The sequence below is a fragment of the Helicoverpa zea genome, chromosome 12, assembly GCF_022581195.2.
Source record: "Helicoverpa zea isolate HzStark_Cry1AcR chromosome 12, ilHelZeax1.1, whole genome shotgun sequence".
Lineage (NCBI taxonomy): Eukaryota > Metazoa > Arthropoda > Insecta > Lepidoptera > Noctuidae > Helicoverpa > Helicoverpa zea.
In genome coordinates, this window is record NC_061463.1 from 224,967 (window position 1) to 297,055 (window position 72,089).

Here is a 72,089-nt window from a genome sequence, read left to right on the forward strand (position 1 = left end):
AAGCTGAAAGTCAACACGAATTGAACAAATATCTACATAACAGCAAGAAAAACGACAAAACTCCGATTAAATGGTCACAAGAGGCAGAACAAGCTTTTGAGAAATGCCGACAAAGCATACTCGAAGCAACAACGCTAACGCACCCGATTCCCAACGCGCCGCTAAGTTTATACACTGACGCATCGAATACTAGCATCGGCGCCGTCCTTCAACAAAAGGTCGACAACGTTTGGAAACCACTGGCATTTTTCTCAAAATCCATGAGCGAAACTCAACGAAGATACAGCGTGTACGATCGCGAATTATTAGCCATGTACACCGCTGTTCAACATCTTAGAAGATTGATAGAGGGCAATCACCTCACAATATTCACCGACCACAAACCATTAACTTTCGCGCTAACAAGAACGCCTAGCAGCAGTGATACTCCAAGACGAGAACGCCAACTCCACTTCATTAGCCAGTTTTGCACAAAAATTCAATACGTGCACGGTGATAACAACGAAGCTGCCGACGCTTTATCACGCATAGAAGAGATAGATTTCTCACACGCTACCATTGATTACAATCAACTCGCCCAAGACCAGGAAAAGGACGACCAACTGAAATCCTACATGGCCAACCCAAAACTCAAATTTTCACGCATCCGATGGCCAGGAGGTCAACGACCCGTCGTATGCGAGACATCTACCGGCAACATTCGTCCCTACCTACCAGTGGCTTATCGTTTTGCAGCCTTCAAAGCACAACACGAACTAAGTCATCCGGGAGTACGAACATCTCGAAAAACAATGTCTGCAAAGTTTTTCTGGCCGGGTATGAACAAAGAAGTTGGCCTATGGGCAAAAGCCTGCATCGGTTGCCAGCGCAGCAAGATTCAACGTCACGTTGTCAGTCCGCTAGGCAATTTTCAAAAATCCTCTCGCTTCGAACACGTTCACGTAGACATCGTGGGACCGCTGCCTCCTTCAAACGACTACAGATACCTTCTTACGATGATCGACCGCTGCACAAGATGGCCCGAAGCAATTCCTATGCGTGACATCACTGCCGACACCGTTGCTAAAGCGATGTACGAAGGATGGATATCACGATTTGGCTGCCCACTACGTGTAACAACGGACCAAGGAAGACAATTCGAATCTGCATTATTCAAGGCACTTATGAAGAAGTTCGGCATCACTAGAATTCGAACCACCGCTTTCCACCCACAAGCAAATGGGAAAGTCGAACGCTGGCATCGAACTTTAAAAGCCGCACTCATGGCGAGAAGTGCAGGCACTCACTGGAGCGAGGAACTTGCAACCGTTTTGCTTGGACTGCGTTCCGCCTTACGTGAGGACTCCCAAGTCAGTCCAGCTCTGATGACTTACGGATCAACACTCAGAATACCGTCGGATTTTTTCGAGCCTTCACCGCCGAAATTGAAGACGCAGAGTTTGTTCGCTGTCTGAGCGAATCAATGGCAAATCTTTCACCGAGTAACAAGTCACATAGCAACAACAGAAACACATTCGGGTATAAAGATTTAGCGACGTGTACTCATGTTTTCGTGCGCAACGACAGGGTGAAGAGTCCATTGACCCCGCCATACGACGGTCCATTCGAAGTCATACATCGAGGAGAAAAACAATTTACCATCCAGATGCCTTTGCGTACAGCAGTCGTCTCTATCGACAGATTGAAACCGGCATACTTACTTAACGAAGAGGAAATCACTCCCACTTCCTCAAGCATGCAGAATAAGCAACAAGCGTCGCCATCATGCTTCCCGAGCATAGTGCCACAACCAGCAGCAGCGGCAAAACCACAGCGTGACACAATCGTCACTCGTTCCGGCCGCACAGTTAAACCAAACGTTCGCTTCGCTTAGGGGGGGAGTGATGTAGCGACATGAAACGCATACAACCTTTTCGACTCGCAACCTTCAATAGTCATGAAGAAAAAATACAATGAAGTTCAAATGTCAAATTCAAAATTTTAAATTTTCAAAAGCTGATTTTCGCTGTCGCAGGCGTACACATATAAATAGGGCGCCGCCCGTTCAAATAAATTAGTCGACATAAATTTCTTGTTTATAATTCATCTCCTAAAAATGTGAGCACTCGGACCCCACGGCCCGAAAGTTTCAACCCCAAACAGCTGAAACATATAGTTCCCGATAAGGCTATTTGCGCCGTTTAGGTCTTCTGCTTATGAAGCTGGGAGCCAGTAGAACATGCAGTTCTAGGAAGATGGGATGGTGCAGGAGTCCCACGGTAAAGTCCTGCCTATTTTTCACGGAAATAGTGACATACTGTCTGGGGCGCGATTCTACTAATTTTACTTAGGCGACATACGATTCACATCCGACTGAGATCCAATCACGACTCAATTACTATTGAAGCGTTTGTGACACTGCGCAATTTTTTCTTTTCAATAATGTTTCTGTGATTCAATAATTAATCATATTGACTGCAAATTATTTACGATCGCTTCTGCCAGCGGTTTCACCCGTATCTCGTGGGAACTACTTCCCGTACCGGATAAAAAGTAGACTATAGCTTTCCTCGATAAATGGGCTATCTAACACTGACAGAAATTTTCAAATCGGACCAGGGGCCCGATTCTCCTAAGTTAATAATGTCAAAATCGAATAGAAATCGAATCGCAATATGATCGCAATGGCAGTTTTAACCATATCGGGGCATTCTGCTACTAATAAAAGACCAATCGTATTCGATTGACATTTGATTGGTTTACGATTTGTCTGCTATTTTGGTGATTTTGGTCTATACGGTAGTTTGCTGTACAATCATTTTGCAATCGTAAATCATTTGCAGACAAAATGATTCATTATTGAATGACAGAAAAGGATTAAAAACGTTTATTTCAAAGAAAAAAACAGCGGAATGCCACATACGCTTCAATCGTAATCGAGTCGGGATTGGATCTCAGTCGAATCGAGTCGAACGTGAATCGTATGTCGCTTAAGTAAAATTAGGAGAATCGGGCCCCAGTAGTTCCTGAGATAGCGCGTTCAAACAAACAAACTCTTTAGCTTTTAATATTAGTATAGATTGCAATATGAGTGTAGAGCAAACTACGCCCTAGAGCAATCGCAAACCAATTGAATGTCATTGGCATCTATCTTGTTAGGGCGACGGCAACAAGAGCGCAGCGGATCACGTCGTTGTTGTTCGCATGTCGTGGTATGCGGCTTGCATTTTGGGTTGCATGATAGATCGTAGTGTACGAGGCTGTTGACAACCTTACAACCTTACATGTGTGAGGTGTGAGGATAAGGAGAGCAGCACGAATTACCCAGACGTAGGTAGATCCAGACGCAGGTACGCGAGAAGCCAAATACCCGACTCCTATTCTTCTCCTTATATGTATTGTATATATAGGATAGAAATGCCGTTAAACTGTTACTGTAGATTTTTTTTGCTCTTTATATCGGATATCTATGTTCAAGAAGCATTGCGTTGCATTTTGATTAATTCATCGCTTAGGGAGCACCTCAAACTTCGTTTCTTGAAAATGGCACCCATACGTAATCTGTGGTTATACGGTTCGCGCGTCGCGCATCTCTGAGTAGTCTGTGCGTCGCTGACCGTCGCTCGCTGGCTGGCTGTTTCTGTCTCTTGTTCGCACTTCGCAGTTTTTCGGTTCTCGTTGCGTTTGCTTTGCTTTCATTCAATCAATACACATTTTTATCAGGATTTGTGGACTTGAAGTTACTGGAAAATCAATATTGGCCGTCTTTATAGTTTTTATATACAATCCAAAGATGTAACCTAATGTAACTGTGAGAATTTTGTGATAAACCTCGATATTTATCAACAATAATGCATCGTCGTGGCGGGAAACGTATCCGGATGGACGACCCTCCTCCGGAGTACGTGAATCCCATGACTCCAGCGACTCCCATGACTGATTACGGTGGTCAGTCTGTGCACGAACCTGAGACTCCCAATGTAAACTATTCAGGTTTCAATGTTGGCGCAGTAGCTAATTCCACAGCAGCTGAAGCACCTCGGGAAGAGGCTGAAGAATCCCATCATGAAGAAGAGGAGACCAGATCTCCGTCGCCCACGCCCACTAAGCGGGTGACACGCAGTCGCGGCCGGAGAGGAGACGGAGGGTTCGTGGGGCGTCTGGCCGAGTCTCCACCTCCGCCGCCGCGGCGCCGCCGCGGCCGCGGCGGGCGCGGTCGGGGCCGGGGCCGCGGCACCGCGCCACCGCCCGCGTACTCACCCCCACCAGTATTGCTTCCTGGTGATGATGAGAACAGCCTTTACAACATACTAAGATTCAACAAAACTGCTATCAATGTAAGTTCAGTTAAATGTTTAAGAATGGATCAGTGTAAGTTAAGCCTTGGGGGATACCCCCATTGATTGTGACACAAGCCATTGATATTTGTGAAAATTGATTCTGATAAAAAAAACCCACAGCAGTATATAGGAGAGTACATAGATTAGTTAATAAGGAAGCACATAAGGGAGTATACATATAGTAGTAGTATATGAGGTATTCAATAAGGAAGTATATAAGGGAGTACATTGAGTTAGTTGAAGGAAAACATCTCAAGTAAACCTGGATAACAAAATCTGAAATCGCATTGAGCAAGCGTTGTGATTAACGCTCAATCCTTCTGTGTGTGAGAGGGAGGCCTGTGCCCAGCAATAAGACGATAAAAAAAGCTGTAGCTGTAACTGAGGTAGTACATAAGGAGAGCACACTACAGCATACGCACCACTGCCTCTAGGACTATATCTGGTTGAACAAGTTCTTTTCCAATTGTTGATTTATACCAGTGGTTCTTAACCTTTTAGTCATGAGGGACCATTTTACATGAGTTTGTCTTGCCGTGGACCACCCCATTGGTTTTCCTAAATTGAGGGTTATTTGATAAAGAATACAAGCACACTATAATTAGAACTCATTTCTTTATTATATAGCAAAAAACTAAAAGCTACATAAACTGGAAGCCGACCCCAACATAGCTGGGAAAAGGCTCGGAGGATGATGAAAAAACGAAAAGCTACATTTTAATTCTTCTAATTTAAGATTCTTGGTTCAGTACTCTTCAAAACTAAATGCATGTCGGCAGTGGCATTCAACAGATTTCTATGCTTGTTTTTAACAATCAGAAGCGTTGAAAACCTACGGATGTATTTATAGCTTTAACAAGGGGGGGGGACCACTAGGTAAAAAAACATAGTTTTAGCTCTGACTAAATCTTTCACTTACAAATGCAATGTTTAGCGTTTACAAAAAGCTAGCGTGAAATTTTTTTCAGACTCGTACGGACGTAAAATGTAGCCCAAACATACTTAACTTTTTGTTAGTTGACAAATGCAATACAAGGGCATATAGTTTCTGAGTACGCGAGCGAAGCGAGCGGGAAATTTTAATTATTTTTTAAAACTCAGAACCAAAATTACGTAAAATGTAGCCCATACATACATTTTTTTCTATTGGACAAGTATGATGGATATACACTTAAGATGGATAGCAACGTCGCGAAGCAAAGCTTCGCGGACTTCTTGCAATGCCTCCACTGGTTAAGAACCACTGATTTATACAGAAACAAAAACAACAGAATTGAACTGTCTTAAGAACTCAGAAGTTAAAGATTCAGGAAATTTGTCATTTTTATTGGACACAGTGGCGGATTAACGTATAAGCACTACAAGCACGTGCTTGGGGCTCCTGTTCTCCAGGGGCCTCCATCCTCTGCTGGCGTTTCATTTTATACCTACATTTTATCGAGATTCATCCACTATATGTCTGAAATCACAGTGCTGTTGATTGTTGTACGATTGCAGAGATTTTTTTTCAATTGTGCAGGGGCCCGATTCTCCTAATTTTACTTAAGCGACATACCTACGATTCACGTTCGACTCGGTTCGACAGAGATCCAATCCTGACGCGATTACGATTTAAGCGTATATGGCATTCCGCTATTTTTTCTTTGAAATAAACGTTTTTATCCTTTTCTGTCATTCAATAATGAATTATTTTGTCTGCAAATGATTTACGATTGCAAAATGATTGTACAGCAAACTATCGTATAGACCAAAATCACCAAAATAGCAGACCAATCGCAAACCAATCGAATGTCATTGGAATACGATTGGTCTTATATTAGTAGCAGAATGCCCGATAAGTTAAAACTGCTATTCCGATCATATTGCGATTCAATTTCTATTCGATTTTGACAATATTAACTTAGGAGAATCGGGCCCCACTTGTTATACCTACAATTTTTTTTCGGCTTCTCATCGTTGGGCAGTTTTAAAAGAATTAATAGGCAACGATAGCGTTTTGAAGTCGCTATCGAACACTCGTTGGGAAGCTCACGCTGTAACTACGAGTGCACATATCCGAAAATTTTGGAAGCTTTAGATCAGTGGTTCTTAACCGGTGGTCCGCGGACGACTGGTGGTCCCTGGAGGCCTTCCAAGTGGTCTGCGGACCAACGTCGCGTTGACGTTGTTATCGATCTTACGTATATATCCATCTTACTTGTCCAACGAAACTTGTAGAAAGAAATGAAGGTTTGAAATGTAGCCCTTTTACGTAATTTTGGTTCTGAGTCTTAAAATATAATCAAGATTTCTCGCTCGCTTCGCTCGCGTATTCAGAAACTGTATGTCCTCGTTTTTACATTTGCCAACAAATAAAAAGTTAAGTACCTACGTTTGGCCTACATTGAACGTAATTTTGGTTCTGAGTCTTAAAAATAATTAAAATTTCGCGCTCGCTTCGCTCGCGTATTCAGAAACTATGTACCTTCGTTTTTGCATTTGTCAACAAACAAAAAATTAAGTACGTTTGGGATACATTTTACCTCCGTACGAGTAAGAAAAAAATTTCGCGTTCGCTTCGCTCGCGCATTTGTAACTACAGAGGCATCACGCTCGCTTCGCTCGGTCAATTTCTTCAACCTTCCATTCCATTCCTTCCATTTCCATTTAAGCAATAGAGGGTCTACACAGACTCTGTGCTTAGGGCCTCGGATACTCTTAATCCGCCACTGATTGGACACCATTATATTATTGTTTAAAGTATTTTATATGCATTCGTAATGACCTGCAGCAAGTGGTAGACATGTGGATAGAAGAGTACAAGACCAATAGAGAGGCGGCTCTGGTGCAACTAATGCAGTTCTTCATCAATGCCTCAGGCTGCCGGGGGAAGGTCACGCCTGACATGGCTCAGATGGACCACACACTTATCATCAAGAAAATGACTCAGGAATTTGATGAGGTAATATACTAGTGTATCTATCCCTCATTTGGTTTGGTACTTTACTAAAAATCAACATTTTCAATAGGTCTACCTAACTATCTATGTATTTAAAAAATATATTATTTAAAGGCAAAGTTTTATGTTTATATCTTTGATAACATGTGCCTTATGAAGTACATTTAGAAATAAAATGTAGCCCTGTACAAATTTGCTTTCAGCATGAAATTTTTAATAACATATTGACGACCTCGATGGCGCAATGGTCACCATGCCGGACTGCCGAACCTGAGGTCCTGACATTATTATTTATTTATTTATATCAACTCAACTTAAATTGCTTGAACAGGAAAGTGGAGAATATCCTCTCATAATGACTGGGCAGACTTGGAAGAAGTTCCGCTCCAACTTCTGTGAGTTCATTCAGACCCTGGTGAAGATGTGCCAATACTCCATCATCTACGACCAGTACCTCATGGACAACATCATCTCCCTGCTCACCGGCCTCTCCGACTCACAAGTCAGAGCCTTCAGGCACACTGCCACTCTGGCTGGTAAATATATCATATCCTTTTTAACAATTTATCCAATACATATTAATATTGACAACTTTATACAGCATGACTTACAGTGGTATGCCAGGTCAAAAGGAGTACATCATTTTGTTACTGCCATCCTATTGGTTTTAAGGACTCAAAATGTTCTAGTTTCAAAAGGATTAACCAAGCATGCATAAGACTGTATATGTTTTATAGTAAAATTTATGCTTTCCTTGATTGAAATGGAACTACTTTGTGCCCCCATGGATAATAAAAACCGGCCAAGTTCAAGTCGGACTCGCACACGAAGGGTTCCGTACCAGAGCAAAAATGAGCAAAAAAAATCGCGTTTGTTATATGGGAGCCCCCCAAAATATTTATTTTGTTCTAGTTTTCAGTATTTGTTGTAACAGTCGCAACAGAAATACATCATCTGTGAAAATTTAAACTCTCTTAACTATAACGGTTCATGAGATTCAGCCTGGTGACAGACGGACGGACAGAGGGGCGAAAACAATAGGGTCCCGTTTTACCCTTTGGGTACGGAACCCTAAAAAGTAACCCAGATGTTATTCTGATGTAAAAGCTAAATTACTGCCAAGTTCTATTATTTGTTCCATCTTTAAATTGTGATTGAAGAACAGGCAAGCATGTAAAGCCACTGCTCACTTTTGTAATGTGAATAAAATAGATGTCTAGCATAGATGGAAAGCTGTATAAACAAGTAGAGTGAAGCAGCACGTGTGTCGGCAGTGATGAAGCTGATGACGGCGCTGGTGGACGTGGCGCTGCTGACGAGCGTGAACTGCGACAACTGCCTGCGCCAGTACGAGGCGGAGCGGCTGAAGGCGCGCGACAAGCGAGCCAACGAGCGCCTCGAGGTGCTCGTCGCCAAGCGCCAGGAGCTCGAGGAGAACATGGAGGAGATCAAGAACATGCTCTCCTACATGTTCAAGTCCGTCTTCGTGCACCGATACAGGTCCGCCCACCCCACATACTCTTGCTGCCTCCATATGCATTCTATAGTTCGTGCCGATAACTATAACTTTTTATTGGACTTAAACCTTTAAGATATAAATATTAAATCATAAATAAATAAAAAATTATTTAACAACATGATCACAATTAATAGGAACAAATGGCTCAGTTACTAATATTAAAAAGGGCTTAATATTAAACCATCTTAAGATTAACTTAATCTTATAAGACTAATACATAATCAAGCTAGAAAGTTATATTCTTAATCTTATATAGGGACCACCTGAGGTAGGTTTAATTTGAAACCTGTTTTGGGGTAAAAAATATTATATAGAAAGCTTTGTCATAATTACATTTCTCGGTTACTTGTTCCCAACACATAATTTACATATTTTCATTTGCAGGGATACACTGCCTGACATTAGAGCTATCACAATGGCAGAGATAGGCATATGGATGGAGAAGTTCCCGGCGCACTTCCTGGACGACTTGTATCTCAAATATATTGGCTGGACACTGCATGACAAGGTATGTATCAGAAAGCATTTGAAGTAGACATGATTAAATCGCTTGATGTAAACACTATCTATGATGTGATGCATCGGGTGACGTGTGTCAGGTGGGCGAGGTGCGGCTGCGCTGCCTGCAGGCGCTGCAGCCGCTGTACGAGTGCGAGGAGCTCAAGGGCAAGCTGGAGCTCTTCACCTCCAAGTTCAAGGACCGCATCGTGTCCATGACGCTCGACAAGGAGACCGAGGTCGCCGTGCATGCCGTCAAACTCGTCATCGCCATCCTGAAGTGAGTGCTGCCGCTTGCATTTATCTCGTTATTATCGTACTATTTTATTTGGTATGTTAATCTTAATGGTCTAATATTCGCGTTCTAATCTAATGATATCGAAACCGGAGAATAAACGTAGTCGTGTCGGTCAGATGCCGCATGCACCCCGACGTGCTGACGGACAAGGACTGCGAGAACGTGTACGAGCTGGTGTACTCGTCGTGCCGCGCCGTGGCGGCCGCGGCCGGCGAGTTCCTCAACGTGCGGCTGTTCCGCAACGACGAGCCGCCGGGCGCTGTGCCGCCGCCGCCCGCCCGCTCGCGCCGCGGCAAGCAGCGCCTGCCCAACACGCCGCTCATCCGCGACCTCGTGCAGTTCTTCATCGAGTCCGAGCTGCACGAGCACGGCGCCTACTTGGTGGACTCGCTCATCGAGTCCAACCCCATGATGAAGGACTGGGAGTGCATGACGGACCTGCTGCTGGAGGAGGCGGGCCCGGGCGAGGAGGCGCTGGACAACCGCCAGGAGTCCTCGCTCATCGAGCTCATGGTGTGCTGCGTCCGCCAGGCCAGCACCGGCGAGCCGCCCGTCGGCCGCGGCGCCTCGCGCAAGCACCACCACATGCTCTCCAAGGAACAGGCCAAGGTACCGCCCAGGCTAGCGTAGCGTCAGCTCTGTGCACACATCTCACTGAATCTACCTAATTCTGTAATATTGTACATTTCAATTCTTACATACATTTTTCAAATCAACATCAAATTTTAAATGCAATAATCACACTGATGTTAGAATAAAACCGTAAGTGATACAGTAAATAAGGTAAAATAAGAGTGACACTGGGCGCAGGTGGTGAGCGACGACCGCAGCAAGATGACGGCGCACTTCATCGTGACGCTGCCGGCGCTGCTGGACAAGTTCGGCGCCGACCCCGAGAAGCTGACCAACCTGGTGTCCATCCCGCAGTACTTCGACCTGGAGCTGTACACGACGCAGCGGCAGGAGGGCAACCTCACGCTGCTGCTCAACAAGCTGCGCGACATCGTGTCGGTGCAGACGGAGAGCGAGGTGCTGGAGACGTGCGGCCGCACGCTGGAGCTGCTGTGCAGCGAGCAGTGCGGCGTGTACACGCGCTGCAACGTGGCCCGCGCCACCATCACCGACATGTGCGTCAACCGCTACAAGGAGGCCATCGACGACTACCGCAGCCTGCTCGAGGGCGGCGAGACGCCCGACGCCGACGAGCTCTTCAACGTCATCAACTCGCTGCGCAAGGTGTCCATCATGTACATGTGCCACAACCTCAACGACACCAACATCTGGGACTCGCTCTTCGAGGACCTGCCCAAGTGCGTCAAGGAGAACGAGTCGCAGATGCCTCCGCAGGTAACTACTCATTCTATTATATGGGACCGCCGTAGATATGCCAACGGAAATGTTAGATTTCAATGTTGTAATCTGTAGCCCACAATATCGCATCGTTGTAATATCGAATGACCGCGGGCGTGGTGCAGGCGCTGGTGTACGTGGTGCGCGCGTGCTTCTACGCCGTGGTGTGGGGGCTGCACGGCGTGGAGAGCCGCGCGGGCGCGGGCGCGGCCGCCGAGCTGCGCGGCCGCCTGCGCGCCTACGTGGCGCACTGCCAGCACATCGTGCGGCGCGGCGCCACGCCCGCGCTGCAGGAGGAGGCCTACACCTCGCTGTGCGACCTGCTCATCCTGTTCGCCGACCAGCTGGCGCTGCACCACCCCGCCGACCCCGACATGCGCCAGCTCGTGCTGCAGCCCGACCCCGACCTGCTCGACATGCTCAACGCCTTCATACAGGAGTTCGTCTTCGTGCACCACAACTACGGTCAGTCCGCACTTCCTGTACTCGTCGTGGCTCATGTCGCATTATCACCACCACCACTTACCACTAGTGACGACACGACGACCGAACTATACCAACAAAATATGCACATGGGTGTTACAGCCGACGGCTGACTTCAACTATTTGATGACAGCTGTACCATTTACTATGGAATCCACTCCATTTACTAAAGCTTGGGTTTCCTAGGAAAGCGGTGCCGTCATATAGCGGCCGTCTTATTACGGACGCAAATAGACGATCGTCTTTACGGTGATTACATGTGGAAAGTTCCACGGCCGTTTTAACACACCGTCATGAACTTTTTGTTAGTTGTATCATACTTACTAACCTGTTTTATTTAATATTTCTCAAATTTCACAACACCAATAGGCATGATGACAAATTTATAAATTCCTTCGTATGATGTAGGTATACGTCTATTTTATATGAAAAATTATTAATTTTAAGAAAATGCGAAGTTTTTTTATCAAATAATTGCATTTTTCTCTGTCCACTTTGAATCCGGCGCGAAAACGCTTGTCAGTGTCATGTCGTCACTTGTGACGTCACGACTGAAATTACAATACGCAAGTAAACAACGCTCGTGCAATAATTAAGTTTTTTGTGTTATTAAATATGAATTCGAAAGGGCATAGGTGTTGTGGGGTCCCCCAGTGTAAGAACACATCCAAAACAACTCCTGATAAGTTATTTGTGTACGTTCAGCACAATAAAAAAATACGAAACAAGTGGCTTAAACTTGCAAAGCGAGATTCAAAAGCAATATTGCCCAGGGTACAACTTTATTTTTGTGAAGATCACTTTGATGTAAGTTATTACATAGTTCTCTAGATTCTAGCATAGTTTATAATGTAAATAACTATTTCGAGGTTAGGTTTCATCTCTCATTGTTTTTTAATGGGAACAAATATAATGACCACCATAAAATGCTTTGATACCCTTAGTTTTGTAACCAGAAATATCTACTGAACACCAGAAAAATAAAGTCTAAAAATGTAATAGTACCAGCTATTTTAGTCACGACTTCACTTTAAATTGTATTCGACCACCAAATTTAGTAAATGATCACCAACTCTTGACGACCAAATTAATGTATTATTTTTGCCTAAATAAGTCACTGTGATTGCCATAAAATGTAGGCTTATTACCAAATAAAGTATTATGATGCCATATTAAGTTATGTGTCCGGCTTGCAATGCATGCGTGAGTGTCAGTATGACGAGTGACAGGGGAAAATGGAAGAAAATGACATATTGCGCCGACCCCAAGTAAAATTGGGAACAGGGCAGGAGAAAGAAGAAGAAGAATGTGTTTCTCAATACACTCCCTCGAAAACACACTCTTATCGCACTGTTTAGAGGCATGCAATAGACAATTGTCCACCCTAGTGCAGGAAAAGGGTCCCCATAATGTTATTACATTTATTGTATCAGGCCGAACTTATTTTTTTGGAGTCAGTTTACTTAAACAGGATAGCAAGATGTAAAAACTTTGATATCATTTTATATTAAAACGCTGATATAATTTTGATGATCATTTACTACTTTTGGTGATCATTTACTACTTTTGGGATAACAATGATTTATTTGGACTCATTTTGCTTAAATAGGATAGCAGAATTTAAAAACTTTGGTTATAATCTTACTTTAAAATGGTGGTTTAATTTTGTAGTAGGGGAGGCAAGAGTGCTAAACCGGGAGTGACTCGAGCGTCAATGAGACCTATTAGATTGCGAAGCTTAGATGATAAGAAGAAAAAAATGTCCTGACATACACACACTTTCATCGGTGGGTGGAGCGGCTATAAACTTTCAAAAATGTAAAAAAAAACAGTTGCGTGGACATACTCGAGCGCGTCAGATATTAATAGCATGCACGTCGTACGTCATTTTGAAAACATACGTATATTAATCTGACTGTTTCCATGGTGGGGGTGGTCGTAGGTAAGAGTTAAAAATGGGAAAAAAAATAATTTTATCGAGCGCAGATTTTCAAAAGGGGTGTTAAGTGAACCAAAACGAAGTCTCTTATGCAATAATCTGACGATTTAGACGTGACCTAAACTCGTGGCCATTATTTGAAATTGCAAAAAAAAATCGCCATTTTGAAATACTCGAGCGCGTCAGATTAAGATATATATGGTTCATTTATGTACCCTTAACGTAATCATCTTATAATCTGACGATTATCTGGAGAGACTCGCTTAATCTGACAATGGAAAGTTTTTAAAACTAATAATAATCAATACTGTAACCTAATTTTCTTTGAAAAATTAACACCAATGTCGTTGTTTTTTAATTTTGTTATAATCATTATCTAAGTCGTGGTGGCCTAGTGGGTAAAGAACCAACCTCTCAAGTATGTGGATTCGATTCCAGGTCAGGCAAGTACCAATGCAACTTGTCTATAGTCCATTTATTATAACATTAGAAAAAAGAGGCTCGCAGAAGCAGGAGTACGAAACCTTTTATTTTGACGTCAAGTTCGAACAATTTTAACAGATAATGTGTGTGATTTTAGTGCCAGTGTATGACTTCTATGTACGGCAAAGTGCATTCTATCTATCTATCTACTCGTTACGATGCTTGGATAGACACATGAAATAAAAAAAAATAGTTGCAATCAGTTTATTAAAAACAACTTCATCATAATCCATACCTATTATGATTAAAACAAACCAAGTAAATAAGACACAAAACATACTTAACAATTTAGTCACTGCTACCATCAGTTAATTTATGTATGCTGACATAGGCGGTAACAAAAGTAATAATTTTATCTATAATCGTTTAGCAAGTTAAATACCAACTATTATAACATTTTCCAAAGACAAAAGTGTGAGATTTATTGCAAGGTATTAAATAAGAGAAAAGGTTTTGCCACCCTAATGATATAATCGATGTGATAGATATAAATATGAACTCTTTATTCATCATCCTCTGATGATGATGAAGATTCACCAACGTTAATAATAAACCTTTCTACAACTTCATCCATTATACCATCAAGTTGGCAAAATCTTTCCTCTTCTTTAATTGTATGGGCAATGCAAGATTGCCATTTTTCTGCAGTTATATTTGCGAGTGCTTGAGGGAGCAACTGCTGCACTTCCTTTAATTTAAAACTTTTATTGTTTTGTGCTACATATCCCTTCATTTGAGCCCATATTAGTTCGATTGGGTTGAGCTCGCAGTGGTAAGGTGGAAGGCGCAACACTAATACGTTCTTTTCTTTAGCCATGTCATCTACAACAAACTTTTGGTACAAATGTTTTACATGTTTCACTTTCTCTAATAAAGTGGCCCTAAGGTCTTTTTCCTCAAAAGGAATATTTTTGTTTTTAAGCCATTCCTGAATATCTGCCTTTCGTGTGGCTGTAGTTGGCAGCTTCTCCACTTTTCTTGAATGATAAGGCGCATTATCCATAACAATAACTGAACCACTCTCGATTTTGGATAATATTAAACTGAACCACTTTTCAAAATTGTGTGCATCCATTTCAGAATGGTAGTCTCCATCTCCCTTTTTGGCTTCAAATATTAATTCACCATTCATTAAAAACCCATCTGTTGATCCTGTGAAATGAAATAAAAACAAATCAATAATTAAGTACTGGTGGCATAGAATACTTGATCGCTGGAAATAGATTTTAACCTTTATATAGCCACCGAAATTAATTGCAGCATTAATGTACTTGAACAGATGATTCTAAAAGCATAAAGATCTTACTCCTAGGGAAAGTATTAAGACTTAACCAGTTTTTAGTGACCGAAAATGGAGTGCTCATTTTATTAAAATGCTTTGTTAATAAATTAATAATAAAAAAAGTTTTACCAATATGGCCAATGATAAGCCGTTTTCCTTTTCCAGTTGGGTTCTTTAAACCAGTTGATAAGCCTGCTCGGTGTGCTTCCTTTGAAGACTTAACAGTACTGTCTTGCCATACTTTGCTTTTTGTGTGTCCTGGAGGTTTAAAATTGTAGATGTAAACATAATATTAATTCAACGTATGTTGAACTAATAATATTTCACTATATTGTTTAGCATAAAGGAGGTTTTATATAACTTGATTAGCTATTTACCGAGTTATGTAAAACCCCCTTCTTCCAGACTTCACAAATATTAGCAGCACTATACCTTCATTTAGCCAAGTCTCATCTAAATAATATATTTTTTTTCCTTCATTCCTTAGTCTCTTAATTTCATGGAGATATTTCACCCTCCATAATACAATCTCCTGTCTGTCGATTAGGGCACTTCTTCTACTTCTTTTAATATATGTAAATTTTAATTTGTTTTTAATTAAATTATATAAAGTGCTTCTTTTAAAATCGGGTAGAGACTCATCACTATTCACGGCTTCCAGAATCTTATCCAATGTTGGTAATTCATTATCAAAGAAAAAAGAATGAATTTTCCTTCGTATTCCACTTAATATTATATCATCATATTCATCCGATTTTGAATATTTCCGTTGGCGAGGAGGAGGTGATTGCAGGCGACCTTCTGTATTGTACTCTTTGAGGATATTATACACTGTTGCACGAGATATGCCTGTAAAACGATTAATAGTGTATGTTATTCATCCTCACAAAGCATGCTATTTTCAAATACATTTATTTATTATAATAAAATCCCTGCAATTTCTGCATTGGGTATGATCTTTACCTGCAATTTCTGCAGTTTTATTAACTAACTGCGTCATATAAGCAGGAGTACTTTCTGACTGGGACCCCTTGATGTCTTTATAAATATTTAAAACTGTTGTTTTTTCTGCAGAATGAAGAGGTGTTTGCTTTGATCGCTTTTTCTTGGGAGACAATATTTTAACGTCGTGTTCAATTTTGGGGCCACGTCGTTTTGGCTGTTGACGTTGCTCAGCGTCACTAGCAGTTTCAGTACGTACATGTTGCGCTTGCAAGCCACTCGGGCCTGCACCGAGATCGTCCGTGTTCATAGTTCAACAAAATGTACTGCTTTGTATGAACAACACAAAATTACGTAACACTAATATAGTAACAATAACAAACAGAAAAACAGTAACAAATAACAACTAAACCACGAAAACTCAACAATAACAACGAAACAAGGCGTAGCATTCACAAGTATCCACAAGTGAATAACAATATGTCAAATTGACAGTCGCAGATAGATGACATTATAAACCAACAAAATTAAAAAACACGTGCTGCCGCAATTTAGGAAGGGACAAGGTAACATTTTAGATTTGGTTGAGTTATAGTTACATGAAAAAACGTTCCGAGCACTATCTGCCCCTGCTTCTTTTAGATTTTAAACATAGACACGACATTATTTTATTTAAAAAATAAATAATATTAAATGAAGGACTTGTAATTTAAGAACGTAAATGGCTTAAATAAGTACAATTAAGTGTGACAGCTGTTATTTAAAATGGTTTTATTTAACTCCTCATCAATCTTGACTGTAATAGTGTTTATTGTGTTTTTATTGCAAACTGTACTCCTAAAAGAGCCTTTTTTTACTTCTGTCTAATGCTATAGTAAATGGAGTATAAGTTTGTATCTACTGTCAAGTTTATCTTGGACACCAATGTCTGCACAGCAAGTACTTAGTACTTACAAGACATACACGTTGTAGCACTTTGGTATTCCTTTAAAACTTGAGATATCAATAGATTATTTAGTTTTAACTTTTACACACTTTTTGATCTATATCCCAGAACGGACAAACATTTCAACAAAGCTGTCATAATAAAGGTTATTCTAGATAAAAAGGCCTATCCAATGATATGTATGAAATTGCTATTGGCGGAGTGTACCAATCTGCTCATACATTACATACATTTCTATAATAATTACATTGAATTATAATGACATTGATAAATATACATGTGACATAAACAATACAATTGAATCTATAATAACATGACTTGACGGAATTATCTACGCGTAAATCTTACAAAAACTAATTTTATTCAATTTAATACATATAGATAAAAAAATACGGCTCATCATCATCTGCCTAGCCTTTTTCCCAACTATGTTGGGGTCGGCTTCCAGTCTAACCGGATGACTAGGCCACCACGACTGTATAAAAAGAAGACTATAAAGAGTAATTATAGAGGACATAAATTACAAGAAGTATACGAAATGGCATTTCTCGGTATCACGATAGACAAACAATGCAACTGGAAGGCACACGTATTTAACGAAAGTATCCAATAAAATGAATCGTCTTCGTTAAAAACAGTATATATGCATATTATGTATGATGACTTCCTGAGATTAGCGAGATCAAACAAAAAAACTCTTTAGCTTTATAATATTAGTGTAGATTATTTAAGACCCAAAATGTACCAACACTTATTGCAAATGAATTGAATTGAAAAAAGAGAGAGAGGAATTGAAACCTGAGAGGAGAATCGGCATCATGTAGCTGCACGCTTTAAACTTTATCGATTAATTTTCCTTACTTCGGCTTACGGGAATCGTCAGATTATATATTTTTCGTGAACGTTGAATTATTCCCTTCAAAATAAAAAAAAAATTAGCCGCGCTCGAGAAAGTCAAGATGACGTTTTTTTTTACAAGTTTGCTTCCTTCCTACTTCTTATCGTCAATCGCAAATTGTCAGATTAGTGGAATATACACTTTTTAGCATATAACTAACTTACCCTATCTTAATCTGACGCGCTGGAGAATGTCAGATGATATATTTTTTTTTACTAATCTGATCCTTTATTCTAGACACGCGGCTACATATACAGGGCTTATACTTGGTGGAGGTGTTAAATGGGGTAATAGGTACCTCCCTATATACTAATCTGCCGCGCTTGAGTAAATCCCAAAATCCCTTCTAGGCCTCCCCTACTATTGGTGATCATTTACTATTTTTGGCTTACGCATGATTTATTTTGGAGTAATTTCACTTAAATAGGATAGCAAAGTGTTAAAACTTTGGTTATAGTTTTACATTAAAATGCGAGTTTCATTTTGGTGATCATTTACTATTTTTGTCTGTTATTTGTTACTATATCTGGTGATCAGTTAAACATTAGCCTTTTTTAATTAAACTAGTATACTTACATGGAAGTTTTAACATTTCTAAATTCAGCTGAACAAAAATCTTTATTTGATGCCAAAAACTTTCCCAGCATTATGATATCAATTCTAGGCAACTTAGCGCTGTTTGCCTTGATAAATCCGGGCTCCATAACTCGTGTTATAAACAATTAATTAATTAAAAACAAAGATCGCAGTGGAAGTTCACAATAACGAAATGTGACGTTCGCGCGCTTTCGCGCGAGTTGTTTTGAGAGATGACGTCACGAGCTCTGATTGGTGTTCAAGATATCATGGCGGATTGCCTTATTTCGTAATTTTATTTTATAAAAATACATATTAATCACATTATTAATAAAGAAAACAATGCGCGTTTTATATTCCAAGCTTCAAGTTTAATTTAATAAATATATTATTTTAATGATTTTTGATTACTGTCATCATGCCTATTCTGTTTTAGTTGACTTTTCTATAATCTTTACTTTTTATGTTAGATATTGCCTTCGTGGTTTCGAACGAAATCTATTAAAATTTCGTCGTCCTCGCTGCTCCAAGAGTTGTAACAAATTTTTGACGTTGTTCCGAAAAAAAAACACAAATACGTATTAAAAAGCTTCACCGCTTTCAATAAAGCGTTCACCAAACTATCTGACACCGTCAAGACGGCCGTCATGCAAATGGCGGCACCGCTTTTTGAAGTTACGGCGTCAGTTACCGCTCTCTAGGAAACCGCCCCATTTTGTTTACATAGACAACGTTCTGGTGACGTCATTCACCGCTGTATTACGGTCGGTATATGACGGCACCGCTTTCCTAGGAAACCAAAGCTTAAGTAAAACAAATGGTGTAATGATCGCATTTTGAATCAAACACATCGATTATAATTATTTTAGTTCTGGTAACGTACATCCTACAATTATCTTGTGAATGCCATTCACTAAATTAAAAACAAAATTGACAACTAACAAAACACATGTTCATCACATCTCGTTTTGTTTTATAATTTCCAATAGAATTAAATAAAAACACAATTGGTTAATGTACTATCAGCTACGACCCATTTTGTCTATAAATCATTAGAAAAGGTCTAAACGACAAAGATATTCCCTTTACGGCGCTAACCTTTACAATTTTAAGCAAACTTCGTATGACATAATGCAGTTTTAAATAATGTTTATAGAACAAATGGCTTATTTATTCGAAACAATGTAAAAGTATGTTTGTGTGTATAAGTGCAATTTCTAACTAGGGTTATTTTTGGAAAAGGTCATTTCAATTTCAGGGGCCCGATTCTCCTAAGTTAATAATGTCAAAATCGAATAGAAATCGAATCGCAATATGATCGCAATAGCAGTTTTAACCATATCGGGCATTCTGCTACTAATAAAAGACCAATCGTATTCGATTGACATTTGATTGGTGTGCGATTGGTCTGCTATTTTGGTAATTTTGATCTATACGGTAGTTTGCTGTACAATCATTTTGCAATCGTAAATCATTTGCAGACAAAATTATTCATTATTGAATGACAGAAAAGGATAAAAACGTTTATTTCAAAGAAAAAATAGCGGAATGCCACATACGCTTCAATCGTAATCGAGTCGGGATCGGATCTCAGTCGAATCGAGTCGAACGTCAATCGAATGTTGCTTAAGTAAAATTAGGAGAATCGGGCCCCAGGCTTTAAAAACTACGTGAGTATGAGCATAGTCGCCCTCGATGATGGAGCCATTCAGCCTGACGATTATAAGTGAATTACCGCGAGTATTTACTCAGTTACACATTTTGAAAAAGACGCGATTACATTTCCCCGAAGTTCGTTATTTTATCTGAATGCCAGGGATACAAGCCTATGGTGGGTCAAGAATTAAATATGATGATAGTACATAAACAATCCACATTAATACATTATTGTTGACTTCAGTGACTTGCTTCTCTTTTATTAAATTCTGTTGGAACTGACTATTATTTACGGGTAACGTTGTGCGGTCACAGTTGCAGATGTTATTCTAATGGGATGCTATGTATAGCAGATATTGTGTTAAAACTTTGTAGGCAGCGAGTAGGTACAGCGACCCGCACGGCGCCGGTGTCGCCTGCGCTAGTCGCTCGGGGCACACAGTTGGGATTGTGAATGAATTCACTTGTACGGTAGCGGTGTGGTGCATTTCGAAAGTGTTGTAAATGAACAAATGCTATTTATTGCAAACATTAAATAATAAATCATTTAAATATTCCTTATATATGAAGCCACTATTTGTATTGAGTGGCTATAGCAATTCGAAGCTCATTACCACGTGGTCCGCGGCACATATTATATGTAAAAGTCGGTTGCACCGTGCCGTCATCGGTACAGTTCGGGATGGAGAGAAAAAATATGCATTATTAACGTAACGTCGACGAGTCGGTAGTGAGAAGCGACGGTGAGGCGGGAGGGCGATGCGATAACGGTGTGGTGTATTGTGTTGCATGTGTCGCGGTCCGCCGGCCCGTCCGTCCGTCTGTCCGACGCCGGTAAGCCAGTTGCTCGCACTCGTTCGCACTAGCTGACACACCGCCGGCGGATTTTACCTTAGTAATGCGCGAGCCGGCCGGCGCCGGGCCGTCGGCCGGAGTCGCCGCGCGGTACAATAATGCATATTTTTGTCTCGACGCGACGGGCGGACGTCGCATGCGTTTCCTGCACTCGCTGTGTCTATCACTTAACATTACTAAGGGAAAATTGTCGCGCCCGCTTCCTTCTCGCAGTCCGGCACCGGCGCCGAGCACGCGGACGCTCCGCGCAGCCGCGCGGCGCCGCGGTGCCACACTCGCCGCCGGTGTCGAACTGCGTTACAACTACCTACATTAACACACTTGACGAGTATAGTCTGGTTTGAGCATGTTTCGTGCGGTGTACTATTATTTTGCATTCCTTATGATTTATTAATTTTATAGCGATGCAATACAACTTAATGACAAGTACCAAGAATTAACAAGAAAAGATGAGCTTGTACTAAACAGTGGACTGTGGGACTTGTGCAACTAATTGTGAAGAGAACTGAACCGTTTCATGGAGCTTATTTTTAATTTCCTATAATTTGTAGCGCGTAGTGCCTGCATGGTTCATAGTGAACACGGATATCTCGAGCTGTGTTATGTTGTCACATTATAAGTTCTTTAACTTGAAATAATTTGTTGGTGTCAACTTGAGGTTAGTTCTATCATGTTTTAGTGTCTACTATCAAATAATGTGCAATGCAATACGTAATAGGAGTAAGGTAGACACTGAAGCATGAGTAGATGTGAGGCAGAGGCGATACAGAGCGGGTGTTGCAGACGGACAAGACGAGAGACGCATCGAGGAGCTGCACAAGCGGCGCAACTTCCTGGCCGCCTACTGCAAGCTCATCGTGTACAACGTCGTGCCCATCCGCCGCGCCGCCGACGTCTTCAAACATTACATCAAGGTAACAGTCATGTGCTGCATGGCGTCCAATGCTACAAAGCTACTTTCAATTTGAAGTGATTAAATAGTTATTCTGTGTCATACAGATCGATTGAAACCCCGGACAGGACTTGTTCTTAATACTGTACCCTGGGGCACATTTTATTAAACTTCTCCCGAATAATGTTAACGATCAACCACTTATTATAATGGATGCTGTACATAGTATTATTGTTGTGTGTACTGATGTGACGGGGTGTCGGGCGCAGTGCTACAACGACTACGGCGACATCATCAAGGCGACGCTGAGCAAGGCGCGCGAGATCAACAAGCTGAACTGCGCGCTGACCATGGAGCTGGCCATGCAGGCGCTGTTCCACGACATGCTGCTCAAGCACCCCGCGCCCAGCCGCCAGCTGCCCGAGATGCTCGAGCTCAAGGTGCCGCCTTACTACTCCATTATTCTTATATTATACTAGCTTCTGCCAGCGGTTTCACCCGCATCTCGTGGGAACTACTTCCGGTATAAAAAGTAGGCTATAGCCTTCCTCGATAAATGGGCTACCTAACACTGAAAGAAATTTTCAAATCGGACCAGTAGTTCCTGAGATTAGCGCGTTTAAACAAACAAACAAACTCTTCAGCTTTATAATATTAGTATAGATAGGTTTTTGAGTTACAGTTTTGACGAATGTTTACAGTCAAAAAGAATGGATTCCGAGCGTTGAGTCGTTGAGCCGTTTTCGATAATACAAATAAATTTCTAATCAAAATGCATTCATTCAATAGTGGGAAAATGTTCTGTTTAAGAAATATAATAACGGAGTTTGTTCGATTTCTTAACGCGCTAGTCTCAGGAATTACTCGGTCCCATTTGAACTTGCATATACGTATACAATTATACATACGTAAACAGTTTAAAGAACACACTTTTGAAACAGCGAATTTTCGCAATTGTAAATGATGTACATATAGTATTTTGAAAACAGTTTCATGTTACCGATACCTCCATGATTTTCGTAATAGCTTTCCTCGATGTTTGACATTGCTTTTGAATGGCGGCTTCCGATCGGTCAACGGAGCCGGGCGGCCACTAGCGCCGCCAGCAGGCCGAGTGACTGTGTGTGTGCAGGAGCTGGCGAAGCGCTTCTCCGTGATGTTCGGGCTGGACGCCGTGAAGAACCGCGAGGCGCTGACGGCGCTGCACCGCGCCGGCATCGCCTTCGCCGCGCTCGACGCGCCGCCCGCCGGCGGGCCCGCGCCGCCCAACCTGCTGTTCCTCGAGGCGCTCGGTCAGTTCACGATATATATTTATACATTTACAATCTATTATATAACAGATAAAAATATGTGGCACGAGTCTAAAATAGATACGTTATAGACTTATCGACGTTGTTCACGTTGCTTCAATTTCGAAATGTTTTAAAGTGTATTTTGTGATCTATTTTTAATCAAATCACTCTATAGTCTATTCTCAATTTATCTAGTATACAATATGCATGGAATTACGAAAAAAAGTTAGTACATAAAATGTTGTCGTGTGTATATGCTGGAGGAGAGTATACTGACGTAGACGCGTGTCGCAGGCGAGTTCTCCAACAAGCTGCTGCGGCAGGACAAGCGCGCCGTGCTGCGCTTCGCCGACTCCCGCCTGCCGCCCGGCGCCGCGTGGGGCGACGACTGGGCGCCGCTGCTCGCCTACCGCGGCTCTCTGCTGACGGACGCGCCCGACGACCGCCCGCCGCCCGCGCGCAAGCACTACGCGCGCAGACCGCGTACGTACTGCAACACTCTTACTGCGAGCCTGCCGCCCGGCGCCGCGTGGGGCGACGACTGGGCGCCGCTGCTCGCCTACCGCGGCTCTCTGCTGACGGACGCGCCCGACGACCGCCCGCCGCCCGCGCGCAAGCACTACGCGCGCAGACCGCGTACGTACTGCAACACTCTTACTGCGAGCCTGCCGCCCGGCGCCGCGTGGGGCGACGACTGGGCGCCGCTGCTCGCCTACCGCGGCTCTCTGCTGACGGACGCGCCCGACGACCGCCCGCCGCCCGCGCGCAAGCACTACGCGCGCAGACCGCGTACGTACTGCAACACTCTTACTGCGAGCCTGCCGCCCGGCGCCGCGTGGGGCGACGACTGGGCGCCGCTGCTCGCCTACCGCGGCTCTCTGCTGACGGACGCGCCCGACGACCGCCCGCCGCCCGCGCGCAAGCACTACGCGCGCAGACCGCGTACGTACTGCAACACTCTTACTGCGAGCCTGCCGCCCGGCGCCGCGTGGGGCGACGACTGGGCGCCGCTGCTCGCCTACCGCGGCTCTCTGCTGACGGACGCGCCCGACGACCGCCCGCCGCCCGCGCGCAAGCACTACGCGCGCAGACCGCGTACGTACTGCAACACTCTTACTGCGAGCCTGCCGCCCGGCGCCGCGTGGGGCGACGACTGGGCGCCGCTGCTCGCCTACCGCGGCTCTCTGCTGACGGACGCGCCCGACGACCGCCCGCCGCCCGCGCGCAAGCACTACGCGCGCAGACCGCGTACGTACTGCAACACTCTTACTGCGAGCCTGCCGCCCGGCGCCGCGTGGGGCGACGACTGGGCGCCGCTGCTCGCCTACCGCGGCTCTCTGCTGACGGACGCGCCCGACGACCGCCCGCCGCCCGCGCGCAAGCACTACGCGCGCAGACCGCGTACGTACTGCAACACTCTTACTGCGAGCCTGCCGCCCGGCGCCGCCCGGCGCCGCGTGGGGCACGAGCCACACCGAAAGGCAAACCAGGACTTTAGTAATAAGACTTCGCTGCCCATCTTTTCCCAGGCTGCATTATCTGCCTTCTGTTCTCAAACATGCTAAATGTTCCCTCTAAGAAGATAACCTCAAATTATACGCTAGTGTGAGCTTTATATATCGGTTACATGCGGCACCCGATAGACTTCAAATATAAAATAAATGACACTTATAATAATATCGACCACCGTGAAACTTGGGTGTCGAATTTAATCGGAAGCTAACATTCCATAAGCATATTTCTACCGTTGCTAAAGACTCGTTCAGGCGACTGGAGTTCGTTCTAAGAAACGTACGAGATTTAAAAAACGCACATGTCGTGCGGCTCTTATACACGTATAGCTTGTCAGAAGCAAATTAGAGGCGAGCTCTTGTGTTTGGAACCCATATGAGGCCAAATATGCACTTTTCATCATCATCTCAGCCATAGGACGTCCACTGCTGAACATAGGCCTCCCCCTTTGATCTCCACAGATACCTGTTGGAAGCGACCTGCATCCAGCGTCTTCCGGCGACCTTTATAAGGTCGTCTGTCCACCTCGTTGGTGGACGTCCTACGCTGCGCTTGCTAGTCCGTGGTCTCCACTCCAGCACTTTTCGGCCCCATCTGCCATCTGCTCTGCGAGCAATATGGCCTGCCCATTGCCACTTCAACTTGCTAATCCGGTGGGCTATATCGGTCACTTTGGTTCGTCTACGGATCTCCTCGTTTCGGATTCGATCACGTAGAGAAACACCGAGCATAGCCCTCTCCATAGCTCGTTGAGCGACTTTGAGCTTTGAGATGAGGCCGATAGTGAGAGACCACGTTTCGGTGCCGTAAGTCATCACTGGTAACACACATTGGTTGAAGACTTTCGTCTTGAGGCACTGAGGTATGTCGGACGAAAAGACATTTCGTAGTTTCCCGAACGCTGCCCAGCCGAGTTGGATTCGGCGGTTGACCTCTTTCTCGAAGTTGGACCTACCTAATTGGACTACTTGTCCTAGGTAGATATATGAGTCAACAACTTCGAGTACCGAGCTTCCAACAGAGACTGGGGTGGGCTGAACATGGACATTTGACATAATTTTCGTCTTGTCCATGTTCATTTTCAGGCCCACCCGTTGTGAAACTCGGTCGAGGCCCTCGAGCATCATACTGAGTTCCTCCATCGACTTTGCCATGACTACGATGTCGTCGGCAAACCGAAGGTGAGTGATGTATTCGCCGTTGATGTTGATGCCAAGTCCTTGCCATTCCAGGAGCTTGAAGGCGTCTTCCATTGCGGCAGTAAACAGTTTCGGGGAGATTACGTCCCCCTGTCTTACGCCTCTTCTCAATGGAATCGGCTTCGTGCTATGCTCCTGTACTCGGACCGACATGGTGGCGTTATTATACAAACACTTCAACACCTCGATGTACCGATAGTCAATATGGCATCGTTGGAGTGACTCAAGTACCGCCCATGTTTCCACCGAATCAAAGGCTTTCTCATAGTCCACAAACGCTAAGCATAATGGCAAGTTATACTCCTCGGTCTTCTGTATAACTTGCCGCAGCGTATGGATGTGGTCTATGGTACTAAAGCCTCTTCGGAAACCGGCTTGTTCGGGAGGCTGGAAGTCATCAAGCCTGTGCTCGAGACGGTTCGTGATAACCCTTGAAAACAGCTTATAAACATGGCTTAGAAGTGTGATGGGTCTGTAGTTCTTCAATAGGCTGTTGTCACCTTTTTTGAAGAACAACACCACCACACCCCTGCTCCATGCTTCAGGCGTTTTGCCCTCGGACAGGACGCAGTTAAAGAGCTTCTGGAGGACTTTAAGTGCCGGTGTTCCACCCGCTCTCAGAAGCTCTGAAGTGATTCCGTCCTCACCCGGCGCCTTGTTGTTCTTAAGCTGCTTCAGGGCCATCCTAATCTCGTACAGACTGATGTCCGGGATATCTTCGGTATAATGTCGGGACAGCTTGGCTCTTGGATCTCCTGCCAAGCTGTCAACGGACTTTGCGACCGAAGTGTATAACTGTCCATAGAACCTCTCGATCTCGCCTAAAAACCTCTGCCTTGGTCGACGCTATGCTGCCATCCTCCCGTTTCAGCTTAGTCATCTGGCTTTGCCCAATAGACTTGTCCTTTGCGAACACTTTGGAGCCTTGGTTTCGCTGTATGGTCTCTTTAACACGATTCGTATTAAAGAGACGCAGATCGTGTCGCAAGGATTTGGATATTCGTCTATTGAGCTGCCTATATGACTTCGCATCATGGGAAGACTGCAACTGTAGCAAGCGTCGTTCAGCCATGAGGTTTAAGGTTTGCTCGGTTAGTTTTTGAGGCCTATTTTTACGGCAGGGTCTAAAAAACTTAGACCCTACCGTGCGGACAGTTTCCACTAGTCCGTCGTTGATCTCGTCCACTGACACTAAGTTCTCAAGGCAAGCAAAGCGATTAGAGAGCTCGAGTTGAAAGCTTTCCGGGTTTTGAATATGGGACCGAGTAGGTCGGAGCGTAGACTTCATCAGACTGGACCTTTCAAGTTTAACATTGATATTCAGTGAGGCTCTTACGATTCGGTGATCGCTTCCGGTTTTTACCCTGTTGATCACAGAGACATCACTGAATATCCGTCTCTTGTCGGTCATGAAGAAGTCTATCTCGTTTCTCGTGAAACCATCGGGACTCAACCAGGTCCATTTCCTGTGAGGCGGCTTCTGGAAGAAAGAGTTCATCATGAAGAGTTCCTCGTTCGTTTTACTTGAGAAGGTCCAAAAGGCATTTTTGCGGTTCCTTTATTCGGTTTTAGCCATATTTATATCCAATCAAATTTCTTGTTGGACATCTAGGATTTAATATGTTGCAAACTAGAAGAGCCTGTGACCTGAGGATCATGCTTAAAATATGTAAAGGGATAACAGATGCCCCTGATCTGCATTTACGTCCCTAATAAGGACAGTTGGCAAAACGGATAGGTATGCAGGCCACACAAAAAGAGCGCATCTAGCTTCGCGAAAGGGGAGGGTCACACAGTCGTTGACCGTTGAATGTGTTTGTGAAGCGGCACTGATGTTATGAATAGGCGAAGTAAAACACGTTTTGCTTTACGCACACTATAACACTGTATGTTTGTGTGTGTGGCCTGCATACCTATCCGTTTTGCCGACTGTACCTCCGAGGTCGGAAACACCGTCTACTTGCCGCACAGTGGCCCGCGGCTCAGCACCAATTCCCCGTGTTCTGGCTGTGCTCAACGACCTCATGGGAGCTGAACTGAACTGTCATTTATTTGCTGATGAGTATAAAATAATAATGTGTTTATGTTTCAGCCTCTAGCGAACAAATACTTTAATATGTATCGTCTAATTTAAATTGTATATTTACCTTTTGTTTTGTTTATTAATATTTTATTAAGTTTTACGTGTTTTCTTTTATATCTGTTACTGTTACAGCCTTTTTATCATCCCACTGCTAGGCACAAGCCTCCTCTCACACGTAGAAGGATTGAGCATTACTCATGTTTTTTTTTAATATTTCTTTTCCATTTCTATGTTATGTGTGTGTTTGTAAACCGTTTACACATAATAAATAAATACAGTCTAAAGAGTCAAGTTAGACTGTTTGACAAATGCTTTTGCACTGTAATATGTCCTGCGCAGTTGGCTAATCTCCTTACATGAGAACAGCCGTCGTAGCCGATGAAGTCGGCTGGGAAGACATCACATATGAACATACAATGTAGCTGTCAATATATGGGCGCATAGTATAATGTAGTGATTTTGTGATTGCAGGCGGTCAGAACGACGAGGAGGACGGCGACGACAACGCGGAGTCTGACGCCGAGCAGGCCGGGTGAGCCGCACTACTCTATCTGTTCAGCAGCACCGCCACACTATCGCGAATGAGTTTATCAGGCTATATAGTTACACGACTTTTTTCTTGACAAGTCTGAGATCAATCAAAAGACCGCGCTATAAACATTTTCGTTTCTATTTTTTATGACACGACCAAACATTTTATTTTCGACTTGTCAAGTTGCGTCTGACGTACTATAACTATCAATATTTATATATTTATTTTAACATACAGTAGAATCCGTTTATTATGACTTCGCTTATATTGACCAACCGCTTATTGTAACGTAATTGCACTTGAAGTTTGGTTTTCACATAAAATTCTCTAAAAAAGTCGGATATAATGACTTCGCCTACAGTGACATGTCGTTTATTGTGACGCATTTTTAATAAAATTCGTCACAATAACCGACTAACCTTCAACAATAATCGGGAGAGTAATGTGATATCTGACGACATGTTCTAATTCAAAGAAAAATGTACAAACATGTCTACTTATTGCATATTATTTCTATATGAGTTGATAAATATCAAACTGCCATAAGTCCACCTACAACAAAATTTGACTTTTTGATTTAGTTCTATTCACCTTTTAAATTCAAGTTAGATAGCTCACTTCAAAACTCAGAAGTCACAGGCATTGCCTTGAATAAAACGGTTAAAGGACATTGGGCAGATTGGTATACCCCACCAATAGCGATGTCATACATATCATTGGATAGGCCTTTTGATGTAGAACAATATTTACTATGACAGCTCTGCTGAAATGTTTGTCCGTTCTTTTTTTTATTTTATCTATATCTCAGAACGGACAAACAATAGAACAAAGCTGTCATAGTAAATGTTGTTCCAGTTAAAAATACCTATCCATCGATATGCATGACTTTGTTATTGGTGGGGTTTATCATTATGCTCAATCAATATCCAGTTGGTACAGTATAAGGTTGAAATGCTAAATAATAGTAACAATTATGGACCCTAACGGGCACAGCGGCACAGCGGGTAGGACTCAGGAGACTTACACTTAGTGGAACTTAGTTTTTCCTCTAAAAACTTGAGATATCAATCGATTATTAAGTTAACTTTAGTTTAACTTTTGCACAGTTTTTGATCTATATCTCAGAACGGACAAACATTTCAGCAAAGCTGTCATAGTAAATGTTGTTCTACATAAAAAGGCCTATCCAATGATATGTATGACATCGCTATTGGTGGGGTATACCAGGTCCCATATATTTGTGCCCATTGTCCTTTGTCAGTTTTTTTTCAAATTCTAGTAAGTCCACAAAGACATTATTTCAAATTCTCACATGTCCATTGCGACCAATCACAAAACGTCAAATTTGTCAATATGGCGTCAGTCTTGCCGAAAGTTTTGTGATTGTAGTTGCGCTCCTCGTGTTTTTTTAGAAAATGGAAGGAAATTTAAATCAAATTGATATTGTTGAGCCAGATAAAGCACGTAAAAGAAACAGATTGAAGAGTATAGCGAAGAAAGCAAGCAAAACGAAGTTAAAGTAACTAAAATTCTTTTGTTTATAAGTAATTATATAGTAATACCGAAGAATACATGATGGATGAGGTGTTAGATTTTGTGTAATTTGTGTATGACTTATTTTGTAATAATTATGTATCTATGGAATACATATTTTTTCTATTTGATGTTTATTTTGATTTATTTTATGAACATTGAAATATCCATGTAGTAGGTACCCCTACAATGCTAAATTAAATAAGCTAACTATACTACTTTGAGTTCGGCCCATATTCTACAACAGAGGTTAGTATTTTTCAAACCACTATAAGCACAGATTATATAATAGTTACTACGTAACAGATAAATCACTCCATACAAAAAAGTCCATACCTACTGTTATAAGCACCTACAAGTTCCCCAACTACCTACAAATTCCTATCTGCGTTATAAAATGAACGCTCTTAAAAGCTCGAGCGCTTGATTGTTATTCCAATGCGATAGCGCACAGTTCAGTGAACGCAACCGTGCCGTGGCCGTGCTTAGGGTTGCTTCTTACAATTTATTAATATTTAAGTAGGAAAACAAAGTTACGCTTATTTTAAGAGAGCCATTTTTAAAACTGAGTTTTTAAATAAAAAGTAATATCAAGAATATTTTTCTTTAGTTAACTATTGTATTGCCTACTAAAATGGAGTATGGGTATATATTACTAACTAAATATTACCTAATACGTAAGCATAGGTAAGTACTTAAGTAAAGCTTTCGTCAAAATCAAAGTCGGTTTCCAACTATTTTTCGAGCACAAGTGCCCCCATACCCCATATGGTACAACTCCGTCGAGTGTGTTGATACATACCTAAAATTGGTTTCTGCGTAGCGACACGCGTAATGTTCCGAGTTGTCATTAAGTTGGAACTATACCTACTTACACTCGAGATGTGTTTTGAGCTACAAAACTCACAGGTATCTAAAGTAAAATAAGTACCTAATGATCTCTGTTGTTAAAATCATAAAGTAGAAATGTATTAATTTATAAAAAAAAATAGAATTACTAGATAAGTTCATACATATAAAATGTTTCTAAATCTTACAATAGTAGCATATAAACCAACACAACTCAAAATAATCCATCAGTTTGTGAGGTAGCTTAAAAAACCTAATAAAAACCAACAGCATAACATGCCATGAAATAAAAATAATAATATTAGAGCGCGCGCGGCGCGTGTGACTGTTGAAAGCCCTGAGCCGCGTGGGGCTACCGGTAACCCAGCGAGCGGTAGGCATTTATCGCGCGCAAGTACGTCGAGTGACAGAGGCCTGCTATAAGTCCATATTAGTCATATCAATATTTATCAATTATCATCAATATCAACAATCAATATATCATAAGTCCAGTATGGGCATATCAATCGGCAATAAGTCCAAACTATTTTTATCTGTTTCATAGTATCTATGAATGTTATTGCTAAATTGGATCATTAAAATCCTTAGACACAGTCCATAGAACACATTTTATAACACTGTTATTACAATTTTCCATAACACTAATGTGAAACTAAAAACGTTATATAGTTTCCCAAATTTTGCATGAAGTTGACTTATGGCAGTTTGAAATTTATCAACTCATATTATCTTTCTTATTGTTTTTGTCTAGTTCAATAAATATGTACATACTGACAACATGAGGAAATATTTTTTTCATCCCACCATCTCGGAAAGAGTAGTTTTACCCTTTGATATCTGAGCGCAAAAGCCGTTTTTATCCTCTAGAGCGGCAAAGTGATTTGAATTTAGAACATCGTGTGCAATACTCCATTTGTGACAATCGTGATATAGTAAGTTCAACTCAGTCTTGCGCGCGGCCTTATGTGTGGGTAACCCTTGTACATATACAGTGACTTTGTGTGCGTGACAAGAGGTACAGTCGGATACAAATACAGTTATTTAGGGGTACGTTACGGCGGTTTAAAGAAAAACAGTTATTACGTAATTTAATGTTTATTTATTTATACCTAATGATTCTGAATCGCTACTTGAAAAATCATACCTATGATGTATTTTGCATTTTTAGTCCACACTTTTATTTATTGTCCTCGTACCCCGAGCTAGAAAATATGTAAGGAGTATTTAATTCATCTTAGATATTTCACCTCATTTATTTCTTAGATACTGTCAATGTCAATTTGAAAAAAACGTATGAGAAAATAATGAAAAACTGTAAAATGTAATAATAAAAAGCTTTGAATGTTGTTTCATTTTTTGAAACGTTACCTGATTCCTTAAACATTTTCTCCGTGAAGAACTAGACATTTTTGTAAACGACTGTACCCAAAACAAAAAGCGATAAGAACACGTCATGCTCGGACGACGTCACTGTCACACGAACGAAAGTTGTATATTTACAAGCCGACGCATACATAGGGCCGCGCGCAAATCTGAGTTGAACTATCTATAAGACTTTTCAAACAAATACATATTAAACAAAATAAAATACTGCTTAAAATAATTATTCAATTAATTAAGTAATTTTTATTATTGTTTTAACATAGATTTTTATCCTCGTTTCATTTTTAAACTGAGTTTTCAAATAAATGAACTTTAATAGGTACTATTTTTTAATTTGATACTCATATGTGCGCGCCATTTTGTTTTTTGCATTTAGAAATTTCCTCGATGAGGTGGGATGAAAAGTTACGTGTTGAACTCGAGTGCAAAGATTTTTCACCTTGTGCTCTTTTGATTCCCTCGCTATCGCTGAGGATTCTAATTATTGAAACACTCGCTACGCTCGTGTTTCAATTTTAGAATCCTTCGCTTGCTCGGTCATCAAAATTGAGCCCGCGGTTAAAAAGCAACTTTGCACTCTTGTATAACAAATAACTATTATTTTCTATGAAATGCTTTGTATGACGTCCGTTTAATATGACGTTTTTGTAAAGTCCCTTCGATGTCATTATAAACGGATTCAACTGTATCTGTTGATTCAAATATTGAACACTATGAAATCAAATATGAATTATTTTATTTTATAACGCTATAGTATTATATAAACCTTTGTATTATGAACATTGATAGCATATTCGGGGGCTTGTGTTTGACATTTTAAATAAATGACATAGAGGCACGCCTTTCAGATTATATGTATATTAAAAAAAAAATGAAATTCGAAGTCATATTACAACAACAGCAAACTAAGATAAAGTACTTTACACTCAAAACTTTTTAAAGTAGCATCTGAATATGCTATCAAACAAAATAAACAACCCTACTACCCGTACAGATTGAGCTTCTATGAATGCTTAAACATTTATCTGGTACTTGAAGTTGATTTGTTAATGAATTATGTATTATAAATATTTGATTATTGTATGAAAGGTATTGTAAGACGTTGTCACTGTTGTTATGAAGTTGGGCCTTATAGTTGTAGGATGTGAGTATCCGCGAGGACGAGGTGGCTATGTAGCGTATGTACGCGTAGATCGTAACTATGTAGTTAGACAGCGCAGTCTGCACCTCGCTAAGTATTTAAGTCACAAACGATCCTTACTGCCGAATCCAGTCGGTAGGAAGGATCGTGTGTGGCCGGCATTGCCCTACAGTCGACTGTGCAACAGACTGACTTGTATGTGTAACAATATATCGTTAGGAATCTTAAACAGAGCTGAGTGTGTACACTGCGTAATAATGTAATGTTAGACTATGTTAGTACAATATTGTAGTTAGTATAAGATATATTTTTATAATAAATGATGTTTATAATATATCGATATGTTTTATTACACTAATACACATTTACCACACATTACCTAATGATCGCCATGTATAAAAATACAAGTATCTGTGGGCAGTTGAACACCGGCCTGAGCTGAGTGGTCACAGCGCATACCGCGCAGCTGTTGTACTGGACGCGGGTGTACATATGTGCCTCGTGTTTGCGTAACTTTGCTATTCCGCAGCCACTTGCAGCAAGTATTCGCAACAGTATTTCATAAAGTTACGTAGCACGAACTGAGCATGTGATGCGGAGGAATGAAAGTCATGTTGTGAGGAAGGTAATGAGCATGAACGTGGACGGGTATAGTGAAAGAGGACGACCAAAGAAACGATGGATGGATAGTGTGAAAGTAGATATGGTAAGAAAGAATGTTACTTGTGAGATGACGGCAGATAGAAGAGTATGGAAGGAGAAAACACGCTGCGACGACCCCAAATAAAATTGGGATAAGGGCAGGAGGATGATGATGACGTAGCACGAACTGTATGTAAGGACTTAAGGAGTGTAAAAAGTATAGTGGTACCTACACAGCACTTTTAGTAAAACTTTCAAAATAAGAAAGTATAGTAGTTGAGTAAAGTAATATTATTGGAGCGCGGCTAGGCAGCAGACGGGCAAGTCGTGCATGGTTGTGGATAGAATGATTTTCATTAACGACTCAAGGTAGTCGATTGACATCTGGCAGCTGTTTCAGTCACTTTGCGCGAGAATTCTCGCACCCAGATAAAATATAGCCCAATATATAATGTAGTTCCAAGATTTATAAAAACTCATTTGGTTGTTTTGGCGTAACAGACAAATAAACAACCGTACTTTCGCGTTTTTAAGAATGAATTAAAAGCTACAGGTCCATGCAAAATTTTGCGATTGATCGAACATTGTTTGGCACGTTGCTTGTCTGATAGCGAAATCTTGGCTAATTACATCATCTTGGCTAAAAGACTCTGTTTGGAGTATATACGGTCATAATATGGTCTATGATCTGCATGGTGATGGCCGTGATGGGGGATAAGTATGAGTACTAATGTGGGTTGTGTAGATAAGACAGTTCCAATCCACAAGTAGGAGAGAGATAAACCATTTATTGTCTGTACAATACAAAAGTAGGAAAAATATTACAGAACTAGATGTGGCAAACATATTTATGTGGCCGCAAAAATAAAGGTTCACCTTCTCACATAGTTAATGTCAAATAACATGAAAACGATATAAGCTAGCTCAATGAATGAATAGTTAGTGAAGTAATGAATTGTCAACAATACCTATTGAGATAGTTGGCGGGTCGGAGCTGTGGGAGCAAGTGCAAATCCAGCGTGTGGGCAGTGTTGAGTCGGTGTGTCGGTCAAAGAGTAGAATAATACTAATGTCGGTGTTGCAGCCGCGCGCCGCCCAAGCGCGCGTGCACCGCCGCCGCCGCGCCCGGCACTGCCGCCGCGCCCGCGCCGCCCGCCACGCCCGCCACGCACTCCCTCAACACCGACACCTCCGACACCACGCCCAGGTAACGCTGTTTTCTCTGCTTATCTTACTAGATTTTACGACGTCGTATCAGGCGGTTATCATCATTTTCATATTCCGAGCCTTTCTCACAACTATATTGAGGTCGGCTTTCAGTCTAATCGGAAGCAGCCGAGTACCAGTCTTTCACAAGGAACGACTGCCCATCTGACCTTCTCAAACCAGTTACCTGGACATCCCAATACCCCTTGATTAGACTGCTTTCAAACTTACTGGCTTCTGGCTACCCGTAACGACTGCCAAGGATATTCAATGTCAGCCAGATGAATTGTGTGAAGCAATTATGTTTTTCTTTTATCGGGTGTGTCGTACCTAATCACATCAAATTAAATACTTTAATTTACTAGTTAATATATGTTGATTAGCACAAGAGAAAAAATAAAATACCTACGCAAAAACTAATAATAAACTTTTCAAACAAAATAAATAGAATAAAAATAAGAACACCATATAAGAGTCAGTCATTACAAACAACTGAAAAATTCTCCGTTGAAAACTGACAGCTGTCAACTGATCAAAGCATACGATACTCCTAACTTTATCTCTGCTTTACACATGATGTTGTAAATTATGAAAACGAAAAATAACTCCAGTAGCCAAACCACTGAATGGATCACTTTATTTTTTTTTACAATTCGCCATATAATCTCATAAAGTATATGTGATAGGATTTAATGTGATTAGGTACGACATACCCGATATATATTAGCATATCATTCAGGTGCAACTGTCACTGTTAATTAATTACGTTTCGCATTAGATTTATTAATTTGTATCTTTAAAAAAATAATGTAGAAATAAAATTGCTATCTACACTTATAGACTAATTTAACTTCTTTTTTATGTTTTCGTTTTTCAAATCAATTTTTGAATTATATTTAGCTAAACAGTTTATTAGGTTTTTAAAATAATTCGACAAATAGATTAATAGCGAAATGTAATATTTAGTAATGCGACGTCGTCCCGACGCAGGTCGCGCACGCGCGGCGTGCTGGTGCAGGCGCTCGTGCATCAACATCCCAAGTAAGTGTTCTACGAGCGCTAACTACGACACACACTAGCCACTGCCACACTACAAGTCATTTACGATACGAAAGTATCCTACATTTATTGTATTAAATGGTATTCGGAATGAAGACACGGTTCGTGTATGCTGTAGATATCATTTATTTATTTATTAGCTTCCGCCCGTGGCTTCGCCCGCGTACAGTTCGGTTATATCGCGCTTCCAAGAGAATTCTTCAAAAGTCCGGGATAAAGATCCTATGTTCTTTCTCAAGGCCAACTCTATCTCTGTACCAAATGTTATTAAAATCAGTTCAGTGGTTTAGACACTTAAGGCGTGAAAGCGTAACAGACAGACAGACAGAGTTACTTTCGCATTTACAATATTAGTAGGGATTCGACTTACCTACAGGGCTTTATAAGCCAATTACATAAGTTGTAGCACTTTAAAATTTAATTTAAAATGAATACAAATAAAAGCTTAAAAATACAGTTAACTAAAGTAAAAATAATAATCTATATGTCACCGTAAGATTACAAACATCGTTAGATTACAATCTATCTCGAGAGATTGTAAACTGTCGAATTATTGTAAACCGTAACACCTGATTGCAATTTAACGCATTATTTTTCGCTATATTATAATCTATCGATGAGAAATTGTCAAATTGTCAACTGTCCGAAAGCTCTCCCTGATTGGTCAGTCTTTTTGTAAGATCGAGAGCGATGTAGAGCGGTCAAATTGTCAACTGGCGTAGAACGGAATGCATCTTGCGCGCTGATTGGTAGAACGTCAAAAAAGACAATGTTCTTTGCAACTCCCGGTGTCACAGCTCTTTGACGTGCAAAAATAAGTGACGGTTTAATTTTTTATAAAATCAAAAATTGTACTTAATTTTTAAGACTCAAATTACACACAATTAAAAATTGTATTAAAAATTGAAGTTAGTGACGAAAACGAATCGCTGCAAAACCGACTCCACGTAGTCTTGTCTGCCCTACCCCTAGAGTGCAATTCAAAACCGCGTAGGCGCGGAGGGGCGAGGCGGCCTGCGAGCTGAGGCGCAGGTAGTTTCAGCGCTCGCCGCCGCGGCTTCGGCGTGCTGGCCGGCTCCGCCGGCCAGCAAGCCGAAGCTGCGGTGGTGAGCGTGAAAACCATCTGCGACGATAAGCTCGCATGGGACCGCCGGAGCCCCGCAGCGCCGGAGCCGTGACAGAAGTTATGCTTGCTGCATGTTGCATGCTTACTTCCATGCTGGGTCAATTAATATGGGATGTGTTATATTTTAAACAAAAAACTCAGTAGGTACGAGTTAAAAAATTAGAAGGTAAATAAATATTTTTATGATGTCATTTAATAGTATTTAAGAAGTTTACTGTTAGAATGCATGCTACAAATTTAGATGCAAAAAAATAACCATCATGCTGAGTTGTATTTAGAGTGGAAGATAACTCGTGGCTAAGATAGTATTATTTAGATGCTCGACGCTTTATTAATTGTGGCTGACTTAGTAATTTAGAAGGCAACATACATTTTTGGGGGCGAATAATGATATTAAAAAGAAGCCTGTTTAATTAGCACCCCTTTTATTTTATTTTTAAATATTAGTTTGTATTTGAAGACAAAATACCTAACTTTATTTTTATAAGAGTTATTTTTATATAAATTTAATACTTGAAGAATTTTTGAAGAGCATTTATTTTATTTAACTGACACCTCTATTTCATTCCTAACTCTACGGGAACTCCATGGGAACAGAACGGCTGGTCGTGATTGGTCGATCTTACAAAAAGACTGACCAATCAGAGAGAGCTTTCGGACAGTTGACAATTTGACAATTTCTCATCGATAGATTATAATATAGCGAAAAATAATGCGTTAAATTGCAATCAGATGTTACGGTTCACAATAATTCGACAGTTTACAATCTCTCGAGATAGATTGTAATCTAACGATGTTTGTAATCTTACGGTAACATATACATATAATAAATCTGTAAAAAAACTGTGTCTGTACATTGAATATATAAAAAAAAAAAAATTGGGTGGGGTTTAGAAACAGTAATGGAGCACAAATCCAAAAAAAAAATCTGTCTGTATGTCTGTTTGTTTGTACACGCTAATCTTCCGAACTACTTTTCCGAACTCTTCCGAACGGATTTCAATGATTTTTTCTTTGTTGTGTCAGTATTAAGCCTGGTCAACATATAGGCTATAATTTATCTTCGAAACTTGAAGACCTGATGCAGAACACCAACAGACCAACAAAACTATAAGAGATACAAAAATGGTGTCATGGCAAAAATTGTTTCATGTGATGAGCATTTTCAGCTGAGATAATAAATTTGAAGATCTGGAACACCTGATGTGGAATCCCAAGAGCCCAGCTTCTCTGTACCATATACAGGTATGCCGTTTTAGCAAAAGTTGTTCAATTTGTTAAGCACTTTCTATTGACTTATACAAATTGAAGATCTAAAACACCTGATGTGGAACTCCAGGGGCCCAGCTAGACTACAGCATATAGAGGTATAACGTTGTAGCAAAAGTTGTTCAATCTGATAAGCTCTCTCTGTTGACTTATAAAAATTGAAGATGTAAAACACCTGATGTGGAAACCCAGGAGCCCAGCTAGACTATAGATTATAAAGATATGACGTTTTAGCAAAAGTGGTTCAATCTGATAAGCACTCTCTATTTTGACGTATAAACATCGAAGATCTGGAACACCTGATGTGGAACTTCAAGAGCAATACTACACTTGAAATGTATAGAAATAAATGTTATGCAATAGGTATGGTGAATCAAAAAAAGTAATTAGTCCGTCTTTTAGATAACCCTAAAATAATGGACACGTATTTTTTCTTTTCTCCTTCTCACAAACAAATAATAACGAAGATATAACACGCTTGAATTTTGTGTTAAGTCCCTGCTTAGTACAAATTTTACATACCTAGACGTGGCGTCACGGGCCCCCACTCTCCGAATTTTTTGCGTTATATATATCTCATTATTATTTTGTATGTCTCTTCCAGACCTCGGGACTACAGAGTTCCGAATTTTTGGGAGGCAAACGTGAGGCCAAAGCCAACACGCTGAAGCCCTTTTGAGACAACTTTAATGAAATGGTGACACAAAACCGACAATTATCCCTTTATACACTATAGAAATGAACCCAAGGACAATCAACGGTGAACGTCGTTAAAAAAAAAGACAATCTGTGCTATACCATTGCTAACTGTGGATGAATACTACTTGGGCTATTGTGATGGGATGCTAATGGACTAGGAATGGGGAAACTACGGGAACTTTGGCACCTGCCGATGACAATGTATTAGATACATGTAAAAATGGCAGGTGGAGACTCGCCAGCTCACTTATTTGGCCCCCGGGAATCTGTCACTGAATAGCAACAAAAGGGCAACAGGGACATGAGCGGCTGAAGTGTGAGGATACCTCGGCGGATTTTAAACGCAGATTACGCGCTCCCTGTGGGTCACTTACCACGAGGCACCTATCCTCCGAGCAGGGCTACTAACCCTGCTCAAGCGAATCCACTCTGGATGGTCAAGCCAAGCCGGAGGCGTGAGACCTACCCCCGTCATGGTTCACTCCGACCGGCCAGAGATGGGGGACAGTATACTCTCCCTGGAGAACTCAGTATATATGCCCCGCGGGGTCGCTACTCCCCGTTATCAGCCTCAGATGTCCTGCGATGCTTATATCTCATTATTATTGTCGTTATTATCTCAAGAGCCTTTGTCCCAATTATGTTAGGGTCGACTTCCAGTCACGATGCAACTGAGTACCAGTGTTTTAAAAGGAGCGACTGCCTATTTGACCTCCACAAACCGGTTAACCGTTCAACCCAACACCCCTCGGTAAAACTGGTCAGACTTACTGGCGTCTGACTACCCATAACGACTGCCAAGAATGTTCAATGACAGCCAGAACCTACAGTTTAACATACCCTCCAAATAACGGTCATTGGTATCCAAAATATACGTAGAAAGTACATACAAACTTAGAAAAGTTGCATTGGCAGGTACTTGCCAGACCTGGAATCAAAGACGCACGCTCATACTTGAGAGATTGGTTCTCTACCCACTAAACCACCACGACTTCCACTAAGTCATCACGACTTTGTCATCTCAGTAACATTTAATGTTTTTTTACGTAATAATACGTGTAATATTTTTGCCACACACAACTTAAATGCGGACTAATTAGAATCACTACTTTAATCCCTATGGTCACGTCTATTGCGGTTCAGTTCTCAGCGTTTTGTTTAGTCTGCTGTGCTTTTGCCGTTAAAGTACAAACATTAAATATATGGAACATTTCTAATGGCTATGTGTATTCCGTTGTTTTCAAGTCAGCGGGCCCTTAAAATTCAATATCAGACGATTCAGATCTTTGATTTTGCTGACCCCGTAGTCGCTGGCATAAGGGACAGGATCCGCGTACGAAGTCGCGGGCAGAAGCTAGTAATAAATAAAAACACGTAAGTAACATGTAGTAATAGTGCACTTTCTGCGCAGGAGCAGCGGCAGCGGCTCGTCGTCGTAGGCGCCGCGCGTTACGTGCACCGCCAACGTTACCGCACTTTACATTCATTCTTATTACTTATTTTTTATAATGCCTTTTAGTTTTTTTTATCATTAATACATAATGTGTTCACATGGAATTTTGCATTTTATGTTCCTTGATCTTATTTTGGATTTATTTTATATTCCACGCAAATAGCTACAGTGTTATGTCCTTCAAGGACGACAGTTATCCGATGTTACGAGTTAACCTGGCAACCAATCTATTATATTCAGTTAATTAATTGCTGTTATATAAGCTTGTGAAGTCATTGCGGTTAATTCCGAATATCTACACTAAACCACATATATATTTAGTTATCCTGTGGGGACGACTGTCATGCGTGTACATGATTTTTCCACAGTTGATACTGTTTCCTTTTAAATGTAGAGCTATCTCAACTGACGTCATAATCTGAAGACTGGTAAATTGCAATGAATTACGTCATGACAGGTAGACTCGTGTCCAAAATGTCTACAATCACGAATGCATTTTCCAAGACTTCCAATAAATAACTATTCAAGGAAATTTCTGTGGCTTGATCAAAATGCTGACGTCAAACTGATTACTGCTTTTTTTCTCTCACTTGGTGATGTGAAAGCGTAAAGGTCACTTAGGCCGTATGCGTGAAGGTTTGTGCCAGGATGCTTAACACCACAATTTTTTGGATGCTCCTATGTAAAATGGTTATGCAAATCTTGTATTATTTTCTTATATTATAATTATATCTGCAATGCAAGAGCACGCACCTTTGGTATCTAGGTACTTAATAAACAAAAAATTAAAATAAAGTAATTTATTTTGTTAAAACAATTTAGGATAGCATGATTATATTACATTGGTACCTCTTTTTGCAATACTTAAAAGATCCATGATGATCTGAGATGACATAGTAATAGCTGCTTTCCTCTTGAGTATTTCATACATTACGCCGAACCGGTGGCAGGTAATCTCTCAGTCAGCTGATTGTAGGATTTTGCAATAGAAAATGCTGGTACCTAAATGTCTATCTGCGTTTTATAAGAGCACTCTCAAAGGAAACACTGGTTTTGAGGGTTATTCAGTTCAGATTATACAACCTTCATTAAAATAGTTGCAGTTGCATTGCAAAATTGTCAATAAGAAAATGTTGTACGCCGCTTATTGTCCAGTGAAATTCTAGGCAGGCCGCATGTGGGGCGGCGCGGGCGCAGGCTCCGCCCTTCCCCTCCCCCCCACAGGGCCTGCCTTGAAGTTACCACATTTGTTATTTCAGCTCTTGTGCGAAGTTGTTTCTATTTGTTTTAAGAGTTTTATTATTGAAAAACTACACTAAACTTAGATAAAATAGATACGTATTTTACACCTACAAGTTAAACGTAAACAGTAGGATATTTTATGTGTGTACAAAAATATAATTTTAGACCTCCAAAATTATGATAGTAGCAGCTACTTGAAACCAAGCTAAGCTGGCTCTGTTGGGACTAAAACTTTTTTACAAAAAAATTAAACCGACTTCCTAAAAAAAGTTTTTTATTTACAGCTTTTCAGTGATACAAATAGTTGTCACTATCCATATAAGTGGGAAGTTCTCATCAATACAAAGAATATAAGTCCAAATACGAGGTATTTTACATATTCAGTTGTCGAGTTCCCTCGACTTTCTCTGGTCTCCATCATCAGGTCAGCTCCAAACCTTCACTGTTGAATAGTTCTTTTAGGCGTACACCTGAGTGTCAAGTTTTTACCCTATGTATGCCTACAACTTTCGAAGGTTGCCCTCGATTTCTCAGGGTTTCCATCATCAGATCCTGACCTGATGACTATGGGACCAACTGGCAGCTATTTCGAGTCGAACAAAAAAAGAATCACGTAAATCGGTCTATAAACCTCGGAGTAATCGATGTACATACATAGAAAAAAAAAAACATACCGGCCGAATTGAGAACCTCCTCCTTTTTGGGAAGTCGGTTAAAGACTCAACCACACTACACCATTTGAGTAGACGCTTCTTAGAGGTAATGATAACCTTTGTAATAGGTTAAATGAAGGTCTTATTGAGGTAGGATAGATAGGTACTAGCATTCGAAAAAAAAATACCACATTTCACTTAAGTTAGTTTTTTATTACGTACAATATAATATTCAACAACTTGTACCTGAGTGTTTATGTTAAACATAAACTCTAGCTAGAAAACAAACTTTATTATCTATACTTCTAACCCGAAAGACTTCTTAAGAAGCCATAAAATGCGACAAAATATTTGTCTTGTTTATTATCTATGTAAGTACTAAGTAAATAAGCGCTTTCGATCTATCCCCCGACCACTGGACGTTTGAGAGTATTCATAAGGCAAACAACAAATAACAAATGCCTGAAATTACATACAACGCAATAATAAGTTCACACTGAACACAATCAAACATTCAACAAATAATAAATTACTAGCACTAGTTGGATATTAATATATCTAGATAATTGCTAGGTAAGGAACATGAGTATTAAACTAGTTAAGTTAGAGTGGGCAGTAACGGGGTTTAGGATATATCGCCGGCGTTGGTGGTGGCCTGCTGGATGCACGAGCAGCCCACGGCCACGCTGATGGTGGCGGGCTGCGGCTTGTTCGTGTACTGCACCGTGATGTAGTCGAACATCTGGGTGCACGAGAACTGCGGCCCGTTGGGCACCAGCAACGCGCCGCAGCAAGGTACCTCACTGTTGTTCTTGGGGCACATCACGTATGGTTCATCTTGACACTTGATTTCCTTGATGACTCTTGGAATTCTCATGGAGTTTTTATTGTAGACCACTTTTGTTTTACATATAGTCTGGTTGATCGCCATCGGGAGCTCCATGCCGCCAGGTCTGGCCAGCACCGCCGCTGTAGTCAGCGCCACGATCGTCAGCACGATGTACACTTTGCACGACATGTTGAATGCGGTAACTGATGCGTGTGCGCACGTCGATAGCTCGTGAAATTGTACAGAATGTAGATTTTCGATCGCTGTTATATAGTCCCGGAGCCAGTGCGCTTGTGACATCAGCATTCACGTAGCGAACTCACACATGCCCATTATTCTATCATTTTCCTCAAATACATGCTTACCATTTAATGTCTGAATTAGGTAATGTTAGGCTACAATTAAAAGATACCTACTTACCTCTAAGCATGTTCAGGCTACCTAATGCCAAGGTATCTCTACTGCCAAGGTATATCCCATCTTTGTTCCTTCTGGGCCCCTTTTGAGTGCCAGTGTCCGAAGAAAATCTTCCGCACTATGTATAATGATATGTCCTGCGCAGCTGGCTGGTCACCTTGAGAGGCGCCGTGACCGGTAGCATGAACTGCATTACTATTTTGTTTAGTTGGAGGGGTAAAGAAGTGTTCCTGTAACGTAAATTGCCTAGCTTTAAGTACCTACAATACATTTTATATCTAGTCTCAAGTGGCAGCCATCATAGCGTTGCCTTTGACCAATTACCTCCTTGTACAAATAAAAGGAATGTGAAGTTTTAAAGGATGAACACCTTACCTTATTTTAAGTTTTTCGGAAATTGAAAGTAAATAATTAATTTTAAAAATTTGAAAATATATTCTATGATGAAGCGATTGGAGTGCACCTTGTGTCCTACTGCGTGCTGTGTTCCACATGTCCTGCAGTCGCGGAGGTGTCTGTCCCGGACGTATTCCCGTGCACTGGTGCTGCCATTTCCGACGCTTTCTCACTCTGGACCTGGTAGTCCAGCTGTGGTCTTAGACAGCGACTAGTCTGTACATGTCCGACATATCGCTTCAGTAGGTATCAGCTATTGGTAAACATCATTAATTTCGCCATGTGTTGCCAACCACTGTTACCATTTAGTTATCGAGTTTCCTTTATCGCGTAGTTAAAACAATAGCTAGGTAAAAAAAATCCGTTAAAAACCCATTTACGTAATTAAGCTAAATTCGGATATCGTCGAGGATATAGGCAATAGGCATCGAACACAAACGTCACGCGTCTCTCAGTCGGCAACAGTTTATCAGTTAGGTACATGACCTTATGCCATGCCTATTGCCTGTTGCATGAAACAAGCCTTTCATACTATTCATGATTAGGTTATTTTTCCTCCCGGTAAATTGTATTGTGTTATCTAATGACCTATTTATTACATAATAATATACCTAAAGGACAATGCCGGATTTTGTATGGACCCTGTCCCCACCCACCAACAGACTTGAAACTAGTGTCATCGGAAGCGCATCCTTCGATAGATCATGATTATCAAAACGATTTACTCCAAATGTATGGGGTTTTGGAAATACACGCCATTTTAGAATCCTTAATAATCAATTGACTTCAAGTTTGTTAACCAATTACTCAGAGTTGCGTGGACCGATTTTGATTATTTTTGTTTTAATGCTAAGAACGTGTCTTAGCGTTAGTTCGATATCATTTTCAACGGGATCTATTTAGCAACTTTTGAGTTATCACCGGTTAGAATGATAATTGGTTTAATGATTTTGTATGGACCTTTACTGACTCCAACAGAGTTGAACCTAGTGTCATCAGAAGCGCCTTATCTGATAGATATTTTTTTACTATGACGACATACTTACTCCAAATGTTTGGGGTTTAAGATATATTCGACATTTTAGTATCCACAATTAACGTAACGTTAGGTTAGGTTAGTAGGTGTATAAATCAATTACTCAAGACTAAGCCGATTCTGATTATCATTTTTTGTTGGACAGAAGCTACCTCAAGTGTGTCCCATTATAGTTTCATCCAGAACTGACTAATAATTTTTTGAACCCAGTTTGATACTTAGTAAATAGTTTAGTTACGACCAAAACTTACTTATTGAAATAAATAAATAAAATATTTTAAAACAAACCCATATTTTATATGAACTCAGAAATGTATAAATCCAAAAAAAAGTCATAGAAATCATTTCTCATTTCAAAAAATCATTTCTCTTAAGTAAAAATCTATATTTACTAATATTATAAATAGGAAAACTTTGTTTTTTGTAATGGATAAACTCAAAAACTACTGGACCGATTGTAAATATTCTTTCACCATTAGAAAGCTATATTTTATCCCGGTGCGGGGAGTAGCTCCCACGGGAAGCGGGTGAAACCGCGGGAAAATGGCAAGTCATAAATATTGACATTAATTATTTAACGTTACATCTAAAAAAGAACACATGGTTAAGGAATAGCTGAATGGTTAAGCGGCCCATGTTAAGCTACCTAACTGACAATCGTCCTCTTAACCCTACAATGCATGATTTTTTTAAATGTTGTCAATAAAATATATGTGGTTTTATATAGTGTCTAGAGATAATTTATAATAACAATAACCATTAAACTTTATTAATTTTGAAGATATTTATTTTTTTAATTCTGTTCCATATGTGGTACAGTATGCATTGCCATTAATATTTGGCTCTTAATTATGAACAATGAAAATAATTATATGTTTAGTTTTACAATAACAATAGCTCTACTTATTGATGAAATTAATAAAAACAACTGTTGTCTTTGTTCAAACACAACTCAACACGACACTTTCCGCATGATAAATATTTTTTTCCCTTGCATTGGGAATATTTACACCGTTGCCTTCTAGCTCTATATAAGAAGATGACCAGTCCAGAAGTACAAACTGACATCTCGAGAGGGAAGGATTGCTGCATTTCTTCTATTCTTCTTCTCAATCATGTCTTCTATGGCAGAAGACGGTCTTCCTCGTTTTTGTTCGTAATGATGGACCACACATACATTTCCTTGCGCACATCTGTTCTTCCACTGATATCTCCCTCTTAGGTATACTCTGGCATTTCTTTTTTAGACTTTCTATTATTGGCCTTATTTTATGGAGGCGATCGTATCCTGGATGACATAATGGTGTTGTAAGGAATTGTCGTTGAAGTGCAGGGACTGTCTTATCTCTTCAAAATGATTCACGGTCATAGTCTCTCTTACTAAAGGTTTACCTGACTCAGATCCCCAGTACATCCGTATATTAGCCAATGGAGCAATGCTCATAAGCCTAAAAACTTTTTAAATTCTTATGTGGTGATACAGAACGGTTTAGATGGGTCTCTTTGGATGCTGAATTTATGAATTTCATCAACCATGTGGGTTAGTAGGTCATCATCAAAAAAATATAAAAAATATTGCAATGGAGTATAGATAGTTGTGATTGGCGGCTCTAAAACTGTATGTCCAGAAAATTGTTTCAATGGAGGAGTTGTTTTCTACGAAGGGAGTGGTATAGTAAGTAGCAGAAAATGGTGCATGCCTGGTAGTCTCAATATCATTTTCAGAGCCACTATCTGCAGTCATTTGGTCAAAGTTTTCTCTGATTTTTGCCATGTCATTATCATTTTTCGCACTCGAAAAGTCTAGACCGTCTTCGCTCCCCGATGGTATATCTAAATACTGCTCAATCAACTCATTAGACACTACCTTCTTCGCCATTATCTGTAATAAAATTCAACTAAAACAACAATTAGATGTGAAGTAATGCATGGTGTACCATATCTGGAACGTTTAAATAAGTAGGTATATTAGTACATAAAACCGTAATAATTAAAAAAAAATAATTACCTTCGTTTAGTATACACTATTACCAATGTTAACTTATTTTTTTCCACTTAGAATTATGGTTAGAAATATTTTATCTAGATTTTTCAATTTACGCAAACCACGAATTCCAATCGATCGTTCAACTTCTGTACAAATCAATATCAATCGATAGCTTACGCCATCCAGTGCATACATTTGTCATTAGTAAACTTTTGCTAAGGGCTTAAAAAATATTCCGTAGGTCAATAGATGTCGCTAAGTATCTTTAAATAATCAGGAGACTGCTTATTTTGTCTGTACCAGATATGGAACAGAATGCATTGTAGGGTTAAAACATTGATATTAGGTGGCATCCTGTTGGGCTGGAAGCTAACTCCAATATATTTGGATAAAGGGTGGGCAAGTGGTAAACAAATAGTAAAAAATATTATAACTTATAATGGTCGCGTCTCTGTCAGTTGAGTTTTATGCCGAAGCATTACGAAAATAAAAGTCCATATTATGCGTAAAATGACAATTGTGTAATAATATATTACTGATAATTTTTAGTCATCAATCTGCAGGCCAACAAGTTTATTTTATAACGGTTGAGTTTAACAGAATGATTTAAGAAATCAAAAGTCAAAGAAACAAACTCAAAAACTGCTGGTCAGATCTCGATTCAAGTTGTTCAAGTTGTTGTCTTTCGTTATGTAAAAAAAAATCAGCATTGTTTACTCAAATCTAGGTAGGTAGTCGGTGAAAAACCCGAAGGGATTCAATTATGTATGGAATTAAATGTCTTATAGTTCCTAATACCCAAACATTCGGAGTACATCACCATAGAAAGAAATGATCTGTCAAATGAGGCGCTTCTGATGACACTAGGTTCAACTCTGTTGGAGGTGATGAAGGTGTCCTTACGACATCCTACATTGCCTCTTCAAACCGATTATTTTAACTGATGATAACTCAAAAACTGCTTCAAAGATCTTGATGAAAATAAAACCGGACTAGCTTTGAGATAGTTTGTCTACATAAAATAAATATATTTCAAAATCGGTAAACGCAACTCCGAGCAATTGGTTGACAAACTTGAAGTAAATTGATTATTAAGGAAAATAAAATGTCGGATATTTCCAAAACCCCATACATTTGGAGTTAATCGTTATGATAATCATGGTCTGTCAAAGGAGGCGCTTCCGATGACACTAGTTTCAAGTCTGTCGGTGGTGGTGAAGGTGTCCTCACGACATCCTACATTACTTCTTCAAACCGATTATTTTAACCGATGATAACTCAAAATCTGCTTAAAAAATCTTGATGAAAATTAAATTAGACTAACTTTGAGATAGATTCTTTAAAATAAAAATAAAAACATCAAAATCGGTCCACCCAACTCCGAGTAATTGGTTTACAAACTTGAAGTTAATTGATTATTAAGGATACTAAATTGTCTTATATATAGTTCCTAAACCCCATACTTTTGGAATGTGTCTCCATAATAAGAAATGATCTATTAAATGAGGCGCATCCAATGACACTACTTTTAAGTCTCTTGGTGGGTGGGGACGTTTTTAGGCAATGTCCTTTCTTTATGAAAATGTTCACAAAATGAAATTATATTTTTTACTAGCTTTTGCCCGCGGCTTCGCTCCCGTCAACTGACTTCTCTACTTTACCCTATTTCATAAGAACCTTCTCCTGACAATAACAAGCTAAGCTAAGCTCTCATTATTGGTGGCAGATATTTCATAAATAGGCTGCAAACTCCCCCCTCACTTCTGTATGACGATGTAGTAATAGCCTACTCATCGCACGTTAAAAACTTGGGTGTTTTCATGGACTGCAACTTATCTTGGGCTAAACACATTGCAGAAGTAAGCAGGAGGGTATATTGCTCGTTTCAATCACTCAAGCGTCTCCAGAAGTTCCTGCCTTTTCCAACAAAGATTACTCTGGCTCAGTCGCTCCTCCTTCCTTTGTTAGACTATGCTGATGTCTGTTTCCTTGATGCGACTGAGGAGCTACTTGATAAATTCGAACGTCTGCAGAATTTATGCATCCGCTTCATTTTCGGCCTCCGAAAGTACGATCATGTGTCGGAATTTCGGAACCAGTTGAAGTGGCTGCCTATTCGGCGGCGTAGAGATGCTCACGTTCTTTCTTTTCTTTACTCTGTTCTTCACAATCCTCTCGCTCCAAGTTACCTTCGTGAACGCTTTGAGTTCCTCGTTCCCAGAGGCAAACCTTGTCGCTCTTCCTCATCATCACTCACTGTTCATCATGATCATTCACTGTTCGTGCTGTTAGGCTGTGGAATACCCTTCCGCATTCTATACGCGAGAGCTCATCATTGGATATGTTTAAGAGACGAGTTAGGGAACATTATTTATCAACATGACCTTTGTATATTTGTGTATATATTTGTATATATTATATTGTATATATTTCATGTAATTATAAAAGGTATATATTTAATTTATTATAAGGAATTATTCATATAGATTCTTTTTATTAGTATAAAGTTGCACATTTGCCCTACCCCATCAAATCACTCTTTCACTCTAAGGTTGGCTGGAAGAGAACCCAACACTGGGTTAAGCTCGCCATTGTACATTATCTCTCTGTATTCAGTGTGTCTCTCTGTATTTATGTGTGCAATAAAGAATAATAATAATAATAAGCCCCGCAGGGCATCTGAGGCGGATGACGGGGAGTAGCGACCCCGCGGGGCTATATATCCGAGTGCTCCAGGGAGAGTATACTGTCCCCCATCTCCGGCTTGCCGGAGTGAAGCATGACGGGGGATAGGTCTCCCGCCTCTTGGCTTGCCTTCATCGGCCGGTCAGAGTGGAGTCGCTAGAGCAAGGTTAGTCCTGCTCGGAGGGTAGGTGCCTCGTGGTAAGTGGCGAGTGGGCCGGTGATGCTGGACCCACAGGGAGCGCGTGATCTGCGTTTAAAGTCCGCCGAGGTATCCTCACCCTTCTCAGCCGCTCATGTCCCTGTTGCCCTCTTGTTGCTTTTCAGTGACTGATTCCCGGGGGCCCAGTAAGTGAGTTGGCGAGTCTCCACCTGCCATTTTAACATGTATTTATTACATTGTCATCGGCAGGTGCCATAGTTCCCGTAGTTTTCCCATTCCTAGTCCATTAGCATCCCATTACAATAGCCCAAGTAGTTTTCATCCATAGTTAGCAATAGTTTAGCACAGAACCGGGGATTGTCCTTGGGTACATTTCTATAGTGTATACAGGGATAATCGTCGGTTTTGTGTCACCATTTCATTAAAGTTGTCTCAAAAGGGCTTCAGCGTGTTGGCTTCGGCCCCACGTTTGCCTCCCAAAAATCCGGGACTCTATAGTCCCGAGGTCTGGTAGAGACATACAATAATAATAATAAGCCCCGCAGGGCATCTGAGGCGGATGACGGGGAGTAGCGACCCCGCGGGGCTATATATCCGAGTGCTCCAGGGAGAGTATACTGTCCCCCATCTCCGGCCTGCCGGAGTGAAGCATGACGGGGGATAGGTCTCCCGCCTCTTGGCTTGCCTTCATCGGCCGGTCAGAGTGGAGTCGCTAGAGCAGGGTTAACAGCCCACTCGGAGGGTAGGTGCCTCGTGGTAAGTGGCGAGTGGGCCGGTGATGCTGGACCCACAGGGAGCGCGTGATCTGCGTTTAAAGTCCGCCGAGGTATCCTCACCCTTCAGCCGCTCATGTACCTGTTGCCCCCTTGTTGCGATTTAGCGACTGATTCCCGGGGGCCCAGTAAGTGAGTTGGCGAGTCTCCACCTGCCATTTTTACGTGTATTTATTACATTGTTATCGGCAGGTGCCATAGTTCCCGTAGTTTCCCCATTCCTAGTCCACTAGCATCCCATCACAATAGCTCAAGTAGTTTTCATCCATAGTTAGCAATAGTTTAGCACAGAACCGGGGATTGTCCTTGGGTACATTTCTATAGTGTATACAGGGATAATCGTCGGTTTTGTGTCACCATTTCATTAAAGTTGTCTCAAAAGGGCTTCAGCGTGTTGGCTTCGGCCCCACGTTCGCCTCCCAAAAATCCGGGACTCTATAGTCCCGAGGTCTGGTAGAGACATACAAGATAATAATAACAAACACAACAAAAAAAGAATTAGCCAAATTGGTCCAGGCGTTGTTGAGTTATGTGCTTACCAACACATTTTGCGATTCATTTTTATATTATAGATAAATATAGTGCCCAGTTTTGTTTCTATACGCTTGATGTTTTTAAGGGTTCCGAGAGAAGTCAAGTTAAGTTTTGCCTTGTCTGTCTTTCCGTCCGTCCGCAGATATTCCTACATATGTTTGCTTTGCCGCAGGCCGACGACTATTGTGCTACTACTGTGTATAACGTTTGTCGTTGCTGGTGGCTGCATTGTCACTTACCGTAGCACAGTACTGCTGCTGCTCTGTCAATTAGTTTGAGCTCCAACAAATGACGAGCGAGTCGGCCGGACTCCGGCGGCGGCAGGGGGTGCCTAGCAACGCGCCTCTAATTGGGTAATCACTGAAAAAATATCAGTAGATCAATCCAAAGGTTACTTCGCCAGACTGTTTGTATACAACAGGATAATGGAACCTAACGAACAAACCGTTGATTGCGGACAACTACCAGTAATTTCCTTAAGATTTGCGAACCTTGTTACTTAGGTAGGTACCTATTACTTATGTCCTATTTTTTTTTACGTTTACGAGGATTTGAATAGTTGTGTAGTGAGTAATTCCCCTCGGAATGTGCTACTTCGCCTCTGGACGTTAAGGCGTTTTGGTTTCACGCGATTTCAATTTAAATAAAAGTGTTTAATACGCTTCTTCGACCGATCCCCTAGAATTCTTACCTACATTTTTCTATTGTTAATATTGTAACAGTCCTATTTCTCATTATATCATTTTATACAGTCCACCAAGTTTAATTATCATCCGAATCATCTAGACATCTACTCATCATACTGAGCTATCGTCGCGTTCAAGCATGTTTCAGTGTAGTGCTTTAAGAGACATGGTCTTTTTATTTGAAAAAACAAAAAGATTGATATTACTAAATCCATGTGTAAAGTTATGAAAGTATGACGATGTAATTTTCCAACCCCCTATAGAGATATGTTTCTTTTTAACGAGATGTTTTTCGAATATATGTTTGTATGTGTTAGTGAGTATGTATTTATACAGGTTTATACAGGGTGGCCCTTCCATAGGCGTCCAAAAGAAAAATTTAGAAGCTCTATGCTATGAGGGTATCCGAATCACCCCCAAGTATTTTCAGCGATTTTTTGTACTTTAGGAGCTAGAATTATTATTTTTTGTCCGTAATTTCCATTTCAACATTATTTTTTCTATTTTATAAAAATAATAAAAAAAAAAATATATTATTCGGGGTTTATTATTTTTTTTTAAGCCCTTAACATTTTTGGCTACTGAACTCCAACAGTAATTTTGAACTTCAGATAAAATTTTATGTAAGTTCTAGAATGTTTTTTTTCAGTTGTTAGATACTATGATGATGATTAATTACACAAAAAAAAAACATCTGTAAACGTTAGGAAAAAAAAGATAAAATAAAAAAAACAATGTTGAAAATGTGGAAAAAAAATTAAAAAATCGCTAGCTCCTAAAGTACAAAAAATCGCTGAACATACATGGTGGTGATTCGGATACGCCATAGCAAAGGGCTTCTAAATTTTTCTTTTGGACGCCTATGGATGGGCCACCCTGTATAGAGACTTAGAGAGCCTAAACGGCATGATGAATTTGAGCATGAGCTTCTATTAGCTATATATCGTACTAGCCGTTTTCCCGCGGTTTCACCCTCGTCCCGTGGGAGCTACTGCCCGTACCGGGATAAAATATAGCCTATGTTACTCGTGGATAATGTAGCTTTCGAATGGTGAAAGAATTTTTAAAATATTATAAAGAGGAAATTTTTTAAAGTTTTCCTCTTTATAATATTAGTATAGATATGTAACAAAAACTTAGATACGTCGGCAATTGGTAAACTTAGATACGTCGGCAATTGGTAAACTTAGATACGTCGGCAATTGGTAAACTTAGATACGTCGGCAATTGGTAAACTTAGATACGTCGGCAATTGGTAAACTTAGATACGTCGGCAATTGGTAAACTTAGATACGTCGGCAATTGGTAAACTTAGATACGTCGGCAATTGGTAAACTTAGATACGTCGGCAATTGGTAAACTTAGATACGTCGGCAATTGGTAAACTTAGATACGTCGGCAATTGGTAAACTTAGATACGTCGGCAATTGGTAAACTTAGATACGTCGGCAATTGGTAAACTTAGATACGTCGGCAATTGGTAAACTTGTTTAGCTTTTTTGAAGCGTTACTTTTTTATTATTTTTATGAAACAGAAACATTTTATCATCTTTAAGTAGGTCCCGACGAGTTGAGTACACATTAGTAAATGTGTATCTGCTTTTTAAAACAAATAAAAATTTATATAAATAACAGTCTAACAAGTTGTAATCAGGCTCGTGTTAGAAGTTTTGTTATTGCTATTCTTCATTGTATAAGTAAGCATGATTCTTGCGTGGCGTATCTTCCGGCGACACAATACATGTTGCTCTACTCTCCAAATAAATATAGTTCTTTGCCTCAGAATGTGATTGCTCGTTGTTTTTTTCAGGCGAATTCTAATTAGGTACTCATAAGATGCTGATTTCCAAAAGGTTTTTTGAATGGAATTATTGGAATTATAATTTTCCAGACTCTAATAAGAATTGTAAAAATAAATTCCAATATTTTATTGTAAATCAATCTGTAAAAGTAAGGCCTTAAAATGTTTTGCGTAGCGCAAGGCGACGTTCATGGGAAAATGATTTAGTGAAAACTATAATTGCTTAAAGGGTTTGTTGGAAGCTTGGCTAGAAATGTTGAGTGCCTGATACTGTGATACAGTAATGTCCAGGTGAGTGGCACACGTCCGCGGGGCGGCTGTAGCGCGGGCAGGCCGCGCGCCGTGAATCACCGCGCACTTACTCATAGGCGCCGCGCACCTGACGACTACTCCTCATTCTCCTTTCTACTAAACCGTTTAACCGCTTTCATCTACTACAGCAAAACACTATTCATTGAATTTGTCGCTAATTATTCAGTTTCAGGTGCAGCAAAGTATTAAGCAACTTAGTTTTGTTTGAATGTGAAAATGAAGGTTGTATGTACCTATTTATTGAGTGTACATAATTATCTAACTATCTGAAGTATCTCTTTTAAAATTATTTAATATCACAAAACTGTTAAAAAGCTGTACATATGGAAATACATTATATCCGTAAGAACCGCACAAGTTTGCAAATCATGAAAAAACAAAACAGAATTCTTGCATCTAAATGTTATGAATGACTTGGCGTTGTAAAGGCAATGACTGCGTTCTTACGTTTATTACTGAAAGTACTGAATATGATTGACTCGACTTTTATTTGCAAGATTTACATTGTATTTTATCATTAGGTATGTTGTAGTGAATTCTAGAATCTGATTCTTAATTTCTACGTGACAGCTGTTAACTGCGTCGCCTGTACACGCGAAAAGGATTAAAATATATCTTTCAAGCAAGATAAATATTTTTTTTTATTGATAAAATGTTAATTTATACCTAATATATTTTAAGAAGAGCCGTTTGGCCAAATGTTGCTTATAAAGTAAAACAAAAATAGTTTTGTAAACCTCTGATGCTCGTTTTCAAAATCGAGGCCTAAATGTCTCTCCTGTAATGTTTAGGTAGAACTTATTTCAGGTTATTCTATAACTTGAAAGTGTAAGAATTAAAACTTATCTATTTTAATATTTTTTTCTATATTAGAAAATGATATAATATCGTGTATTCTGACTCAACATTTTCGAAATCTTAACTAACTTTACTTCCTACTAAACTGTTTTCTGTTTTCCTTCCTCAAGCAAGCTTAAATCAGTATTTCCATTCAGATTATATTAAGTAGTAAAAATATGTTCGTATGTAATATTATTATAATATAATTGGTAAGTGCGGGATCTCCGTTTTAAACTTTTGTATCATCTTATAATGTTATTTACCTTTTACTTTCATGTGTCAGCATGTAAGTATATATTAATTCTATGATACTTGTGATAATTTTTAGAAATCATAAGTTTGAATCGAGAATTTGTTTCGTCTTACAAGTGCTTACTAAGTCTGAATGAAATAGTAAGCACTTGAATGACTATATTTGATGTGTATATGTTATGTGTGGTATACTCACTTAATTGTTGATGGACCAGGAAGATGAACAAAGTAAATCACCATTTGGTAAAAAACATTTTTATTTAACAATTTTCCGAGACCTGCTCGAACATTCAGTTTACATAGCTGCGCCTGCGCATGACTTGTAAAACTTCACAATTACAAAACAATTAACACTAGGAAGTCACAGACTTGTCAACATTAAATACTTATATCTAAACTTGTAACACTAGCGGCAACAGAGGGCTCTCGGCCGGCCGGTTCACAACCATCAATAAATAATAAATAACGTGCGAGCATCTGTCCATGGCTTGTGGCTCGTGGCTCGAGCTAGCTGCACTCGCGGTCTAACTTATTGGAATGGAGTGGAATGCATAGGAACTGGGGGTGCCCGCTGCGGCGCGGGCCGGCACTCGCGCTCACGGCACCTCGCCCGCCACCGTGGTCTCCTCGATGAGGCAGGTGCAGCCCACCGGCACCTTGATGGCCTTGGGCGCGTCCGAGCCCTTGAAGGTGACCTGCACCCAGTCGTAGATCTCGACGCACTCCGTGACGAAGGCGTGGTGGTGCTGCTTGCAGCAGCCGTGCGAGATGTGGTGCTCGCTGCACAGCTTGTTGGGCCGCGCCGCGCACTTGAGGAACTTGATGCGCCGCGGTATCCGGTCCACGTTTTCGTTGATCTCCACCTCGATGGGGCACATGGTTTTGTTGGCTACGTCGGAGAGTACGAACTCTTGTGGCCTGGCGAGTGTGTATGCTAGCGCTACGATCAGCACCGCCACTATCAGTAAGAGTCTATCGTAAGACATGTTTAAAGTGTGAGCTGGTGATTCAAGTGTTAACGTTAGCGTGCGCTCTGGCAAAGGCAGACTTGCGAATAGTAGGTGTGGTATTAAGACGTCTACTTATATCCCTTGTACCCTCTCTGTCGGCGGGCGGGCCGCCGTCGCGATTGCGGCGGGCGCGGCCGCTCAGAGCGCCGCCGGCGTTCGGACCGTTCGAGCGTGCAGTGCGCGCCGCGCCGCCGCCACCGCCGCTCCGCGCGTGTGGCGAGTGCCGTGCTCGCGGCGCGTCCAGTGTGTTGTGAAGTGATATTATATCTTATGAACTGCTACAAGTTTGGACTGTTGTGACGTGTTAAGGACTGCTTGTTGTGTTTTATGTTAAGGGACATCTCTTCTTTTGGAGTTTTGCTTAATTGGACTGTGTGTAATGAAACAGTATGTGTGTATTATTTACATAATAATAATTCATTTATTTGTATAAGAGCAACAGTAACACGATACTCATATATTTTAGTGAAATGTTCCCCGCCGAGCAGTGCAGGGCTAGCGCTGCGGAGTGCGACTGTAGCCGCGGTCGGCTCGCGGGGTGCGCGCGCGATTGGTCGCAGTTTTCATGTACATATATAATTCCTCCATTGGTCGGCGGGTAACCAATAGTTTGTGTAATGTTAATCCACGTAGGTTATGTAAGATACCGCGCAGGGCGGAGTCCTGTTGGCATATAATCTGTGGTCATTGACCTACTCAGTAGACTACTCATTGGTATGGGAGTGACTTAACATTGCACTCATGTCCTATCCATCGACTGCACTCATGATAATTGTAATAGTTTGTATATGGGGTCACACTGTAACCGTGACCAGAGCGTCGTCGGGCACCGTAACATACATTATGTTCTATTATTGACAGTCTAGGAGTAGGCAGGATCATTGACAGTCTAGGAGTAGGCAGGATCATTGACAGTCTAGGAGTAGGCAGGATCATTGACAGTCTAGGAGTAGGCAGGATCATTGATAGTCTTATGGCTCAATGTAGTTAACGGTAATCGTAACGATTTCGTATCAGTTTTTGTCTTAATACCCCGTGGCAAAAGTAGTGATCTTTACAAAATATTCTTTATAAAGAATAAGTAATTTAGGTATAACATTAAGAAATAGGAAGTATGTGAGAAATCACTCCAAAAAAGCTTTTCTATTGAACAATTCCTTTCGTAATGAATGTGTTAGCAAGTGTGGATCGTGGCCCGCAGTGCGGTTCACATTTAACGAACTAGATCAGTAACTCGGTTTAAGTGATGTCGGGTGAGGGACAAGCATCCATCGACGACTTCTCTATGCGTTTAAATAATAGGATATTAGTGACAATTTTGGAAGATGTTTAAATGAAACTTAGGTTGAATAAACTGTCAGTAGGTGTAGGTGTGTACAAGTGATGATCAGCGTGCATGATGGCAGTGTCCGGTGAGCGGGACTCGCGCCGCAGCGTGAGCGTTGTTTACCAACACGCGCCGCCTCCGGGACCGCGCGGCGTGGCGGCGAGTCACGCACTTGTTTGTTTGCGATAAGCTATCTCTATTCCGCTGCATATCGATGGATTGCGGATGCACAGTAACGGCCTCAGGATAAACAACTCATTATTCAAGTCGTTACAATTTCTTTATCATTGCACAACGAACGATCACTCATCATATCAAATGTTATAGATATGCGACTTTCCGCAGTGATAACACGAAGTTAAAGTATGCTGTAGTGATATCGTGTAGTAAGTAGTTATGTAAAGGTTTAACTGATAAACGGCCAAAATCTACGATAAACAAGTTGCGTGGTAATAAGAATCAGTTTCCACGCGTCCCCATTACCTAAGTGAGTGTTAGACTGAGTGCGAGGAGCGAGACGCCGCTATGTCGCTTGCTCTCTTGCAATACATTTTGACGTGTACGAGGTCAGTGCACCTTAGTGTATCAGCTGTTGACGTTGACTCCTGGAAGTAAATACAATGATTGTATTTTATAGTTTGCTCGTGCACTAATCGGTGATCAATGAGTGTAATTCTAAATACGTATAATCAAACAACAAGCAGTAAAAAATAAATGTAATAATAGGATAGTCGAATTTCACAAGTTTTGTTTTTAATTCAATTTTAGGTACAATATTTCTTATAACGAGTCTTAGCCAAAGTTAAAACTATTGGGAGAAAGTATGCTTAGTCGTAGAGCGCGTAGCAGCCCACTTCGTAGCGCTGCTACGAGCCGCTACGGCCCGCGTAGGGCTGCCGCAAATAACGTTAAACTGATCAAATCCGAAGTAATGCTACGACACGTTTACAGTGGGACTGGAAAATTAGATCTTGTAAACGGCATTTTGTTTGAAGTACCTACATGTGGAGGTACTAATTTATTTTTTTCTCGCGGAGGCATGTCATGAAATATCTACTAAGGCTTGTCTAGGCAAATATTGTTTTCAAGCTGAGCTCGCCCCCGCCCCCGTGACGCACTGCCGAGTGAGTGCGCCTGTGACTTCCCACGTCACTCCGGGAAGTTTGCCAGTTCACATGAATGAAATGTCTTACTCCACAGTTTCCTGTAAACTTATCGAAGTCAATTATTTATACTAATTGTTTTCCCGCTTCGGTGTTATTGTGATTGCGCGGACTAATGTCCTATAGTTGAATGGAAATACTCAGTGTGCAGTTCGTTACCTGCGTCATTATATAAAATAAATGGACTTAAACCTTTTGAACTTTAGGTAACTATTCTCAGAACGCTGTTATTTTGTAAAACGTGTCAGTAATTATTTGTCATAAAGGACATTGTTCCGGCTCCATACATGTTCTGCCTAAGAACCGTTCGAATGGAAAGTGACTTCTATAAACTCTTTAAATTATATGGAATCTTATGAAATAAGTTTTCACGAACGGACACTTCAGGAAACTAAAATAATTACGAAAAAAGTTAATATTTTGAGGTTATAAATAAAAAATAACCAAGCTTGCGTGAAATATCAGAGTAGTATTAATTAAAAATCAAACTACACTATACAAAATATCAACAACACTATGTGCAGCTCTATATGTTCTCTTCTAGATCTAGGGAAAGACTACTCTACTTGATACTAGGAAAAGAGATAGTACCTAGTCAAGTTTAAGAGAATTCTTTGACAATGATCATTTTATAAAGTTGCATTTTCTGTCTGTCCCTATGAATGCTTTAGATCTTTAAAACTACGCAATGGATTTGGGTGCGATTTTTTTTAATAGATAGAGTAGGTCAAGAGGAAGGTTTACACCAAGGTTTTACATTGCCACCGTGCGAAGAAGGGCGTGTGACTAGTTTTCATAAATGCTTAGAATTTGTATGAAAAACAACTACCTAAACGCTTTTGCTTTCAACGTTACGTTTCTTAATATATAGTGAATCCACTTTGGATTTGTGATAAAACGCATAAGTAGGAAGAATTCCATTCACCACAATTCATAAAATCGATGTTATTACGATGGAGAATTATTTATTTAAATGATTGTTACTACTTTTATATTAGACAGTTACCTAGCTATCTACATGCCATAAGGTGGGAATCGAACCCGCGGTCTATTACCAAGAAGGCACAGCCCAGACTAAAAATGTCATTACCACACAAAATAATTTAACAGTTAAAGTAAGGTTTACCAATAACAATGAAAGAGGTTTTCGAGGATGTGCAATAAAAACAATATTTATATTCAATTAAAGGTTTTTAATCATCAATATTTCTCAATAATATATTATCTAAGAACTGGGCAGGGGGGTATCTCGCCCAGCTTAAAACCAAATTATAGTCATTATGTGGGCACAACAGCCCACTGTTCTACGCCCAACGATACAATTGCAACAGTAATGCCTGATGGTAGGAGCTTCTTACAAAGTACACAATTGCGTCCAACAGTGCATTGCATCTTATTATGATCGACTGCTTCAGACCAACACGTCGTACATATAAGGTCATGAGCTTCAACCTGTAATAAATAAATACAATAAAACATTAGTAAATGTCAAGTAACTTGCAATTGTGGCAATTAATTTGAAAACCGAGAAATTGTGTGCTTATGAGAACATAAGTAGGTAGTAAAAAAATGTTATTATAGGCTAGATGAGTTTTTAAATGATAATTTTATCTAACATTAAGTATTGTATTTTTTGTAATGCTAAATTCATGTTTTCTTTTTTTACATGTATTATAATTGTATATTAATTTGTATGTCATTGTTGACAAAACATAGCGCACTTTATTATTTGTAAGACCTATATAATGTTACACCTATGTTTGACAAATAAAACATTTCTGATTTCTGATTTCTGATTTCTGATTTCTAACATTCTTATCAAAATTAGAAAAACACTTTCGTAGACCACTTACCATACGGGGAACAGTCCATTGTTGTATGCAACGAAGTATATCTTCGTTTTCTAATACCAAAGAACCTCCAGCAGATCCACAATTTATACAATATACTATATTCTGCATCCATTGTTGTAATTATAATACAACTAAATTCGATCACAGACAGAGCAATATCCGAAAATGCCAGGAAAATCCAGTCCTTTACACACAGCCGAGTCTACCAAGTACGCAATCTAATCGGAGTCCGTAATCAAGCCAAAGTTGTTAGAATAAAACCATGAAACGCATAGAAAATCACAAAAGAAACGAGTCTCAAAGCAATCAAACTGACTTCTAGCAAACTGACTGAAGTACACCAGTGTTGCCAATTACGAAAACTAAAATCCTACTCGAATGCCAAGCTAGAAATTCGCGATTTCGCTTAAAACATATAGAATACTAGTTTTTTTCTAGCTAGTCAATTTAGGCATTTAAATGAATAAAGTGTTAGCAACTAATTCTAATGACCGACTTCGGAAAGGAGGTTCTCAATTCGGTCCGTATTTACCGAAATCGCGAAAACTTCCGAAACTGGCAGCACTGGCTGACGGAAACATTTTATAAGGCATCAATAATTGTGACCCAACTTTTTATTTGGAATTTATTTATTTGAAGTGTCCGTGGAAAACGAAAATATGTTTCAAACAATAAAAAATTAAATGAAAATTATAGTATAATTTATATTCACATCGGTTCTTAGGCCAAAATTGAACAATGTCCTTTCTAATAATTTGAATTTCTGTTTGGGAATAGTGGAATAAACGGAATATTTTAAATAAAATGCACGTTTCCAGTAATTATGAAATATATTGAAAATAATTTTCTTGGATTGAGCGCGACGACCCGTGAGACGAACGTGTCTGCTGCATACGTCAGCGCGTGCGGTCAGCTTGCGGTGGCCGCCGGTGCTGTTGTTGTGTCGCTGCTTGTCACGCAGCTCACGAGTGTCCCGACACTTGCTGCGCCACTAGCTAGTCTCGTCATAACATATACTAGTTAGTCTTATCGATCCCTTACTTGCAAATGAAAGTATCTGCTCTTACGAGTATGATTTTCAAAAATGTTCACTTAAACCTTAGGAAAGGTTTCGTGATCATCTGAAGATTGTAACTTGTTAAACACATGCGATGTTGTTGAGAGGTTAATTAAAACTAAATCAAGGTAGAGTATTTATGTAACTCACCGTTATAATGGGCCATTACAATTATAGCACATAATGCTAGGAAACACTGGTTAATAGGTGTCACGGCGAGTAATGTAATAATAGAACAGGTAAAACCCCCGCGTGTAACGACCGCGCGCGTGCGGCGTGCCCGCTGCGCTCGCGCCACACGTGCCCGCTGCGCTCGCGCCACACGCGCCCGCTGCGCTCGCGCCACACGTGCCCGCTGCGCTCGCGCCACACGTGCCCGCTGCGCTCGCGCCACACGTGCCCGCTGCGCTCGCGCCACACGTGCCCGCTGCGCTCGCGCCACACGTGCCCGCTGCGCTCGCGCCACACGTGCCCGCTGCGCTCGCGCCACACGTGCCCGCTGCGCTCGCGCCACACGTGCCCGCTGCGCCCGCGCCACACGTGCCCGCTGCGCTCGCGCCACACGCGCCCGCTGCGCTCGCGCCACACGTGCCTGCACTTGACAACTCTCGCACGCATTACCGACTAGGCATAGGTATGTTAGCCGAGTTTGTGACAACTAATGTTACTGGTGGCTCGTTTCACTAAGTTTTTGGATAGGCAGGTGTGCTCTATGATAACATAACCAAACAATATACTAATCAGCAAACCTCGAAATCAGGGTCATTAAGACAAAATATCAAAAGGCTCCGCAATTATAAAAGCAACAAAACAAGAGACATTATTTTCAATGGAAAGGTTTCTGAGGACATCTTGGTCCTATGTTTGATCACTTGACGACTTCATCAATTGTACTTACAAAATGCTCGAAACTTGACCAAATATTTCATATGTCAGCAGGCTATGTAGTTCGGGTAATATCAACCCACCCAAAACAAAAATGTGAAAGACTGCCAAGTTCGATAATATGGGATGCTTCGCCTATAAAAGAAGTGAGATCTGAATAAGTACCAAGTTCCATACACATACCTCAGTTAAAAATAGTTACTTTTTAACGATGTTACTTGGCAAGTTTTCACACATCTTGTTATAAACCTACTAAACGCATGAATCAAGTATTTAATTTTCTATTAAAACTTGCCAAGTAACATCATTAAAAAGTAACTATTTTTAACTGAGGTATGTGTATGGAACTTGGTACTTATTCAGATATCACTTCTTTTATAGGCGAAGCATCCCATATTATCGAACTTGGCAGTCTATCACATTTTTGTTTTGGGTGGGATTTCATTTATTTTTGTAAGGTTGTTTATTTTATTTTTTTCTTATGATGAAGTTAGTTAAAGAAATGTCTCATTTATACTATCTTTTAGATTTTTTTAATATGCACTATGTTTCTTACAAAGAAATGAACTAGATTAACTAAATGGACTAGATTTACCAACTGACTGACATGACATGTTATCATATATTATGTTCGTGGATCAAAGTTACACATTCGTTATTTTCGAAAGTGATTCACACTTGGCCGTTTTCAGATTTTTACTTTACTTTGACTAAATACAAACCTTTGTACCATTCGAAGATATATTATATAAATATAGATAAATTTAGTTCGGTTCAGTTCCTTAGGGGTATAAATTTACACCGGGTATAAAACACCTCTATTATTTTGAAACCGACTCACACTTGGCCATTTTCAGATTTTTCCCTTTACCTTGACATAAAGACCTACCTCCATGCCAAATTTCAAGTCAATACGACCATTGGAAGTGGTCTAGGTTTTTGATGAGTGAGTGAGTCAGTCAGTGAGTGCATAGTAAAAATAGCGATTTTCTGACGTCAATATCTCAAGACATACAATAGGTATATTAATGAAATTTTGTATTTTAGATAAGTGAGGGGGTCTAAACAGATACTAGAAATTTGTTATGCGTAAATAAAATAGATTTTGAGTTACAGGGGGGTCGAATTTGGCCCGAAATGGTTCGTGTAATATAACCCACGGCCGGTGTGTCGCTTTTTTTGCTCGAACTTGGCGGACACACTGCCGTGTGTCTAGATGAATTTTGACAAAATTAAAAACGCCAACGATTAAAAGTTGTTTTTATTTTATTTTATCAAGTATAATAACGTGTAACGTGTCGCCGCTTGTTATCCACTTAGATAACTGCGGGACTCACTCGCGCCGTCATTAGCGGCACCTGTCGTTACTCTTAATGCGACGGATTAGCTCTGCCTTGAAGCTGCGACTGTTTCCCACTTACAGGTACACTGTGATTAACACTGTTGGTGCTACTTTATCTTCAACTCCAAAAAAAAAAATGTGTTGAGGTGCCTTTCCTGTGAACAAACTTTACATAAAAAATGTAACCTACAGTTCTGTATTTCTTTAGGTAGTTTTTACCAACTGAACTTGTTTTAAATAATTGAGGAATTTTAAAATTATTTTTTAACAGTTCATGAAAGTTTCTTTAATTTTCATCGATCATGCATTAGCATGTTATGATTTTGTTTATTTTCGGCGACGGGTTGTGCGCCTTGACACGATGTTCATGTAAACCTGAAATGCTGGAACAATATCTAATTGTTCATTGCTTTGTGACTTTCGTCTCATTTTGCCTACTAATAATGCATGTGGATTTTCCTAAACAGTTTTGGTAAAACCGTGATGTGCCGGTCGCGGTGTATTATCATAACCTACGTAACCAATATTTTGAGTTTACATAATTTAGGTGCGAATAACAAAAGATGTCATTTTCCTGTTTGTAAACACGACGCGGCGGCGGCGGCCGCTACACGCCACGCTCTAGCTCACGCTGCGGGTGAATGTCTTCACACTGTCTAGTGTTTCCGATTTGTTTTTGAGTTTAGTATTCCCCATTAACGTACATCTTCAGTAAAATTCCCGCTCGGGGTCGGAAGCTGACAACTCAAAGTTCACGCTTACATTCTTTGCATCAATAAGTAAATCGTTCGCTTATGTTTGAAACCGCTCATATTAACAGGATAATTATTTATACATTATAGGTACTGTGGATAACATCTATTTAATTAAATATTATGATAAGTATATTTCAGAAATAAATAGCTGCTTTATTTTCATTGTTATTTTTATTCACTAACTCCAACAATAGAAAAAATACTAAGAGAATTACATAATATTATAGAATCGTTATGCCAATCGACTCTGAGTAAATAGCTTAAGAATTCAACTGCTTTGTGATTTAGTTATTTGTTAATTACTAATTTAAGACATTTTAGTTATGAATGCTTTTATGTTTAATTTTATGTGACTATAAAATTGTTTGCTGCGGCAATATCTTAACTGTTATTTGTTTATTACTAGTACCTAACATAATCTACCATGTATTACAATAACTCAAGTAACCTAATGTATTTGTTCTGTGTAGGATATGTACCCATGTCTCGGTGTCGAGAACAGTTCACATGACATTGATGTCTGCTACTAAATGTTTGTTTGTTCCAAGTTGTATCCACCGCTTGATGAGTACCATATGGAAATGTACATCAATGTGTATCAGTAATTCCCTAGTACCTACAACAATATGTTTGTGAAATTCATGTGTAACTTTTACGAGAATTAAGTATACCGCAGCCCGCATGCTGAAGTTTTCCATAATTTTTACATTTTCACTGTTAACGTGTGACTAACGCATGGAAATAATTGTATCTATGTATATTTGTGTTTATTTTTTACAATAAATGAAGTTCATACTGAATCATTATATTTTATTTCATTTCTATCATATACAATTAGAAGATAAACATTATTATTATTTGATCAGCTAGTAACTGAAATCCGATAGGTGACACACACAAACGCACACATACACTGTACCTGTTTCCACTAAAACTAATGAGGCGTGAAATCCTTATCATTAAGGAAAGACACTGAAGCAATATCTACAGATATAAGGTAAACAAGTGTGTATCTGGGCTGAACATCTTTATCATAGATAATGTATCGGATATGCGAGCGCCGTCCTCTACTGTCCGCAGATTAGATACAAGTGTGATTATTCAAATATGCAGATACCGAGATATGCTATCTCACTTATCTGTCTGTTTGTTTCAAGGTTCGTCAATTTGCACAAATAATTCATCAAGCGATTACTCACTGTATCGTCTTATCGACATTTATCAAATGCTTTTACAGTTGAGCAGTTCGTTTGCTTGTTTGTTCGTCGAATCGCGCTTATCTTGGGGAAATTCACAAGGGAAAAAGATAATTCAAGTAGGTATAAAAAGTGCAAAAAGTAGGTATTGAATATCAAAATATATTAATGAATCTATCAATTAAGGTAATAAATATTGAAAAGGGTTTTTTGTTCAACAAGAAGTCTTCACTGTCACCTACAACCAAAACGAGTTCCTCGCCACTCTAACATCTTTTGACACTTATGATCAGCTGAAAGAAGAACTATTCGATTGAATCGACTTGAATGTAGCCGTAGTAACAAGGAGCACGCTAGCGAGGCTCTGTAGGAACTACACAAACATAACTAAGATCACGTGTTAAACAATGCAGAGTCAATATTGGCGGTAGGTAAGTAACCGCTGAAGTAGGTATCGCCTATCATTCCTCTCAGCTATCTAATACCCACTATTTAGGTATTAAGATACATTAGCTAACAGATATTTGTTGAAAATAACGTAGGTACTTATGGAGATCGATTGATAATGAAATCGCTGCTCCGCGTGAGTGCGCCGGCGCAGCCTTGAGGGCCGCACTGGACCGTTACGCGGTGATTCAGACGCGTGCCAGGCGTATTACTAACACAGCCTCCACACGCTTTCAGTAAAAACCCGCAACCTACCTAGAGCGCATTATTGCGCTCTAGGTTGCGAATACATTCTCAGAACTTTTTGTTTGAACAATTAACTTCCATTCATGCAAATAATGATGCATACAAAATTTGCCATTTCGCATTGAACGTATCAGGTGCACAAATAGTGTACGTATTTGTAAGCGTATCTGCTAGCCAGCAATATTGTGTGGGGATAAAGTGTGGGAGGTGACAGTGGCAGTAAGTGGTGGTCCCGCGAGTCGTGGTGACGTCGCGAGTAAACACTGCCACGTCACAGCCGCGCGCGTGGCGACGCCGCCCGGGGCAGGCGCGTGCCTCCGCGTGTTACACAACTCGCGCTGACTCACCCCACATGCTTCCACTCCAAAGCGAAGAAATGTGTTGCAATCATTAATTTTTTGTTGATTAGCCGATTCGTCATACCATGTGAATCTAAAGAGTATTTATAACACAGTTTTTTGACGAATATTTTTCTAATGATAACACATCGGCATTCTTCAGTTAAGGAAATTGAATAATAGTTGGTAACGTGATTTCATCCTCCGAGCCTTTTTCCCAAACTATGTTGGGGTCGGCTTCCAGTCTAACCGGATTCAGCTGAGTACCAGTGCTTTATAAGAAGCGACTGCCTATCTGACCTCAACCCAGTTACCCGGGCAACCCGATACCCCTTGGTTAGACTGGTGTCAGACTTACTGGCTTCTGACTACCCGTAACGACTGCCAAGGATGTTCAATGACAGCCGGGACCTACAGTTTAACGTGCCATCCGAAACACAGTCATTGGTATCTAAGATTTACTTAGAAAGTACATACAAACTTTAGAAAAGTTGCATTGGTAGATACTTGCCTGACCTGGAATCGAACCCGCGGTTGGTTCTTTGCCCACTAGGCCACCACGACGAGTTGGTAACGTGATTTAACGTCATAAATTGCTACGATATGCATTAACCTTAAGACTGCCATAACGATACTGTAACAATTGCTACTTACTAAAGGAAATGTAACGCGTAGCAAGTGATAGCGAACTCGGAGTAATTTGGGAATGCTACGCGTGCTACGAAAATGCTACGCTTTTTTATCTATTGGCTAGCTACTAACGCCGCTCCGCCGTGATTGGACATAGGGTTGCCAACTTTTTTACAGTAAATAAAGTTTATTCAGGCCTGTAAACAATATTAATCAGTATTTTAGAAAAATGAACAGTACTTTAATTATGTATTTATTGTTTTAAATACCTACTTAATGCACATTGAGCGACTAAGTAATACGCATAAGAATGTGTTTGCATTTTGATGCTGAAAACAGTAAGGTTTTTGTAGTTGTTTTTATGAAAAAACTGTTATTTGTTAAAGTAGTGGGCAATAGATTTTTGATATACCTAAGTAAAAGAGCTTAGTTTGTATGAAGCGTGAATACATTAGCGTCACGTAAGGAGGTCGCAACATCCACGACCTTGCCGCGGCTATGAGACACGCGAGCGAGACGGGGCGCGTCGCAGCGCGGCGCGGTGCGGTGCGGCGCGGTGCGGCGCGGCCGGGGTTCCCCGCGGCGGCGCCGGCGCATGCCGTGCCCGCAGATATGTCGCGCGCCACATATTGTTTTACGAGCTTGCTCTATACGCGACCACTAGCCGTGCCAACCATTTGCGTAATTGTTTGAATAATATTTACATTTAAATAGCAAACCGGTTTGTTGCAGCGAACAGATGCTTATTATAATATTAGCACAATGTTGTTAGCATTTTTAGATAAATAGTATATGTAATTGTGTATTTATTAAGACTACGTTCGTAGGTCAGTTCTTTCAAATACAGCTCCTTGATTATTTACTAAATAAATGTTATGAGACAAACAGTGCGAGTGAATCCCCGAGCTTCTGCGATATGCTACACTCAATGCAAGATAACAAGGCTACTGCTAAGTCGGTTTATCAGATATGTTTTCTACCTATATATTTCGACGATGCAAATCTTTCAAAGATTTATAAATATTACATTTGTTTGCATTTTAAACGTTTTAGGAATCAGATTAAAGTTGGTGAGTGAATGTTGGTGATCGCACACATGACACTTACGCGTAACATTGACCTGCAGCCCCACCACGCGTCGCACCCGCCCGCGTCGCTGGGAAACACGCTGACACGCTGCGTGCGCGCCGGCCGCTGCACGAGTGCGAGTGCCTCTAATCGTCGGGATTTACCTCCAATTATTGAGGATATCAAGTAAATCTCTCATCATTAGACTTCGAGCAAAAACTTGTGGTTTTTTTAAGGTTCCGCGCTGCTTTCGACGTCGTTGAAAGCAGGCCCGCCGTAAGCGGGCGTGCAAGGCGTGCACCGCACGCGGGCGGCACGTCCTAGGGGGCGGCAAATCGGGTGACTTATCACGTAATATTAAAAAAATACAATATCTTTTTACCAATTATTTGATTTCAATATTTCCGAACACAGCAATAGCCGCCCTCGCTTTGGTCGTCCCCTATCAATTTTGACGGGTTCACCCTTTGCATCCCCAAAAAAATTCGCGCTCGCTGCGCTCGCGCCTCCATGTCAGATATCGCAGTTAGTAGCGGTAGGGCGCGGTTGGGCGACGGCCCAGGGCGCCGGATATAAGGGGCACCGCAGGCGCCCCCACCAATCCTTGATCAGAATGTTACTCCTATTTTTGTTTTAAATTTCATCAAAGATTGCAACTTACAAGAACTGTATCCAAATGAATGGATAGCATCAGGGCCATCTTAACTTATGGTGCAGCGTATGCGAATAACCCGGGCGCCGCGGGCTCAGGGGCGCCGAAGCGAATTTGTGTTTAATTCCGCGTTAAATTTGAGAAATTCTCGAACAAACACTACTTTTATGTCCCAAAACTCAAAAATTTTCGCGATCGCTCCGCTCGCGGTTTCCTTACTTTACGCTTCAATTTTTTATCACATATAGCTACTTTTAATGGCCCAATACTCAAAAAAAATCACGCTCCCTTCGCTCGCGGCTTCTTCACTTCACAGTCGTTTTTTATTATATATGTTTAGGACTTTTAGTGATCCAAAACTCAAAAATTTTCGGGCTTGCTTCACTTTACAGTTGTTTTATTTTTCAACAATATTTTAGTCTACCCTAGCAAAAAGGTAGCGTCGTTTTTGAGTTCTTTTATTAATAAGAAAGTAACTTCTAGTTTCCATATGAACTTTCTTATTTACGGTACTACTTTAAGTCCCAAAAATAGAATACATAGGCGCCAACACCAACAAAGAGTTATGTACGTTTGGGCAAAATTTTAAGTAATTTTTGTTTTGAGTTCTAAAATATAACAAAAAATTCGCGCTCGCTTCACTCGCGCAATCAGAAGACATGTTCCGGTGTTTTTGCATTCACCAACCAGCAATAACTTATGTACGATTGGGCTACATTTTACGTAATTTTTGCTTCGACTTGTTAACTATAAAAAAATATATTCGCGCTCGCTTCGCTCGCGCAATCGGTAACTACACACACCTCTGTTTTTCGTATGGGTTTGAATTGCAGTTGAAGGGCGCCGTAGAAATCTCGCCCAGGGCGCTGGTAGAGTTAAAACCGGCACTGATCGCAATTTATCTTTGTTTAATTGTTGAGGCATTCTATTCCGAAAAATCATTTTTCGCGCACGTCCGTTATAGCTTTTTGTTCACTTTGGCTTTTTATGATATGTTTACTTCATGAAAACTCTAAGGAAAAAATCGCGCTCGCTTCGCTCGCGGCTTCATGTACATTAGCACTTCATTTCTGTGCATATCTTACTTTTTGACTTTGCTTTGTTAATTTACAGTGGTTTTTATTTGTTTTGTGTCCTTAGACTAAAAAAATTTCGCGCTCGCTTCGCTCGCGCTTCCTTACATATGAAATGTGTCTCATGCGTCGACTTTTTCAACGGGAAACCCACCAAAAACCATTAATAACATATTTTACTGAAATTAAACATTGCTATAGATATTTAATTTCGTTAGTTTAAGTTACCCATAATCTGTTCTAAGCACTTTGATATACATTATGTTGGTACCTACCCATTAATCACAATCTTTCAATACATAGGGGCCACTTGGGTAATGATTGCACTGTATTGATGCCCTAAGCAATTGCTTAGTCTGCTTATGGGCTAACCCAGGACTTCTTAGGTTACTCTAAGACTTAGAGCATTTCAAGTAAATAAAAAGTTATGTGTAATATGTTATGTATCTATTGCAATATTTATGTATCCAAAAGGAAGTGCGTTTTTTGCAATCAGAGCGGTGCATGTACATATTTTTTTCTGTTGGACAAGTAAAATGGATATGAATGGGCGGGGGGGTCCGGTCCCCCTGGACCCCCCCCCGTATATATTTTTTGACAAAACGTATGTAGTCGTAGGGCGGCATAATCGGTTTTGCACGCGGGCGAACAAACAGCTAGCGGCGGGCCTGGTTGAAAGTAGTGTTTGATTGTAATGATGGTGAGTGATTGTTAGTCGTGACGTCACGGAGTGGTGACGTATGTAGCGGTGCCACGGCGCGGGTGGCACGGCAGACACGGCCGCCTCTTCACTCACGAGAGGAATATGTGGGGATAACCCACCGCACTTCAAAACTACTACATATATGCGAAATCTGAATAAAACAATTTGTTCTACATCGATGAAAATGTCGTTTATAGAGTTTAGAAACTTATAATTTATACTGGCAGTCAAAATTTTTGTATTTTGTATTTGTATATTTATTTTTTGATGTGTAAGTTGATGATCTTCTTCAGAGCTTTTAGTGCCTTTCTGTCATGTTGTTCTATCTAAAACCCTTTGAAGTCCGTATATACCTAGTTCGCTTACTACACTCATGCGATGTAAAGAAGAGGTAGGCGACTTAAGGCTCAATACTACTATAAAAAAAATCATATACCTACCCTAAAGCGATTTTCACCAACTGCAACATATGTTTTTCGGCAGTGTGCGCGACAAACAGTTGCTTTAAGCCTTAAAGCTTACAATTCAAGCTGAACAACAAACTGCCGTTGATGTCAAGTTGTGGTTTGCGGCTGACTTGTTAATGAAATGAAGTGGGAAACTGTGCTAAGCTGACGAGCGCGCCTGGCGTCCCGCACCTGCTTGTGGCTTTCAATAACCACTTTTTCGAATACTTAAGACTAAAAATACCTACCGGATCTAGATCCTAAATAAACATTTTATTTTCTCTTTACGATTTGTATCCTCGAGCACAAGTTTACTGATAGGGTCACAGATTCTAGCGAAGTTTACAGATAGATATGACTTGCGAAGGTTATTTAGGAAGCAACTGACTGATCATGATGGAAAATTCACCGAAAACAAGTTGCAGCGTACCCTCCCTTTCTCT

At 40.5% G+C, this 72,089-nt stretch overlaps 2 protein-coding genes and 1 long non-coding RNA gene across 4 annotated transcripts; 2 read left to right on the forward strand and 1 right to left on the reverse strand.

The window, feature by feature from the left end:
* The first annotated feature begins 3,568 nt into the window (after positions 1 to 3,568).
* LOC124634838 (cohesin subunit SA-1) lies at positions 3,569 to 29,043 on the forward strand. Of its 2 annotated transcripts, none has more exons than XM_047170488.1 (14): positions 3,569 to 4,316; positions 7,090 to 7,260; positions 7,589 to 7,793; positions 8,532 to 8,757; positions 9,161 to 9,284; positions 9,376 to 9,554; positions 9,689 to 10,181; positions 10,383 to 10,919; positions 11,048 to 11,387; positions 21,766 to 21,896; positions 22,144 to 22,314; positions 23,007 to 23,166; positions 23,461 to 24,567; positions 28,432 to 29,043. In XM_047170488.1, the coding sequence occupies exons 1-14, from the start codon at positions 3,831 to 3,833 to the stop codon at positions 28,494 to 28,496; spliced, it is 4,395 nt and encodes a 1,464-aa protein (XP_047026444.1). In that variant the 5' UTR covers positions 3,569 to 3,830; the 3' UTR covers positions 28,497 to 29,043. The 2 variants fall into 2 exon arrangements, with proteins under 2 accessions (XP_047026444.1, XP_047026445.1); XM_047170489.1 differs by having other exon boundaries at positions 3,571 to 4,316; positions 23,461 to 23,649.
* LOC124634839 lies at positions 14,018 to 16,942 on the reverse strand. The gene is made up of 4 exons (XM_047170490.1): positions 16,073 to 16,942; positions 15,542 to 15,958; positions 15,239 to 15,367; positions 14,018 to 14,979 (listed from the first exon to the last, which is right to left on the reverse strand). The coding sequence occupies exons 1-4, from the start codon at positions 16,359 to 16,361 to the stop codon at positions 14,330 to 14,332; spliced, it is 1,485 nt and encodes a 494-aa protein (XP_047026446.1). The 5' UTR covers positions 16,362 to 16,942; the 3' UTR covers positions 14,018 to 14,329.
* Positions 29,044 to 35,212: 6,169 nt separating the features above from the next.
* LOC124635416 lies at positions 35,213 to 40,956 on the forward strand. Its single transcript, XR_006985001.1, has 3 exons — positions 35,213 to 35,247; positions 36,213 to 36,287; positions 40,811 to 40,956. It is a non-coding gene; the product is annotated as an uncharacterized LOC124635416 (long non-coding RNA).
* The last annotated feature ends 31,133 nt before the right edge of the window (positions 40,957 to 72,089 follow it).

What these genes read in the sequence shown, in the direction of transcription:
- LOC124634838 (XM_047170488.1), top strand. Translation starts at nt 3,831, where the DNA reads ATGCATCGTCGTGGCGGGAAACGTATCCGGATGGACGACCCTCCTCCG. An exon ending in TCAACAAAACTGCTATCAAT is followed by an intron (nt 4,317 to 7,089) that starts GTAAGTTCAGTT and finishes AATGACCTGCAG; the next exon opens with CAAGTGGTAGACATGTGGAT. An exon ending in GTCTTCGTGCACCGATACAG is followed by an intron (nt 8,758 to 9,160) that starts GTCCGCCCACCC and finishes TTTCATTTGCAG; the next exon opens with GGATACACTGCCTGACATTA.
- LOC124634839 (XM_047170490.1), bottom strand. Translation starts at nt 16,361, where the DNA reads ATGAACACGGACGATCTCGGTGCAGGCCCGAGTGGCTTGCAAGCGCAA. An exon ending in TAAAACTGCAGAAATTGCAG is followed by an intron (nt 15,959 to 16,072) that starts GTAAAGATCATA and finishes ATCGTTTTACAG; the next exon opens with GCATATCTCGTGCAACAGTG. An exon ending in TGAGACTTGGCTAAATGAAG is followed by an intron (nt 15,368 to 15,541) that starts GTATAGTGCTGC and finishes TTAAACCTCCAG; the next exon opens with GACACACAAAAAGCAAAGTA.